Raw genomic sequence first — 55,241 nt, 5'->3', positions numbered from 1 at the left:
ATAAATTATTTTATATTTTCCCTTTTTATATAAAGATTAAATAATTTAAATATATATAAATTTCAGCTAATTTTAATTATATTTGATTTTTTGAAACCGAATATAAAAAAAAAATCGTTCTCCTTAACATCTTTTTTCTTTCCCATATTTATATTTTTGTTTTAAGTTGAAGTAATGAAATAAATATGATTTTCTTCTTATATTTTCTCAAATTGGTTAAACTCAATTTTTTTTTTAAAAAAAAAAACTTATTTCTACATAAAGGTTTGTTAGTAAAAAGAAAAATAGGTATTGTGTTTTTTTTTCTTTTTTTGATAATACAACGAGTTTGTTTGACTATGTGATTTAAAAACAGTTTTCGATTTTTAAAAATAAAAAACTATTTAAAAATTTTCTAACACTATTTAGTCGTTGTTTTCTAAAAACATTTTTAAAAAACAAAGTGAAATAAAAAAAAAGTTTTAAAAACAAGTAGGAATTGTTTTTACCAGTTTTTTTTTAAACAAAATGAAAATATGATCAAAAGGACCTAATTTTTTTTAAAATTATTTTTATTTATTTTTTGGTGTTTTAATAATTTATAGTATGATACCCAAGGTACAAAATCTCACTTATTTTCTATGAAATTGTTCTTTTTATAAGTTGAAGGTGGTGAATTAATAAGGAAAATGATGTGACATTTTAGCAACAAGAAATGTTCTTGAGTGACACAAACCCTAGGAGAAGGGTTATTGTTTTCAAACATGGGTTTTGCCCAATATAAAGGGGAATGATGAATGTGATTTTGGGATTTGTTAAGGGTATATTGGTACGTTCGGTGGCTAAAGAGCTGAAGTTGACTTGACGGCGTTAAAGACGGAGTGAGTGGGACGGGACTGATGGATCATTTGACATAAGTACCCCTCTCCTCCCGTCACTGACACGTGTTAGGGTACTTCCCCCTATAAAATTTTCGTCCACAAATTGACGCGTGGAGGTGTACTTGCCTATTCATTAGGCATCACATCTACTGTTCCCTCACCCCATAATTATTTTGAATTTTTGCTTTAAAAAAAAAAGAAAAAAAAGAAAAGAAAAGTTAAAGTCCTGCGCCCTTTGGAAAATCATTTTGAAATTACCTCCGCTTAATATATTTTTATCGAAAATTAGGATGTGTTTGAGAGCTATTTTTAAGAATGATTTTTTATTTTTTAAAATAAAAAATTATAAAATATATTTGATAATAAAAAATTATTTTTAATTAATATTTTTTTTAGTTATTTTCACTTATTTTTTAGGAATTATTTTAAAAAACAATTATATAAATGATTAAAAATAAAACTATGAACATAAAAATTATTTTTAAAACATATTTAAAAATATTAAAAGTAAGTTAAAAATATTTTAAGTTTTTAAACAAATTTTGTTTTTTATAAAACATTATAAAATAATTTTTAAAAATTATTTTTCAGAACTGTTTTCAAAAGTAGTATCAAACAAGTTATTACTATTTTTTATACTTCCAAAAATAAAATCATTTTGGATCTTATTATGTGTTATTAAATAATCTAACAAAAATAAAAATAAAAATAAAAAAATTCTAAAACTATGTTTGGTTCTAAAAAAAATATAATAAAAAAAAGAGTAAAAATGAAGTAGAATAAAAAGTAGATTTAAAATTTATAAATTACTTTGATTTATTTTAAAATCAAATCTAATTTAGTTATTTATTGACTTTAAATTTATTTTAAAATTTTTAAAATTTATTATATATATATATATATTTTTTTTTTTTTATTAATATTTTTTTAGGAACAAAACGTAACTTATTAAAAATCTGTTTGTTGATTAGAAACCATGTTCATAAGAGAACAAGACATGAGAAAACAAAAGGGACTTGACATTTCATTTAAGAAAGGTGGACTTACATTGTCTAAAATTTCAATCCATGATTGGGCATTTATTCGTCTACTAGGCACATTGGGAATTAAGAAAAAAAATATCCCAATTGCACTCATTACTTAAATATCATAATAAATTTTTGTGTTGTCATTTTCCCCGTATTCCCCCCGTTTACTTAATGTCCTTTAGATATGTTTCCGTTTTTAATTTTTAATTTTGTTTTTTTAATGTTTAAAAACAAAAATAGTAATAATTTCTATTAAAATATAAAAATTTCATACAAGCTTACATTAAAAAAAATGTAATAAATATTAAAAAAATGAAGGTATTAAAATTTGTTTAATACGGACTTGTTTGAGAACTATTTTTCTAAATAGGTTTTTGTTATTAAAAACAAAAACATAAAAAATATATCTGATAATAAAAAAATTATTTTTTATTTTTTGTTTTAAAAAATAGAAAATAAGGTGTTTTTAATTAATATCTTTTAATTATTTTATATCGTTTTTACTTGTTTTCTATAACTATTTTAATAAATAGTTATATAAACATATAAAATATTAAATATAAAATTATTTAAAAACAAGTTAAAAACATTTTAACTTTTCAAATACAAAAATCAAATAATAATTTTTTTTAAAACTATTATTAAAAATTATTTTTTAGAATTCTTTTTGTTATCAAACATACACTTAAATTTTGAAAATTTTAAAACTTTTTTTTTAATGATATAAGATAAACTTAAATATATATATTTTAGAAGTTTTTAAAAAATAGAAAAAAAAAATCTCAATGAAGGATTAATAATTGAATTTAGTTCAAAATACTTAATAACTAAAAATTAAAATTAAAGGAGGCATATTAATTGATGCCTTAAAATTGAAACAATTCCATTATAGAATCAAAAGGTACAGTCCAAACAGAACATTTAAAAATTAAAACATCCTTCTTATTTTTTTTTCCATATCTAGTCCAACGTCTAAACCCAACCCAGTAAATTTCCTAACCAAAATTGACTTCTTTTCAATTGAAGCATATTCTATGGTTCTAATTTTTCAAACTACTTACTAAAAATATAAAGATATAAAATATTTTTCCCTTAAAAAAAAAATATTTTATTTTTGTCAATATTAAATGGAAAAAGTTGTGGCCTTTATTGAGTTGTTAAATTAGAGTAAGAGGACAGATGAAAAAGCTGCATGCACCATGGTGAGGGGGGTCATCGTGGGCCCACGCGCCACTGAGGCACGTAGGACTGAGACGCATATCCAGAAACTGACGGAAGAAGAAAAGAGAGAGAGAGAGAGAGAGAGAGAGAGAGGAATAAAGGGAGATATTTCCAGATTGATACAGTTGTAAATACAGAGGGAGAGAGGTGGAATTCCTAATTATAAATACACAAACTCTTAGTTTTTATTCAGAGACTGAAGGAGAATTATCAGAACCGGCCCTACCCTACTATCATTCTCACCTCCATTTTGGTACAGTACCATCACCTCATTTTCCAGTCCTCCAAGCAAGCCCAAGAAAAATTATAGAGGAGCATCTGGGTTTTCACTCAGAGTGGTGTAAGGAGAGAGAGAGAGAATGGGGAGAGGAAGAGTGGAGCTGAAGAGGATAGAGAACAAGATCAACCGTCAAGTTACCTTCTCCAAACGCAGAAATGGTCTGCTCAAGAAGGCCTATGAACTTTCTGTGCTTTGTGATGCTGAGGTTGCTCTCATCATCTTCTCTAGCCGCGGCAAGCTCTATGAGTTTGGCAGTGCTGGGTATACACGCACATATATATATATGCTTTTCTCCCTCCTTTCCTCTCTTTCTTTCTCTTTATATACATAGAGATATTGATATATGCAGTAAATGGAGTATCCACATAGATTTCTCTTAGATTTTTTGTACTTTGCTTCTTTACCATCTCCTCCTCCTCTCTCTCTCTTTCCAAAAACTGTTTGTGTGGTGCATCAACTAACGCTTGGCTCTGATATTCGGTTCTTTTCATTGGATGCTGTGGTGGGATTGGAGTTTGACGTTTGGATCGAGAAAAGTATGTTCCACTCTGGGGGAGAAAGGAGGAGAAGACCCAGTGAGCGCCAACGGCAGATCGACACGTTTCGCAGTCATTTCCTGCACTGCCTTCCCCTCTCTACTGCGTTCTTTCATCGATATGTGTTCAGTAGTACGACCCCACTTTCTTCCCTGATTTCAACTCAGTTCATGAGTCATCACTCTGAGGTCGAGGTTGTTTTAACTACATCCCTTCAAGATCTAGGGTTTTCCCCATCACTCTCTCTCGCTTTTTCTCTCTACCAAGTATTCATATTTTAGTCGCATAACAGATAACACCAAATCAAGCTCTCTCAATCTCCAAAGCTCCAATATCTTTTGCTCCTTGGATCTTCTGGTTTCATCACTCTCATCCACAAATGCTTGTCTTGTAGTTATAGAGGAAAGCAAGTACCCCAGAGTCTGAAGCTAGCCTTTTCCCTTGGATTTTCTGGTATCATCATGACTGATTTTAGGGTTTTCTCTTCTCAAATATATACCTAATATTTATAAAGAGTGATTGCAGGATACTGAGTAAACTAGTGTAATTGTATAGACACGACAACAGTAAGTTGTGTGTTTAATGCTGAGAAGACATGGGGAAAAAAAAGGGAAATCAGTGTGTGTGCACTGTGCAATCTCATGTTTTTCACCTTTTTAAGATCTGAGCGAACAAAAACCTCATCAAGTGAGCCCAGGACAACTCTTTGACTCAATTGAGATGAGTTTCTCATGGTTTCCCAGAGGGGCTAAAAGGGGATGCTTATATATTCCAGCCAGATACAGATATGTCTAAATTTTGCAATTTGTCAGTGGATAAAGTGGGTATATATTACTGCCACTTTTCAGGCAGATGTGGGCTTTTGAGTATAGCTAATCTGAGTCCAGGTTTTAGATTTGTAGGCATTAATGTTTTTATATACAGATAAACTAGTTATTATATATGAGTGTGTATGTTTATAAGTATATATAATTCATATTTCATGCTAATAAATTATATTTCCCTTTACTCCAACAGAACTAAATGCATGATAGGGCTTAAAGAGCTCTATTACCAAATAAGTTTTGCAACTCTCTCACTTCTTTCTTCTCAAGACTATACTAATGTAGAACTTTTGCCTGTTGATTTGATTTCTTTTTATTTTATTTTATTTTTTTCTGTAAGATAATTAGCATGATCAAGTTGGGAGTAGGGGTTTCTAACTAAAGTAGTTGGAAGAGTTGCATTTACAGCTCCTTCTTTCTGATGCACCCTAGCTCATAAGACACTTGTCCTTTGCAGGAGAATTTTCAATTATGTGAGACTGTATGCAAACTAGATTTATTTTGCAATGATAGTTTCGTTTGTCTCTCATTAGGAATTTAGATGACAATCCTTATTCTTAGCCTATTTCTAGTTGCCAAGTAAATTATTTCAGCTGGTTTTGATAATTGCATGGCATTTGAAATTTATGTTACAGTTTTTGTCTTTTGATATTGCTTGTAGTTTCTAGTCACTGTGCCAGTGAACAATGGGATTGCAATACTCCTCACATGATACTATGTTACATAATCAGTACTGTTTAAGTGATACTGATGTGATAAGCTTAAGTTCACAAAGAGTTTTGGCAATTAATTGTAAGAATGAAATTCTGGTGAAGAAGTTTAATTAACAAAGGGTTCTCTAGTGAATCCAATTGATCCTCATGAGTTATCTGTGGTTATGATCAAGTGAATCCAACTGAGATCTGGTTTCTGACAATGAGAATAGCTATAGACATTTAATTTATGGAGTTTTCCATCAAAGAAAGAGGGTAATGAACATCATAACAATGTTACTGCTCTGAAGACATTTCTTCAACTTTTATGCCTTTCATTTTTATATAGGAGTGCTAATTATGATACAAATAATTTGATGTGATTATAAACATTTTTGCAGGAATCACATTGAGCTCTCCTCAGTGGTGATTAACCTAGGTGGATTTTGCTTCTTCCAATCTATGGGATCATTGTGAAGGGTATGAATGAGGTCAAACTGCACAACTGAGAGACTCCTCTCCTGACATCAATAGAGTTCCCAGTGAATTAAGGAAGAGTTCATCTGAAAAAAGCCAAAGCATCCACCCAATTTAACACTTTTAGGTCCTTGCAGTGCTTTGTGATAGCAAGAGCCAAACAATTAGCTTGATAAATTTTGGTGGATGAAAGAGGGGAAATTGATTAAGTGTGTTGTGTATCAATAAAATCCATTTTTTTTTTTTTTTTTTTTGATAAGTAAAGAAAATTCATTTAAAAAGAGACGCCTAAAGAGCGACTCAAGGTATACAGCCTATGTAAGGTATACAAACCTATACACCCGCCACCAAAAGAGACCAAAAACATATAAGAGACCCACCCACCAAAAGGCCCAACATCTTACAATGATCCCACCCAATCTATAAAATTCACCAAAGTTTGAGGGCATTCTACTATAAACAGCTTTGCCTCAGACCAAAGCGAGCATAAAAAGGAATATTTCAACCTCTGTATTGATATAACATCATCCTTGAAGGCTAAACGATTTCTCGCCTTCCAAACCGTCCAAAAAATATGCAAGGGCGCCGCCCTCCACACTTTCCTGTGTTTCTTGCCCACAGAAGAAGTCTGCCAACTAAGCAAAGTCTCTCTAACTGAACACGGCATCACCCAAGACACCCCAAACAAAGAAAAAAGCAACTCCCATAAGACCCTTGTTTTGGAGCAGTGGAGCAACAGATGATCTATGGTCTCCTCCTTTTCCATACACATGTAACATCTATTAGCCAATGACCATCCTCTTCTCTGAACAAGATCAAGGGTAAGCGCCTTGCCCCATGCGGCCTCCCACGCAAAAAAGCTGATTTTGGGTTGTACCCACACCTTCCAAATGCAGCTAGATGGGAAAGAACTAGGGCAGTCCGCTTCTAGAGCAAGGTATAGAGACTTAGCCGAAAACATACCACTCTTTGTTTCAGTCCAAACTACCTTATCATCTTCGTCGCCAATGACTCTCTTCCCATGAAGACACCCCAAAAATAATTCCGCCTCCTCCATCTCCCAATCATTTAGGGCTCTTGAAAAACAAGGGTTCCAACCCCCTCTACCCCCTTGTACCAAGGGATCCCAAACATCCGCCACCCAAGCTTCCTTTTCAATCGATAAGGCATAGATGGAAGGAAACGAATCGCACAGAGGGGCATCCCCACACCATCTATCCCTCCAAAAGCTCACCCTCCTCCCATTGCCAACACTAAAAGAAATCCGCTCACCCACCAAATCCCAGTCCATCCTTATCGCTTTCCAAAGCCCCACGCCATGCGCCTCTCTCACTTCCCGCGTGCGCCAACCCCCTCTATCTTCCCCATACTTCCCTCTAATCACTTGATTCCACAAAGCCTCTCTCTCGTTTGCAAAACGCCAATTCCATTTAGAAAGGAGTGCCTTATTGAGATTGGAAAGGCATTTGATCCCTAAACCCCCTTTCTTCTTGCTTAAGCACACCACCTTCCATCTTACTAGATGTGGTTTACGCTCCAAACTGCCACCGCCCCAAAGAAAATCCCTTTGGATTTGTTCTAGTCTTCTTCTAACTGAACTTGGTAATCTTAGAACAGACATATAGTAAATGGGAAGGTTTGACAAAGTACTCCGGATCAAGGTTGCTCTTCCTCCCTTGGATAAGTATTGTCTCTTCCACATAGTCAATCTTTTGCGAAACCGCTCTTCCACTCCGTCCCACATAGTGTATCAATAAAATCCATGTGCCACCTAGACACTATTGACCAAGGAAAAGTAAAACTGAGAGCCAAAACAAATCCGAGAGTCAAAAGAATTGAGCGCTTATAAAAAGGTTAAGTATGATAACACTATGAAGCTTTACTGTATATTGATTAGTTCTCAACTATTAAGGTAGCTGCTATAATTTAAATGTCCATTATTTAAAGGTACCTGCCTACCTGGGGATGGATCTTAAGGGGGGATTGCCACTTTACAATATTTTAATGTCATCTTGGGGCATTGTAAAACACACATAATATTATATTTCAAGGATCTTCAAGCGACTCCAAGTGGTTGTTGAGATGTTTAGAAAACCCTGAAGAGAGGCAACAAAGTAGATTCATACAGAATTGGGGGTGAACCACAACGTACACCCTCCATCACTACTTAGTTCACTGATGTCTTTGTGTGGAACTTATGAATTGTGACAAAGCATTGGCTAAGACTCATTTAGTTCTACACTTAGGTGTGTGTTACTTTGTTATAAGAGGAACTCCCTATGGTCTAGCATTGTGTTGTGTTACTAATTCTTTTACCTTGAGCTTATTGCATGTTGCTTCCCTTTTAGTACTTTTTTGAGATTTTACCACCTTGATTTCTGTGTCTTTTTGTTGAGTTTGATTTGCCAGGGCACCTTGTCGTATTCTTGTTGTTGTGGCTGTTGATCTCCACCTTTAGGTTTAACTCTTTCCTTTTACTAACCCAAGACAAATACTTCGTTGAAGTGTGATTGGTTTTCTCACCTTTTGAGTGGATTACTCATTTCCTTTTTCTCAATGCCTTTTTTAGTTGCATGCTAGAGATGAGTGCAATATCAACTTAATTCTTATTTCTGTTAGAACCATGCATGGCCTATTCCTCTCTAAGATGCAACAATGTGAGAAAGATAAGAGCACCACTCTAGTTTTCCCTAAGAAATCCATGCCAAATACTACGTGTTAGTAATTCCTAGAAGCAACAATCATGTCAGTCTCTTGTTCCATGATCTGATGCGTAGCTTTACCACACAAGCTGTACCATGGAAGGGCATAGCCACTTAGTTGGTGGTCCTAAGCCCCTTGGGCACCTTGCTCATCTTCAAGTCTTATTATTGCTTTCCTTTTTCACTGAAACAAAATTGCCAGTAGTATCAATATCCATCATGGCATGTATGTGCTTCCTTTTAATGTGTTCTACGACAAATATTAATTCTCTATTTTGACGGTTCTTTGACATTACTTCTGCTTTGATGAAGTCTAGCAATAAGATCTAGCATGTACCTCTTTTTGCTCATTTGCCTTTATCAATGTATCAAGGATCTTTTTCAATAGTCCCTAGCCCAATACGGACCATCATACAAAATGTTTTTCCTTGGGGGATGGACTACCCTTTTTGTCTTACTTTTCCACTCCTTATTTGTAGGGAGTAGGTTGATGAGTTCTTACAGACCTTTGGCTCTTTGGACTTTAGCTCTCCCCCACCTAAATGCTAGTCACCCACAAGTCCCTTTTGCCTTGGGAAGTCATTTTACTATAGTCCACCAAGGATTCAACCATTGCCATGGTCATGCTAAGATCCTTCAACCCAACTTCCAAAATTTATCTATTATGTTAAAAAAAAAAAAAAAAAATCTTTTTTTCTATTAAGTTTGGGATCTCTAGCTAGTATGAGCATGAAGAAATCCTTCCTATGATCTGAAATAGGTCTAGTATGTTTCAGCCTTTTCATACTCTTATAAGCTAAGAAAGCTACATTCTTTAGGTAGAATTGCTTCTTGATTTGTCTCTTGAAATCATCTCAACCATCCATATTGAAGATGCTGATTCTATTAATTGGTATACCTTTAAGCCACAATGTACTGTTGGTATCAGAATGATGAATAGTAATAGAACATTAGTGGTTTGCTCATTTGTGAGGGATGCAGCTCAAAGTAGTGCTTAATCGCCATATGCAATTGTCAAGCTCCCTGGGTCTCTTCTTTATTGTGGACATGGGACTTAGGCACCTCCACTTTAAATGCCCTTTGCATAACCATAGCTCCATCGATTATAGTCTTCTTGTATGCAATAACGCCATAGCAAAATTCCTCAATGTAAGTCTCAAAGCTATAAAAGATCTCTAACGACTCAACTTAAAAAGAAGATAGTTCCCATATACCTCATGTGTAGGAATTCAGACTATACTCAGTATACCCTTCTTGAGCTCCAGAGTTGCTATTGGACCTAATCCATGCTTTCAAAAATTGATCTACTCCTTAGTGCCAATCCTTGGTGTGGTGTGATTCTACAGCCCGTGAGCATATCACATGACTTCTTCCTCTAATGTCTAATGGTATTAGTTTCCTTACCATGAGGTGGCAAGTCAAAAGCTGTCTCTTCTATGTATGTTGAAGTTAGACATAATTGCTAGCATTCTCTTTTCCCTTGTTACAAACCTTTCATAACATCGACTTAGATACACTAGGTAGATTCTTGATGCAAAACCTATGCATCACCTAGGTGTTGTGCTTGGACCTAGTTCCATAGGACTTAAATTTGGCAAAATTATCCATTCAATACCAATTTTCAGATTTAAATATTCTCTTACAAGTGAACTAACCATCACCTCCTCCAAATGTGCTTTCAAATTCCATACACCCAAAGGTGTTCAAACTTGCAAAGTATTAATTGAGTCTTAACAATAAAAAGAAGGTACATCATCTATTACTGAATTGCATATGCCACCATATCAACAACTCGTGTAGGTGTTCAAATCTCTCTTCTTAGTCTACTAACTACAATTGAATCTTCTTGTTGTGGAGGAACTTGAGTTGAATCATTTTCTTCATCTATGATACCTTCACCTATCATTCAAAGGTCACTATTTATTTTGTTGACATTCGTCTTTTCTTAAAAAGACGAAGTTAAGAAAAAAGTTAAAGGGTTAGGAGCATGGGAAAATGAGAAATATATTTGTTTTTTCACGGTTTGAAATGGAGCTAAAGAAGTTAGAGAACTCCATCAATTGTAATGGGGAAGCAATAAAATAAGGAGGAAGAGGCAATGAAGGATAGAAAATACTACAATTTGTAAATAAAGTTGATAATTTTGTCTTGGAATGTGAAAAGGGAAGATAACACTAATAATACTAATAAGAGAAAGGTTATTAGTGTTACAATAGAACTCTTAAAATCATAACATGATGTAACAAATTCAAAGTTTATTGATTATTTAATAAAGTTCCAATTGCACTTTAATCTATCCTTATTCGATATATTGTACCTTATGAACATTTTAACCTACATCTCTTGTATTGTTTATGACTTGAGTGCATTAGAAGTTTCATGGAAAATCAAAGTTATGGGGTTCCTTGCAAGTAGATGATTTATTCACATCTGATTTATGAACTTAGACAATCCATTTTAGGTTATAATACACTACTTTTTAATTGGAAGGATGATTGGTCTTGGTCATTAGGATGAGGTTCTCATGGTAAGTGTACTAGTATGTATGATTCCACATTGGATAGAACCATATGGCGAGTCATAACTTAAGGTTATCAAGTTTTCATGACTTCACCAAATTACTATATTGTATTGTCTCTCATCAAGAGAATATTAAGTTTGTGCAGAATTTCATAGTGACTTTGGCCTACGAATGAGATCCTAAAGTGCTAGCTTTCATTTTGTTAGATTGTAGACTCTAGTTCATGAACGACTATATACAACAAATAGAAGGTCATGACTCGAGCACTTAATGTTTCGTTATAATATACATAGGGTACTGGAATGCAGTTAACTATTATAGTAGGATGGTGAGTCAACTTTAGAATTGGATTTTGAAAAAGTTAATACTGTCCTATGAGTTCTAATGGTTATCGTTCAAGATTATTTTCCTTAATGGTATGGATTATAAGAGTGTATTGACTCTCTGTTCACTTATGTGTATAAAGGTGTAAATGTGTTTTGATAATTACATAAAGTTGCATAGGTGTTCAAATCTCTCTTCTTAGTCTACTAACTACAATTGAATCTTCTTGTTGTGGAGGAACTTTAGTTGAATCATTTTCTTCATTTATGATACCTTCAACTATCATTCGAAGGTCATTGTTTATTTTGTTGACATTTGGGTCAATTGATGTTATCTCAAATTCCACCTATTGAAGTGAGTGGGTCAATTGATGTTATCTCAAACTCCACCTATTGAAGTACTCACATTTTCTTTTCTTCGAATTTTTTTTCTTTACATGTTTCAATAGAGTATATTCATCAAAAGTCATATCTTTGCTCAAAATTATTTTCTCCATATTTGAATACAAAGATGATACCCTTCCACACTTATAGTGAGGCCCATGAATAGTACTCTCTTTGTCCTTGAATCTAATTTGGATTCCTTCACATGAAAAAAAGCAATGGAACTAGAAATGTGTAAGAAAATCATAATCACTAGTAGGTTCTCCAAACCATACCTAATAGGATTTTTTTCTCCTCAATTGGAGTCAATGGTGTATGGTTGATAAGATGTCATGTGTATGTAAATAATTGCCTCGACCCAAATTCTTTTGCTTAATCTAGCATTTGACAATATACATCAAACTTTTTTTTAACAAACTTTGATTTATATGCTCTATTATGCAATTCTACTATGGTGTATCTAACTATGAAGTATCGAATAATGCCCTCATTTTATTCAACACCATTATTTGATCTTAGTGATTTCATCTTCCTACTAGTCTAAGTTTCAATTATTTTTTTCCATTTCATAAACATTTCCAAAATTTCATTTTTAGTCTTCATGACATACGCCCAAACTCTTTTTGTGAAGTTATCAACGAAAGTAACCAAATAGTGCACTCCTCCCTAGGAAGCCACTTTGGTTGGTCTCTCAACATATGTATGGATAAGATCTAAGATACCTTTATTATGCTCATAAAATCCTAGTTTGCAAAAGTGAAATTTGAGACTACACCAAGTTTTGTAAAGCTTTTTTACTTGCATGTCCCCACTGCTTATGCTATAGTCTTGTAGTTTCTAATTCTCCATCATCTTTAGTAGCTATAGTTGTTGATTTGACAATTATACTCCCATGAAAGTAGTACTAGTTATTCTTCCTTGTTCTTTTCATCACCACTAGTGCATCTAGCATAACTTTCAAAATCTTATCTTTTGTAATAACAATGAATGCTATGGATTCTAATACTCCCAACAAAAGGAGACATTTCTTAGAATTTGGCACATATTGAACTTTTGTCAAAGTTTTAGTTGATCAATTATGCCAAGGATGAGTTTCAAGAAGGAGATTATAACTTTTCTTAAAAAGACAAAGTTAAGAAAAGAGTTAAAGGGTTAGGAGCATGGAAAAATGAGGAATATATTTGTTTTTTCACGGTTTGAAAAGGAGCTAAAGAAGTTAGAGAACTCCATCAATTGTAATGGGGAAGCAACAAAATAAGGAGGAAGAGGCAATGAAGGATAGAAAATACTACGATTTGAAAATAAAGTCGATAATTGTCTTGGAATGTGAAAAGGGAAGATGACATTAATAAGAGAAAGGTTATCAGTGTTACAACAGAACCCTTAAAATCATGACATGATGTAACAAATTCAAAGTTTATTGATTATTTAATAAAGTTCCGATCGCACTTTAATCTATCCTTATTCGATGTATTGTACCTTATGAACATTTTAACCTACATCTCTTGTGTTGTACATGACTTGGGTGCATTAGAAGTTTCATGAAAAATCAAAGTTATGGGTTCCTTGCAAGTAGATGATTTATTCACATCCGGTTTATGGACTTAGACAATCCATTTTAGGTTGTAGTACACTACTTTTAATTGAAAGGATGATTGGTCTTGGTCATTGGGATGAGGTTACCATGGTAAGTGCACTAGTGTGTATGATTCCACATTGGACAAAACCTATGGTGAGTTATAACTTAAAAATATCAAGTTTTCATGACTTCACCAAATTGTTATATTGTATTGTCTCTTAACATTAAGAGAATATTAAGCTTGTGTAGAAGTTTGTAGTGACTTTGACCTACGAATGAGATCCTAAAGTGCTAGCTTTCACTTTGTTAGATTGTAGACTCTAGTTCATGAACGACTATATACAACAAATAGAAGGTCATGACTCGAGCACTTAATGTTTCGTTATGATATACATAGGGTACGGGAATGCAGTTAACTTATTATAGTAGGATAGTGAGTCAACTTTAGAATTGGATTTTGAGAAAGCTAGTATTGTCCTATGAGTCCTAATGGTTATCGTTCAAGCTTATTTTTCTCGATGACACGGTTTATAAAAGTTGTATTGACTCTTTGTTCACTTATGTGTATAAAGGTGTTTTGGTAATTACACAATGTTACATAAGAGTTAGTAAATGATATATTTGGAATGGGCTAATAATCGGCTAATTGATTAATTAGAGTTCTACTAAGTTAATTAATTAATTATGACTCTTTTTAGGTTAGAGTAATTGATCTAAGTCTAAGATGAGTTCAAGTCATTTAAGCCCAATAAAAACCCTATAAGTACTACTTACGGGTTAGGGTTTTTGTTTTCCACCTCCATTATCCCAATATTCCACACAGAGAGAGTTATAATCTTCACTTTCCAGACTTTCAGTGTATGAGTGCCAAGCTTCGAGGTTGAGTCACCAAGCGAAAGATCGTGGATCTATGAGATCATATTTGACTTCTAGATTATTGTATGATAATCTTCATCACAAGGATTAGATCTAGGTAATCTCACTATTCTCATGTTCTAGATCTTGAAATTGTTTTTAAATGCATGTTTTCCATTATGTGTAGGATCTAAATGAGCCTAAGGAGAATTACATGCACATAACTTGATTCTAGGATAGGGAATGGAGTAATCTAACGTTTCCTACAATCAAATCATTTATTAGGGCATAAAAAGTAGACTTGGTTGGTTTATAGGAAACAAAAATTCAACCAATATTGAAAACACTCTATAAAAGTCAATATATACCTATCTTACAAATTCATTCTCTAAGTCCTCTACTTGGAAGTTCTCAAAGGGTTATACAACATTCTCCTCTTCCTTGTTGCCTCTCATTTCCCACCTCACTATCCAATAGTCAATCTCTTTTCTTCTAATTAAAGAGCTCATTATAGAAATAAAATAAATTAAGAACTCGATCTATAATAATTGCTGGAATTGACACCCTAACTGACAATATTTCGTAACATGTTTCTGCATGGTCCAAACGAGATTATGGGTTGCTAGGTCAAGAGTCTTAGTAAACATGGTGATCAAGCTTCTAAGTCATGAAATTTTGTTGGTTTCAAAGATCTCAACTATAAGATAAACTGATTGGAATCCTTTCTTTACATTTGAATGGTCGAGATAGTGATCTAAGCATGAGACTATGTATTCAAAAATAGAATTTCTCACATCTATCAATGTCTTATTTTTGAATAGTTTAATGCTTCCAGGATAGGCTTAATTATATTAGTAAATTCTTATTGAAACTTGCACTAGAAGAAAAAAAAGGAAACAATGACGTGCCAAGAAAGATAAAAGATGGTGCTTTTTAGAAGTGTCATCTTCTCCCTTGCCATTTTATAATTTATTGTATAATGACGCTTCTAGGAATCGCCATCTTTAATTACTGCTTTCAATGATGCTTGAATCCAATTGGAATGAGAAGGAATTTAAGAGAATATAGACATGTGTGTGTGGAGCGGTCATGATTTCTAAACTGGCAACTGATCAAGGACACATTTGGCAAGTTTAGTTGTCCTCATTCCTCATTCTTCATTCTTTTACTTTATGATGCTTTATCCTTTTGATATCACTGAATCCTTTTCTGTAAGTTGTTATGGAGTGACGATTAACCTACAAGCATATCCTGCTATGATTTCTTTCACCATTAATTATGAACAACTATGCTTTCACAGGTTGCTATATAGTTACCAATGTTCTATTTTTGCAGTACTACCAAAACCCTAGAGCGGTATCAACGCGTCTGCTACACTCCTCAAGACAACAATATGGAATGTGAAACACAGGTTAATGTTCTGCAGAATATTCCTCTTAAACACCTTATACAGTGTGTTGAATGTTTATTGATGTGTGGAACATAATCATTTTGTCAACTGACATGAAGCTCCACTCTTTATTGGAGCTTGTCAAACTGTAATCAATCAAGCAAGACTGCCTTGGATTTCAATGGAAGACATGAAATGAATTAGAAAGAAAAAAGAAGTTAGACCTTAAATAGTTCTTCAAAATGTGGCACTACAATTCCTTCTCTTAGAACTAACAAATTCCATTCAACTCTCTAAAGATTGATTGAAGTGAATGTTATCTAGTGTGTCCCCCATGTTGGTTTGATCAATCAAAGTTCTTTTTCCGTATTTTTCCCTCTTTCTTTTGGTGTTATGGATTTATATAACATGGGGAACCTTTTACTTCTGTGCCAACCATAACTTCTAGATTGATTTTTGGGATATGATTGAACATTCTGTTGAGTAACTTCTTTTTCATTCAAGTTATGTTCAGAAACTTATTTAGCCCCTATAGGTCTTAGATTCCATCTTTTATTTTCCCCATTTATTTTTCTTGCTCTTGCAGGATGACAAATTCAATAACCAATTCACTAGTTTCTAAATATTTGCTGCAGACTAACTTTTGCAGGAGCTTACTAATCTGCAATCCAAATTCTAGATTCATGCCTTAATGATAACACTTAAAGTTTGTAGCTGTGCTGGAAATCCTGTCAAAGTCTGATATTTGAGCACTGCTTTGTCTTTCTTATTCTAGGAATTGGAATATGATAAATTTTCGATTAATTAGCTCCACCCTTTTCTTATTATCTTATGTTGTTTTTGGTTATCAATGCAGAGTTGGTACCAAGAGGTGTCAAAGTTAAAGGCAAAATATGAATCTCTCCAGCGCACCCAAAGGTTATTCATTTCCTGATAATTTCCATATGAATTTATCTTCATGCCTACAACTAGCACAGCAGATTTTCTTTGCAGCCATCCAAGTGCCATGAGGAAACTTAATCAGATCATATATACATACATATATCTTTTGTGTTTATTGAATTTAATTGGGTTATGAGCTGGTCCACTGAAAATCCTAGCAATTGTCTAAGAATCTAATACTTAGCTGGTCATCATGTAATTTTTGAAGGCATTTGCTTGGAGAAGATCTTGGACCGCTGAGTGTCAAAGAACTGCAAAATCTTGAGAAACAGCTTGAAGGAGCTCTAGCACAAGCTAGGCAAAGGAAGGTATTTGTGTCGATTTATATAAAAGTTTTATAGTAATTGCACTGAAGAATTTTGGATCTTGTGTACCCTACAGATGTGCATGAACTAGAGATTTTGATTAGAAAAGAAGTGTTCTTCAAGTTGCTTTTTTTTTTTTTTTACAATTTATTTCCCTTTCAATTGAGTTTGAGCACCATTAACCCTTAGTGACTAGGCTTTATGCTTTTCTTGATGCAAATGGCAATGTTTACTATATGTAGAAGAAAATGTTTAGATATTACAGAATCATTTGCCCTAAGAGATCATAAGTTCCAGGTATGAAACAAAAATCTTAAATTCTTTGGTTTTATCTGATGTTTTCATGTTGAACAAAAGGCTGGATACCAATTATCTTTTATTTTCTCGGGAAAATACACAAATATATGATATTACATGATTGAAAGAACGTGAATGTGCAAAGTATTGAACTTCTGAACTTCTATGCAGACCCAAATGATGATAGAACAAATGGAAGACCTTCGCAGGAAGGTAAGCTAAGTCTCTTACAGACTTAAGTTTCATTCATACGGCTAGCTTCTTCCACCAAATTAAGAAAATCTTAATGCTTTGTTCTCACTCTCATTTCATTTCTTTTTCTTTTGGTTTTCCCAACTACTACCAGGAGCGACAGCTTGGGGATCTAAACAAACAGCTCAAACTTAAGGTTTACTAGAATTGTCAACTGTATTGATCACATTACTGATTGTGTATACTTAACTGCTCAACTTTTATGCTTCCTGTAACGTATTCACCTTTCAGCTTGAGGCCGAGGGACAAAGTCTTAAAGCCATTCAAGGTTCATGGAACCCCAGTACTGCAACTGCTGGAAACAGCAGCTTCCCTGTGCATCCTTCCCAATCTAACCCAATGGACTGCGAACCCGAACCCATCTTGCAAATTGGGTACACTTCAGCCTCTCATTATATGTTTTTAGCTAAGATATATATAGTGGATCAATTTCAAAGTCAGAACTCATAACTACTTACCATACTTGTCACCAAAACTTTGTCAGAATTCTTTTCAACCTTCATAAGAAAAGCTTGATTTAGACCATTCTCCACATATTTCTGAACAAATTTTTGCAGACAAAACTCTAATGTAGGAGTGGCTGTGTATCAAAACAGGTACCATCACTATGTTCCAGCAGAAGGGCCGTCTGTTTCAAAGAGCATGGCTGGTGAGAGCAACTTCATCCAAGGGTGGGTTCTTTGAAGTAGTGTTTGATCAAAAGAGAAGAAGAAGAAGAAAAAAAACATAAGTATGACTTCTATATATATTTGTGTAATGTGTGTATTGTGTTGACATACTGATCACCACATGAATTGCTTGTATACTTATATAGCTTCTCTTTCATGGGGACAATATATATATCACCATTTCTAGCTAAATTCTCCTTATATAATTTCCTGCAATATAATTGCTTCAATGCTTAACATGTACATCAAAATACTGTTTTCTTCATTATAGAAGTAAATTAATTGATAGGAAAATGTTCAGAAGGAATTTGAAGGTAAGAAGCACTGAGGGTTTTGTTTCTGTAAATCAAATAAATTTGATATAGATTGTTTGTCTAACAACTGTACAATAGTTTAAGCCTCTTGGTCATCTCGTAGTTTAACAATGAATTAAAGCTTGATGGTCGAACCTAACAAATTGATAGCTTAACACTAGACAATTATTGAATGGAGGATATGAGATATAACCTCTCCCTAAGGTTTTGGGTTAATTAGTATATAGTTTAACAGTTTAAGAGCAATTTTGATTACAACATTTTTAATTTGTAGCATTTTTTAAAAGTAATTTTTTAAATCATTTCAAAACGCTTCATCTTTGGTTTAATATGCTTCCAAGTATTAGGAAACGTTTTCTCAAAATCATTTTCAAACAAACTCTAAGTTAAATAGAATTGACACCATAGTAATTCATCTTTGTCTCTTCCAAATGGGTATTTATTTATTTTAGCAACAAATAGAGAATATTAGGCTCTGTTTGGGAAATGTTTTTAAAACCAGTTTTGAAAAGCAATTTTTGAGAATAGTTTTTTAAAGTTATATTCTAATGTTTTATATAATAAGAATCTATTTGGAAACTTAGAATTTTCTAAACTTGTTTCTTTGTGTTTGAATATGTTCTAAAAATAATCTTTATATATAATGTTTTATTTTTAATTAATTTTCATATATGTATTATTATTTTTTGAAACTATCCTTAGAAACTATAAAATTGTTTTTAAAAACAGTTATCAAACATGGTCTTAATATTTGAGCATAATCTAGATTAAAAACCATGCACTGGCTTGGTCCCATGGCTTTCTTAGTTAATATTGCATGTTTCCACATCATGTTGAGTTTTGCCCTAGAAGATATGAATGGGGCCGGTCATAGGAATCATGACCGATCAACTTCAGTTAAAAGATAATGGTATAGTTAATGATAACCTCCATTTCTGATCCAGTTTTGTAGCCTAGACATTAAACCATATGGATCTCAACTACTTCATAGCCTCCGAGAAACTTAATTGGGAGCTCGAATTTGGCTTTTGTGAAAGAGATTTGCAAAATTGAAGACTTCGACATATTCTTTGTTATACTAAATTTGCAAAAACAACCTTTGATGAGTAGATAAATAATTAATTTGGTAAAATGTGGCTAACATTTGAAATATATACAATCATATTAATAAAAAGGAACATTTACGACTTTAAAAAATTCTTTCTATAATTGAGATGAACATGCCAAATATATAGTATTAATAATTTTTCACCCTAATCGATGTGACATATCAGAATTACCACTACTTTAAAGACAAACTTTAAAAATTAGTACTAAGAATTTTGAGTCCATTACATATATTATGTCAATATATGATATCACGATCATTACAAATATTCAAGCAGTTAACTTGGGATATCACAATCCTTTCTATAATACTTGTATTCTCCCTAATAAATATCGTTCACCATGAGCTAAACCTTGAAAATATGTCCATATAATTAGGGCAATCAATCACATATAATCTCAAGAAACTTCTTCCCTAATTGACATTGGAATTCACGTATCCTAATAAAACATAATATTGATATATTATGAAGTATAAAATAGAAAAAGTATTAGAATCCTCCGACCAAACCACCCTAAAACATTGGAATAATGTTCTTTTTGTTTAGATCTTCATGATAGTAACTGCTCAGATTGGAGATTCAATATGCAGATGAAAAGAGTCCAAAATTACCACTGGATGAGCCCTAAAATTTCTAACTCCAACAGTATCCAAATTAGATTGACCCCCCTTAAGTTGATAATTCTGTATCATCACAAGCTGATCATGAGATAAATTTCAATCCATTGTGGTTACAGTTTCCACTTAAAATATGGTAAATGAGTTTAATGCACTTAACATAAACCCAAATTAAGTTTCTTGATTGATGTGACAAGCTAGGCAAGTAAAGAATAAAATTAACTATGATGTCATTTGTAACGACTCATTCACAACCGTGTAAATATTATTTGTTTTATATTAAAAGAGTTTTCATAATTTTATAATATATTTATAAGATTAAGATAAGTCTATACATATATATTTTCAAAAACTTTTTATTTTTTATTTGATATAAGATATTACAATAAAAACTTTCTCAGAGCATTTATTAAGAAGTTTGGTTGTATCCCATAAAACAAAAAGAATAAGTACTACAGCCACGTTGAGTAGAAAATATGATCTTTGCTATTGTTTTCGATGTCAAGCAAATAGAGTTTATGGACAAAAATTGAAGATCATCACCCAGTATTTGAAATGTGTAACACAGAAATTAATCACAGTTTAATCTATGATTAAATGAAATGAAATTCATTAGAGAGAAGGAAAGAAAATTGAGATGAACCAGAGACAAAGATTGAAAGCAGGAGAAGCTGGCAAGTGGGTGTACGAGAAAAGGAGAAAGAAAGGGTCATAAATGAAAATGGAAAATTAAAAAATAGGAAAAGGGCGTCGGATTCCCGACACAGTAGGACAAAGGAAATGTTTAAATACTAGATAGGATGAAGGGGTAAAAATGGTATTATCGAAAAGTTGTTCCTGGTGCCAAGAACTTTTGTGTTGTTCTCATGTCTAAGTCTAATCGATCCAAGGATGATGAGGCCAGAATGTCTGGCTGCTGCTTCCCTGTAAACCTTGATCGATCCATGAAGAGTGGTCTTAGCTTCAAGAAGAGTTCATCCGGTTAGCAGTTTTTCTTCAATTTCAAGCTTACCCACTTTGATTCTTGAGCTAAAATGAATGTGAAAAGTGTTGAATCAAACCAAGTTTTCTTCCCGTTCATGGTTTGCGAGAAATGCCATCTTGCTGAGATTTTTCTTTGATTTTCAAGCCTACCCGCTTTGGTTCTTGGGCTAAAGTGAAAGCAATGTTGCTGAGAATTATGGAAACATAATCTGTTTTTCAGAGTTCAAAGTCTTAATCTGGGTCATCGTTGAAAAATAGACCCATGTGGGAATCGGTTACAAGAAATGTTATCTTGCTAATCATCTGGTAATGACCCATATGGTGATTTACATTAGAGTGGATTTACAAGAAGTGCCACCTTGCTGATTATTACTGGGTCATTACCCAGTTTTAAAGATTAATCATTCAACATCTTCACTACCGATCATTTGTGAAGCTTCTTGTTCTGATTGATAAATGATGGGTTATAAAAGAATTTTCTTTTCCTTTTCTTGTCTATGTTCTTTTTTATACCCATTTTCATTCCTGAGCAAAAGAAACATCATTTTGATGACAAGAAATTGATTCTCTGGGTTAGGATGGATTGTTTGTTCTTTTCTTTTTTGTTTCAAAAGCAGAAAACATGTTATCTTGATCAGAATTGTTGACACTGAGTGTGTTCTATCCCTAATTCAGTGATTTTAACTTTTGATTCTGTGTAGGTTCTTTCAAAGGAGAGTCCCAAGAGAAGAGGCCACTGGTTGTTTGCTTTGGGGAAATGTTGATTGACTTTGTACCAACTGTTGGAGGAGTTTCTCTTTCAGAATCACCTGCTTTTAAGAAAGCCCCTGGTGGGGCTCCTGCTAATGTTGCTGTAGGGATATCAAGATTAGGGGGCTCATCTGCTTTTATTGGCAAGGTGCCTTTGAAGTTCTCTACCCTTTGTTCTTCAATCTTTTATCCTTGTATCAGCAATATACCAAATAAGATTAAAGTCCCAATACATTTCCTTCCAATTGTCATGGAAAATACTACAGTTTTCTAAACGGCCACAACCTTTACTTGTTTTCTTGTACCGTCTGTATCTCAGGTGGGTGAAGATGAATTTGGGTTCATGCTGGCTGACATTCTGAAACAAAATAATGTTGATAGTTCTGGCATGCGGTTTGATCGAAACGCAAGGACTGCACTGGCATTTGTTACCTTGAGAGATGATGGTGAGCGGGAATTCATGTTTTTTCGTAATCCAAGCGCTGATATGCTTCTTCGCGAATCAGAGCTTGATGCAAACCTCATTAAGAAGGTAAGAATTCAACATCAGGGGGAAATTCGATTGTTCCTAAAAGAATTCATAATTGGGCTCAACTTAAACAAATTTCAGTCTCACAATTGGAATCAGTAAACAAATTAGTATAGAACTCACTGATAATATCCTGGGCCTAGATCTGATTTCGCATTCTTTGACTGTTAATGCAGGCAAGTATTTTTCACTATGGTTCAATTAGTCTGATTGAGGAGCCATGTAAGTCAGCTCATCTTGCTGCAATGAACATTGCTAGAAAGTCTGGTAGCATCCTCTCTTATGACCCAAACTTGAGATTGCCACTATGGCCATCACCAGAGACTGCTCGAAAAACCATCATGAGTATATGGAACCAGGCTGACCTTATTAAGGTATATATATCTTTCTAAAACCAGGGAGTTCTCCCCAAGCATCAAATTAGATTTCAACTTGTTTTCAATATACTCATTCACAATTTTTTGGGAATTTTAGATTAGTGAGGAGGAGATCACATTTCTGACTGGAGGTGATGATCCTAATGATGATAATGTGGTGTTGAAGAAGCTTTACCACTCAAATCTTAAGCTTTTGGTAGTGACTGAAGGGTCAAATGGCTGCAGATACTACACTAAGGTTAGCCTTTTATTAGCCATGAATTTCTTTTCTTAATCATTCTATCTATTTAGATACTGAACATTAAATTTTTCTTCCTTTTTCTTCTTGTGTATGAACCCTTGAAATTCTCTTGGATGTCAACCAAAATTTTTGAGCAGGAATTTAAAGGCAGGGTTACTGGTGTTAAAGTGAAGGCAGTAGATACTACTGGTGCAGGAGACGCTTTCGTTGGTGGGATACTGAACAGTTTGGCTGCCGACCTAAACCTGTACAAGGTAAAGTGTTCTTGTTCTTCCCTGAATGATAGAATATCTGAGTGTTCTAATTTTATTCAATGTTCTCTCCAATTGGTCGACATTTATGTTTCATGTTGAGCTGTGGACAAGAACAAATGCAGTGCACCCAAACACCCTAGGAGTGAGCCCATTTGAGGTTCTGAAGTGTGGATGGAAACTCTTAAGTATCTTTGCAGGGCTTTTGTTGTCTAACATTCGTGAGGGAATTCTATTTATCATGTATGTGGTAGTATGAACACCTTCCCCCCAATAGGACTTAGGAACATTCCCTTGAGAGAGTAAGGCTTGGGTTGTGTTGAGTAAATGCCCATTTTTCCTCTCGGCTACCTCATTTTGTTGGGGTGTGTTAACACATGATGAGTCATAGAGAATGCCCTGTGATTGAAAATAGGGTAACAAAATCTGGTTGAAGTAATCTCTAACATTGTCTGTCCTAAAGCTTTTTATTTTAACCCCAAATTGGTTTTGACCCATTGAGTGGAAATTAGGTATAACAATGCTAACATCAGATTTTTGTTTAAGAAGAAAGATCCATGTAACCTGAGTGTAGTCATCAATTAAGGATAGAAATCAACAAGCCCCAAAAACATTAGGTATAGTCAAAGGACCCCATATGTCACTATGAATCAAATGAAAAGGATGAGAACTTCTTTTATTGCTAATAGGAAAAGATACATGAGTATGTTTTGCCAATTCACAAGTTTCACAATGAAACTCAGAAATATCTAATCCTTGGAACAAATGAGGAAACATGACCTTTAAAACCCTAAAAGATGAATGACCTAAACGTAGGTGATACAATCAAATGATATCTTTATTTGAGGAATTGAGAAAAGACAACCACAAATTATTACTAGTTTTCGTAGATGATTCAAGGCGGTAAAGACCACTCCTTTCCTTAGCAAGTCCAATCCTCTTCCCCGAGTCTTGTTTCTGAAAAACACACTAAGAAGGGAAAAAAAAATAGCATAACATTTAAGATCATGGGTAAGCTTTTGAATGGAAACAAGGTTGGCCGACAATTTTGGTACATGAAGGATATTTTTAAGAATAAGGGTAGGTGTGATGTATATGTCTCCGAAACTTGCAACGGTAACTAAAGAGCCATTGGCCATTGCAATTTTCTTGTTACTTGGGCTTGGGGTATAGGTATGGAAAAGTTGAGATTTGGAGGTCATATGGTCTATGGCTACCAAAGTCTATTATCTAAGAGTCATCATAAACCCTATGTGAGACATTTATGCAAGAAGATAGTGAAGGTGCACCTGGAAGAGCCAAAGAACAAGTTCCACTTGGTTTGTCAAGGAATCCCAACAAGCTTCTCACCTTCTCCATTTCTTCACTATTGAACAAGTTCCAGTAGGTTTGTAAAGAACACGTGAATAAAAAAAAAATCCAACTATGAAGGCTAGAAAAATGGCGATGAAAGCCAGAATGATGCCCAGGTCTTAAAAACCTATAGCTCTGATACCATGACACGAAATATGGAATGAAAAATAATAAGTTCTGTCTATTGACTACACACAGTTTATATAGGAGATTACAAGAGAAGAAATAGGAAACAAGAGACATAATAGGAAACTAACTTATTCCTAAATCATAAAACTGTCTATTTACAGAAATAGGAAACTAACATAATAGGAAAATAATTCTCCTATTCTATTTACAGCTCAACATTTCATATAGAGTATGTAAAACAAAGAACGAACGATAATTATTACTCTGCAAAATGCTGATGGGCTTGGATAATCTGACCTAAATTAGTCTCTTGTTCATAACTGATTTAATCATGTCAAAAGGTTCTAGTGAAAGAAAGCCATGGAAATGTGAAAAGGACTCTGCTTGAGTTTCAGCTGTCAAGTCTGCTTAAGAAACTAAGGGTTTTTTTTTTCTTTTATACTGCAGAATGAAGAGAAATTGAGGGAAGCTCTCCTGTTTGCAAATGCCTGCGGGGCTATAACAGTGACTGAAAGAGGAGCAATTCCTGCACTTCCAACGAAAGAAGCAGTCCTCCAAATTTTGCCTAAAGCCAATGCTTGATAAGATAGTAATCATCCTGATGATCATGTATTTGCTTGAATATAAATCAATCATACAGAATTAATTGGGTTTCCACTTACCATACTGAACTAACAAAGTTACTGATTTGCTCCCTTTTCTTCCCATGCTAGTGTATACAGTTGTATGTTAGAGATAACGTCGGTGTTTTTGAACAAGCCACATAATATGTGGAACCCATGAGATGATTGGATTCAACAGCTTGAAGCCTTGAAGATTAGGTTCTTTTTTCATTCCGTATATCACATATCCCTCCAGCAGTCTGTACACTGTAACCATCTTCAATCAAATTTATTGTAACCCTCGCCAGGCTGGCTTTGATAGCTTGGTATTATCTTTAGAAAGGAAAATTACTACTGTCACATTCTGAAAATACTTTTCTTAGGGTTGTTGTATGCAAGTGGCTTTCATGCATGGTTCCTGATTGAAGGTATGACACTTTCTCATTGTCCTTGTGTTTTGAACTGCCATGAAGAAAAACATACTATCCATCCTAATAAAATTGATTCATACTAAGTTTACTAAGTTTATTTGGATGTCGAAACTCTAAACTTCTGGCAGCTCTTTTCCTAGCTGGTGTCCAGCAAACTACATGTATGGCAGCATACTTCTTATATCCGTCTCATGCAGTGAGCGACAATAGGGCAGAGGTATATCAAGAGGGGGTGGCGTCACCATAAAAACATTACAGGAGAAAAGCACATTGTGAAATTTAATGCAGGGCAATTTACATCATAATACAATTTTCTGAGAAAGTATTCTTCTGATCATACCGACCATTGAGTGTATTCAATAGACAAAACATTACTCTTACTATACGACTGATACTAGAATCATTGCTCGCGCTGGTGCAACTCATAGTATATAGCAGTGTTGCTGAGCATGGACCCCTTCATCAGTTTCCCAATAGGAGGCGCTTGGCTCTCCCCTCAGGCAGTCCAATGAACAAGTCAGTGGAGACATCTGAATTTTGGCTTCTCTCTGCACTAGGCAAAGTTTCATTCTCTTGATTCGGAGCTTGATACGGTTGCACCCCACACTGAAAACAAAAGCAAAATCTACGGGTTTAAGCATATTAAGAACACAAGTAATGCTGTATATGATGAAAATTTTTACTTCACTGCTTCTCCAAAGAGACGATCGTTATAATTGTCCATATGCCTATATATCATGCCCTTTTGTTCCTCGACTATGCAAACCATTTTTCTAGCAACACATCCATGAGAGTTTCTGGAAATTCCTAAGGTAGCATTGCATAGGACTATATCTAATACTGTAGTGTCTGAGGCTGTGCCTTTGGGTTTCCTCAGCCCATAATTGGAAACTCTATTGCCCTTGCTGGCTTGGCAAAATTGAGTCCTACAACAGCCTTTCCAATCTCTAAGTAGTTATAAGATTTTGAATCTTCCATTTTTTTTTTCTTTGTCATTCATGGAACCAAAGACAGAACAAAGCTCAAGCTTCGGCAATATTGCTACAACACAAGGAAAAAACATAGTAGAGATGTTCACCTTTTCACACAGCATTGCATTTTCAGCTGCTAGGGCTTTCTCCTGAATTTTATTTAAAAAACAAAAATGAATATGGGTTAGGAACTAAGCATATTTTTCACAAATCTTATGTCTTGGTTTGATTACTGAGACATCTAGGAAAAGAAAAGAAAAGTTGAGTTTTAGGATAGCCACACTACAACTCAACTGCGACTCCAAGTTTTAATTTCTCTTCCTACAATTTCTCAGCACGGACAAGCCTAAAAGGTGAGATTAGAGCAATGATCAATCTTTCAGACTGTTTACCTTTTCTTTCAGTTGCTCGATTTGTTCCTTGAAAACCTGATTCTGAAGTATAAATGGTAAGGATGTTAAAATCTAAATGAAATTCCTCTGAAATATGTGTTAATGACTCGAGGATTTATTACTGGACCTTTCTTGCTCGGATGCTGCTTACGCTGCGCTCCAACTGTTGTTCTATCTGTTGTAGTTCTTCAATGGAGCATGACCCCAAACCTTCTCCTAAGAGTTTCCTGAGGCATTCCAAATTCCAAATTCAAACATGCTTTTCTGACTCAGAAAAAAGAAGTATGTGTGTGTGAGAGAAAGAAAATCAAGTAAGACTTGAACCGTTTGGAAATTTCAAGAAGCTCTATCTTCTTTGCCATATTTGCTGCTTCATGCTTCAAATGCTGCGATTTCAAACCAATACTATTCATGAGAAAATCAAGAAAAATTTGTTCATAAGGTTCCATAGTTGCAAGGAATGCAGCGGAGAAGAAAGGAAAATGTGAAATCTTCTTGGCCACATAACTGAAACCATTATAGATAAAAATGATATTGAGAAGGCAACTGTAAGTTTAACCCTCCAATCAAGCACCCTTTCTGATGGTGATGCTCGATTTTAGCACATGAATAACTGCCATGGCTTACAGAAAACAGGTTCTAAAACATCAAAGCTAGCACCCAAATCATGGATTTTAAGACCACTCTGATGTTCTTTTTGAAAGATGTGAGACATGCTTGATAACAGAAATAGTTGCATGATAATATGAAACATGTGAATGTTAAATCTTGTGGCAAATCTATTCTAATATGAGTAAAAGTGATATTTGAAACAGGAGTTCTCCCCAAACAAGCTTGTGAACAAAGTTGGTATGTCCAAAGAGATGAGGCAAAACCTGCATGTTATGTTCGGTAGTCTTGTAGTTGTTGGTATGAACATCTTTTGTGTGCCGTTGATATCGTTCTATTGTCTCCTGCATACTGAAGAATTTCACAACAAAATACCAATCAATAATTTGCACAGAAATATGGTTTAATACAGTAGACAGCCAGAAAAGATGTGCTGTGAATCAATTAGTGAAAGTTGTTCAATCTGTCAATTTACTAGGTGCTTATGTTAAAAAGGATATCATTCCATTTTAACCAAAGATGTGAAACACAATAATTTAGTATGCCTATCTGGTGCAAGGAATATCTATGATCACTATATTATGGATAGAATCTCATCAAAAGGAGCTGGTCATTTGCTTGATGTATATAAAAAGTGTTTCTGCTGACAAAAGAAAATAGTAGTATGGGAATTTGACTGAATAAGCACGACATAATCCAGTCTTAGTTTCCATATATCAAATTCAATTTTTAAAAGAACTGTCTTAAATTTTGTATTCTCTGATGCATGGAAACCACAATGGAATGCAAAGCAAAGACAACAGAAAGGCACAGTAATTTGAAGCCTCAGTTAAGCCATAATGAACTATTCGTGGGGCATTCATATCATGGATAAGTTGTATCTCTTTTAATACATCAGCTGTATATTAAAGTGCCTAAGATTTGGATTGCAGATGAACATGATGCATAGCATTAGGCATGTATAGAAGTTCATGGTTATTAGTTCCTTACAAGCTCAAAATTAGTTCACAATCACAAAAGAAAGTGAGTAATCTCTGTTCGTCTATAGCAATGCATAGTTGTTATTTTATATGGTGTGACTTGACTTAGTCATAGGAGTTGTCGAGCTTACAACTTATATTTAGGCCCTTGTTGTGTTGTGATTGGAATCCAAAATATATGCCCTAATGGAAACATATATGATGTGATCTATGCAACATAAAAGGCTCAACTTATCCAAATTAACTTAAATTGGTACTAAGACCCTAGTTATGGATCTAACACACCTTTTGGGTTTAATTTTAAGTTTAAGGGGGGAAAGAGATGCAACTTTCAAGAGTCAATTTCAAACAAGAAATAGGAATGGTAAATATGCCTAAAGAGAGCTCGGGACTTGAGAAACATGATGGAACCAAGCAAAGCCAAAAAAGACAAGTCAACTATGAGTGATGGAGTCTATGAACATGTTTGAAGATGAAATTATGTGGAAACAAGTTTAAGCAAAAATTGAGAAGAGCTGAAAGATAGTTGAAGATTGAATGAAGCCAACTATGAATTTTGACCAAATTTTGGAGCATTTCCCAAGATCATTTTAAGACAAGCAACATATTATTTTGAAGCTTGGGAAGTCATGAATCCAATGCTTCAAACAGTTCATAAATTGAAGGTGAAACGAAGAAGTTACTATTGATTGAAACAAGCTACATAGTGATAGAATGTCGAGTCGAAATGCATGTCAAAAATTTCAATCCCATAATTTCCCAAGTCAAAATGAATTTCAACGACATGTTGAAATTTGAAAATTTTTGACTTGGTACATTGGTTATGAGTTTTGAAACTTCCCATGTCAAAATTTTCAACAAGTGACTCATCCACACTTCTTCAACCTAAAGTGGGCCTAAACATTTGGAAATGATAATCATATTTTAATTTTTTGGTAGTTTTTGAAAATAAGTGGTCAATAAGAATATGTCATGTGTTGGGTTCTTAACCAAATCATAAAAACTCAACTTATAGGTTATTCTAGGAAGTTTTGGGATTTTCAAAAGAGAGAAGAAGACATAGAAGGTTTTCATGGTTTGTTTTTCTCATTTATTCCATTGAATAAAGTATTGTTTTTAATTTCTTTGAATTCAAGAATGATTTTTTCTTATTCTTTTATAGTTTGTGTGAATGAAATCACACCTCATAGGTTAAAAAGCCATCTTATGGTGTGAAGCATGAAAACTAAGGATTAGAGCCTAAGGGAAACAATAGGTAAAATCAAACTAAAAACGGAATGAATGAAAGGTTAAGACATAATAAAAATAGAGTTACCCTCTAAGATTGATTTAAATTAGGGGTTACTACAATTGGTCATTCCTTGATACTAGGATTCTTAATATTCTTAATCTCTAATTATTTAAGGTTTTATTATTGTTATCTACCCTAAGTCAAATCTTCACAGAGTAGTAAAGGCCTAAATCCTAGACCTAAACATGGATTTCATATTCATTCACCAAGTAGGTACTTCAAAATGGAATAAAATATTAAAAATTAGAATATCGATGCAATATTAAGTTATAGAACTCAGATTGATTTGATTAGACCATGCATTTTGAATACCACAAGATTAGCTAAAATAAATCCCCTTGTTTCACTTGAGGTCCTATATCCAACATTGGATATTGGAACCCAATCTTAAACCATTTGAATTAGAAATTAATAATTCTCATAATTTAATTAGATTTATTTTAGTAAACTCCAATTTATTCAAATCAATTTTCATATATTCTTAGTTTAAAGGATTAAATAAAAAGCAATCTTTTAGACTTACTTTGATAACTTCCATAAGTCATTCTTTGAGGACAATACTTGGAGTACTACAAAGGTCTAGTGACTCTTTCTCTATTTTTCTTAGTCAGAGTTGCACATAAAAATGCTTAATATTTTAGACAACAAAGAATAGTAGTCATGTTGGATAAAGATTACTAACTAGATAGCTTCACTAAACAACCATCATAAAGTATGAAGTTTAATTAGTCTATTAAATAGTAAGTGCTTTTAACTTTAAAAGGATTAATGGGTTTAGGATTCCTATATTGTACACTTTGATTTGTTCATGTATACAATCTTAAGATTTACGATAGGAGTACAAATGGTTTTACGTGTATTTGAGCTTATAGGTTCACTAATTCAAGTAAAGAATTCATGTAGATAGTACACTCCAAGTTGATAATATATGATCACAAAAATCTATGCTTAGTGGTTTCATATAAAGAAAATGATTTGTGAAATCTTTTATTATCATTATCATTATCATTATCACTATCATTATTATTATTGTCGTTATATATATATATATATATATATATCAAAAGGACCTTTTGTATCTTTTTAATATGTGATCATATATGGATGAGTCAAAGATTTGAGAAGAGTATAGATGGTCAATCAATAAGTTAAACAATATTTTAACTTCCTTGAACCGATCATTATCATGGAAGGGCCCACTTAGTCATTTAACAAGTTTTGGGTTCTAGTATAATATATTCCATTTTTTAGAGTGCAACCATGACTTTGTAGTAGTATATGTTCATTGTTTATTAGAATTAACTAAATCATAAGGATTGGTTGAATGTTGATATTTTTCCAAGGAGCCAAGTAGGAAAAGCACATCAGATCCTAACAATGGCTTCTCATAGACCTAATGCAAATTTCTTTTAGGTAGTTGCATTATATCAAGACTCCAAAATTTCTTTTGAGTGGAAAAGCAAGTAAATTCTAAAAAAACAATTTATTTTTTTTCCATGTTAATCTTGACAAATGGAACCATAACGAGTAGGCACCTGATAAATGGAACCACACACATCATTGATGAAAGATTGTCACCTATAAATGTTGCTCTCTTATGTGAAATGGAAGGTTTCATAGATGTGGCCTTGTCTTTTGCGTTGTTATTAGTAGATAGGATTTCCCCATCTTCTACTTCTATTTTCAAAGAAGGGAGAGTGTCGATGGATCCGACTAAGAGCTTAGTTTTGTGGAAAGAGTAGGACAATCCTTAGAAAGCAAGGAAGGTTACTATGGGCTTTTGCTAATGTTTTCTAATGTGGATCTAGGAGTGGATGTCCTAAAAACTTCTCATAAATATGTCAAGTATGCAATTCTTAATTATAGAGTGAGGAAGGCACTCCAAGAAGGATAACCCTTAGGACATGCTGGGAGATGGGAAACTCTCATCTTTTAGGAAATTCGTCTCCTTTAGAAAGTCTTTGGGATTGCCTGCGGTTGGTTTTGAGAAAAAAATTACCTCACTGTTAAGGAAGTTGGAAGCCAGAAGGGATCACAGAGAGAGGAGGAGGGGGGGAGGCTCGAGCATTAAGAGGAGACCTTTGTCTATGTTTCATTTTGGTAGGGAGCTTTGGAAGTTAGAGAGCTCAACTAATTATAATCAATCAAGTGGAAAAGAGAGAAGGACCCAAATGAGTAGGCGGAAAATGGATTCTAAGTGTTCAAGCTAGAGTTGTGAAGAGTGGCTAGGTAGGAAAGGTGTAGGCTTTGTTCAATTAGCAATTAGTAGATTTGGTTTGGCTACAAATTGGACAAATAAGGGCTCTCTATTTTTTTGCTAGAACTTTAGGGCATTGTTTTTGTATTGGGTTTGGTTTTTTCTTTTCCCTTTTAGTTTTCACTTAGCTCATTTTATATATTTTGTGTGTACTTGGTGCAGCTATTTTAGGAGCTTTTTTATAATACATTTTGCCTTTTACCTATAAAAAAAAAAAAGAAAGGGGGTGGGGGAGGAAGTGGAGGAGGGGACTTCAATTAACTATCTTCCATTTTTTATGGGAATAATTACCCATTGCAAGGTCAAAATAAGTCCTTGAAAATGTAAGTCTATGGGCCATAATGGAGTTTAGGTGGGTACCCCAAGTCATGAATGGTAGTCTTACTAGAGAATTAAAACCTATGCAAGAATGGAAGAGAGTAAATAAGAGAGTGAGGCGAATGCCAAGGCCCCTACTGTATATTTAATGGTGTTGATACTGATGAGTTCTGTGGGATTGCCACTAGTAAATTTGCTAAAAAGGCTTGAGACATTCTTCTAGTAACTGTTAATTGCTAAGTTTGAAAGCATAAAGATGAAAGATGATGAGACCTTCTTTGAGCTCTATATTAAACTCAATGATGTTGTGAATTCTTGTTTTAATTTGGGAGGAAAAATCCTTGACTCTAAAGAGGTCGAAAAAATATTGAGATTTTTCCCTAAAAGATTAAGATCTAAAGTAACCATAATATAAGAAAATAAAAATATGGACTTAATGAGAAAGATAAACTTGTAAGTTCTTTACCAACCCATGAGATGACTTTACCATTCGCTAAGAGACCTAAAAAGGATAGCCTTAAAGGCTTCCTCAAAAGTGAAGAACAATTTGAAATTTCCACATTTGCTAAAAAAAATAGAATTTGTAAAAATGTAAAAGGAGGCAAACACAAAAATGACTTAAAGAAAATGAAGAAATCCTTCTGCATTAAAATGTCCATTAAAATAAGGAAATGACATTTTGCTTCATATTACCCTACTCCCGAAATAATAAGAAATCAATAAAAGTGACTTGAAGTGATTCCAAATCTGAATTCACAAGTTTAACTTATAATGAGGAATACAATAATCTTGTTGCTTTCATGGCCTTGTTACCTACATTTTCTAAATTTGAATTAAAAAATCTAGTTGAATCTAGTGATGAGGAGGAAGGGGAACTCAATGACTAGCAACAATACCATGAAAGTTATAAGATAAAAATGTGAGGATGTAATTGCTTAAAAAGATTTTGAATAAAGAAATTCTCAAATTCAATTAAATGAAAAATTAAAAAAATTATTCTCAAAAAAAAAAAAAAAAAACATAGATGGTAGGATCAATGAACTTATGGTTGAAAAGTCAAATCTAATTGAAAAAATTAAGTTTCTTGAATCTTAATATCAGGATGTGATGGTTAAAATAATTCTCTTACCTTGGACCTAGATCAACTTAAAAATAAACTAAGGAGCCAAACTAAAATTTTGGTCCTTGTTTTGAAATCTTAACTAAAATGATCCAAAAAGGGCAAACCTTTGGAGATAAAGGGGTTTAGACCACATAAGCAAATTTGAAACTCCTATAAATAGAAAAATTACTTTTGTCAAGTATAAGGTATGTTCCTCATCTAGGGAATCATCTTCTAAGCATGTCCCTAAATGCATTGCATATAAGAAATTTGCATATACTGCTTACAAGTGCTTGAATAGGATCTTTAAAAAAAATACCAAACTCATGTGAAAAAGGCTAGTGGGATAATTTAATTACCTTAAAAATCCAATCTAAATATTAGGAAAGGTAGTAAGTTTCACACTAGGCCTAACAAAGGAAAGAGTCCTACTAGCACTATTTCTAAAACCATGCAAATTTAGGTTAAGAAAGAAGACCTAATTGCACTTCAAGGTCCAAGCCTAGTGAATTCCAAGCTCACTCCTTTAGATTCTCTAAGGAGTTCATCACTTATGAAATCTTTAAAATCTTCATCTTCTAGGTAGCACATTTTGTTTCATAGTCTAGGGTCTAATCATAGTGTTTTTATTTTATGTCCTTGAGGCTATATCGTTGTAGGCATCCTTGAGTCCTTCTTTTCTCTCTTTTTTTTTTTTTTTTTAGAGCTTTCTTGTTAGCTAGTCTTTAGTAAGTCTAGGTCTAGGATTTAGAGGGAGCTTATCTATTCATGATTTAAGACCTGAATTTAGGCAACCCGATATGCTCTCTTCAATGTGATTTATATCCTGAATTAAAATTGTATCTCTTCTAGATTTAGGCCCCTATGTTTGGGGAGAGAAATAATTTTAGGGATTCTAAGATCTAGATTCAAGTTCCTATAAAACCAAAATGTTGTCTTAATTATTATTTTCTTAAAATTTTCTAGAGTTTCATGCAATTTAGGAAATATGTATATGAATTTATTCATTTTTATGATTAAGAACATTTTAATTAATCTATAAAATGGTATTAATAAATAAAGATTTTTCTAAATACTTTATGACGTGAATTTAGTTTTTTTTGAAAATTCTAAAGCAATGTAAATCTATTTCTTTATATTTTTCAAGGGAAATCAAACTAATTTATTTATTTTTATTAATTTATGGTTCCTAGAGTGTTCGACATATTTGAATCATCCTAAAGTGGATAAAAGAAAAATATTAGAAGATTCATGAAGCAAAAAGGCTACCATGGACAAATATTAATATCTGTATTTTTAATTCAAGTGTGAAAGCTATCACTTGGCAAAATGGAAAAATCCCCAAAGCGAAATAAGCAATTAAAGATGAACTTCTCATACTATGCCAAAAATTCCCCCACTGGAAAAAATAAAAAATAATGATTGAAAAATAAATTTGAGAATAATTAGGGTAGGAAAGACATTCCAAGACTTTCTAAAAAAGTTGTGGTAAATAGAAATCCAACTAGATGAATTCAAATTGAATGTGTTCACCTTTACTACCTAAATTAATTAGTTGAAATAAAAAGGTAAGATGGAATGAGAATCTCAAATTGCTAATGATTTCATTGTTTTGGAATTAAAGTCTCATTTCTTATACTTGTGTTTTATTCTTTCTAATCTTAAAAATCTTGTGAATTCTAGATAATAAATTATTTTAGTTCTTTTCTTAGCCCATTGAACAATTTTTCAGGCCTTATTATATCTTGATTACATAATTACATGCTAATTTTCTGAAAATTATAATTCTAAGAGTGTTTAAGCATTTAAGGAAATGCTCCAAAGTGTTCAATCGTGATTTTTGGGAGTTTAGGGATTAATTTGAACTTCTTTGTGACCATAGAAATATAATTTAGGAAGTTGGATCAATAGAATTTAGAGCTCTTCATGGATTTATGAAATATTAGGTTTAGAGAGAGTATTTTGATTACTTTGGATTATCTTCTGGTAATTTATTTACTTTTCACTAGCTCTTATTTATGCATGTATGTTACAGTCCTTTTGTTGGTTATTCTCCTTGTGTGCCTTTTATGTGTTATTTTCTTATGTTTATTATTTTTGTGAGCAATATTCTATTAGTTTTGTCATACTATGTTTTTCACAGGTTTATTGTTTAAGTGTGTACGGTTTACAAGGAATTTTTTTTTTTTTTTGATAGGTAAAGTAATTTCATTAAAGGCCAAAAGGCAAAGGAAAGAGTATACACGGAGTATACCAAGATACAAAGAAGTAAAACACCAAAGGGCAAACAAGCCACACCCTTAATTGATGGCTAGCCAATCTACAAAATCTATTAAAGAGAAAGTGTGTTCCTTTATATATACCCTAGCCCAATTCACAAAAGTGTACAAAAAAATGGACTTAATATCTTGGTCGTTCCTCTCAATATCATCGAAGGCCCTCCTATTCCTTTCTTTCCAAATGGTCCACATCAGGCAGAGGGGGGCCACTCTCCAATCTTTCTCTCTTTTCTTGCCCACAAAAAAACCATGCCAGCCTAGGAGGTTCCTATTCACAAAGGAGTGCATCACCCATTGCACCCCAAAGAGGGAGAGAATCAAAAGTCATAACATTCTGGTCTTTTCACAAAACAAAATAAGGTGATATATGGTTTCCTCCTCATTTTTACACAAAAAGCATCTGTTGGGAATGCTCCAACCGAATCTCTTCAGACGATCAGTGGTGAGCAGCCTACTCCAAGCCGCCTCCCAACCAAAGAAGCTAGCTCTAATTGGGACCCAAGGCATCCAAATAGTTCTGGCCGAGAAGGGGGTTTTGATGCCCCTTGAGAGAGAGCTATAAAATGATTTAACTGAAAAGGTTCCATTCTTGTTCTCTTTCCACCGGAGCGAATCATTCACACCTCTTCTAATGGTCATAGGGAAGAGCTTACCTAACAAGTTTTCAACTTCTCCCACCTCCCAATCATTAAGGTGTCTATTAAAACGAGGCGCCCAGCTTCCCCCAACTCCATCTTCCTCCCAAGCCTCAGCAGTCCAGCTATCTTTGTTGACAGAGAGATTAAACAAGGTGGGGAAAGCTTCTTCCAAGGATTGGTTTTCACACCACAAGTCTTTCCAAAACTTCACTCTAGTGTCATCCCCTACAATGAAGCGGGAGTGAGAACGGAAGCTCTCCCAACCATTTCTGATGGCCTTCCAAACCCCCACCCCATAACGATCTCTTACACCTTTGGAGCACCATCCCCCTTCTTGAAGGTCATAGTTACTAGAGATAATTTGCTTCCATAGGGACTCATTCTCATTAGCAAATCTCTACAACCATTCCCAAGAAGGGCATTGTTAAAAATAGTTAGATTGCGAATGCCTAAGCCTCCATCCTTTTTAGCAGCACAGATAACCTTCCAACTTACTAAGTGAGGCTTGTTCTCTAAGGCACCACCGCCCCATAAGAAATCCCTTTGGATCTTTTCAAGCCTTGCACACACCCTCTCAAGGATCACAAATAGGGAAAGGAAGTAGGTTGGGAGACTGGAGAGGGTGTTTTTTAACAAGGTAAGACAACCACCTTTGGAGAGGTATTGCCTTTTCCAGAGAGACAACCTTTTCCTGAATCTTTCTTCCACTGTATCCCATACCCTGGTGAATTTGTAGGGGGCTCCAAGGGGGAGACCAAATAGGTGGTAGGAAGACTCCCTATCTTGCATCCCAGAACTGAGGCGAGGGTCTCCATAAGAATGCCTTCCCCTAATGGAAAGGCCTCGGTTTTGCTCAGATTGACTTTTAATCCTAAAATCGCCTCAAACCACATGAAGATCCAACTAAGATATTGCAACTGATCTGCTTCGGCATCACAGAAGATCAAGGTGTCATTGGCAAACAAGAGATGGGACACGATCAGTCCCTCTCTTCCTTTTCCTCCCACTCTGAAGCCAGAAATAAAGCCCCCGTTTCTTGCACAAGACAACAGTTGGCTAAGGGCTTCCATGGCGAAAAGGAAAAGATAGGAGGAAAGGAGGTCCCCTTGTCTTAATCCTCTAGAGCTACGAAAGAAGCCCGAAGGGCTCCCATTTATGAGGATCGAAAAGGTTGCCATAGAGCAGCACCATTTCATCCAATTAATCCATCTATGCCCAAATCCCATCTTAGGCATCACCTCCATGAGAAAGTCCCAATTGACATGGTCAAAAGCTTTCTCGATGTCCATCTTAAGAAGGAAACCCGACTTGTTGTCCTTCAATCTAGAATCAAGGGTTTCGTTAGCAATAAGAACGACGTCCAGAATCTGTCTCCCTTGGACGAAAGCTTGCTGAGAATCAGAAATCACCTCCCCCATCACTGATTTCAGCTTATTTGTTAGGACTTTGGCCAGCAGTTTGTACACATTCCCTACCAGGCTGATTGGTCTGAAATCTCTTAGGTCTTCGGCCCCCTCCTTTTTGGAATGAGCAAGAGGAACGTGGAGTTTAAGCTTCTCTGGAAGGTTCCATGGAGGTAAAACTCCCTGAAGAGACCCAAAATTTCTGGTTTAACAACGTCCCAACAAAATAACCAGAATGCCATTGTGAAGCTGTCCGAGCCTAGGGCTTTGTCCCCATAGCAACTGCTAAGGGCTGCAAAGATTTCTTCCTCAGAGAACATAACTTCCAAGCTGCTAACCACTCCTTCTCCCAGCTCCTTGAAATTAAGGCCATTGATACTAGGCCTCCAATCCCCAAATTCTGAGAGGAGGGACTGGTAGGTTCTTCAAACCCTATCTTTTATATCTTCAATAGAAGAGAGAGTCACCCCATTCAGTCTAATTTTAGACAGAAAGTTTCTCCTTACCCTAGCATTGGCCATTTTGTGGAAATATTTGGTATTTTTGTCGCCTTCTCTTAAGCAGATTTCTCTTGACTTCTGCCTCCAAAAAGTTTCTTCCATAAGGGCCTATTTCTTGTAGTCCTCAAGAGCCAGATTTTTAGCCTCCATATCTCCAGGATTAAGAGGGTTCTCCTTCTCCTTGGCTTCCCAACACTGCAGGAAGGCGAAGGCTTCTACTCTATTGGAAGAGACATTGTCTACCACCTCCTTGTTCCAGATTTTTAGGTCCTTCTTAAGCGCTTTGAGTTTCTCAGCAATGCAATGGCTGCTATAGCTTTCTACAGAATACCCATTCCACCAGCTTCTTACTAGGTCTTTGAATCCATCTATTTTCAGCCACATATTTTCAAAACGGAAGGGGCTTTTTCTTGAAGAGAAACCTCCAGCTTCTAGGACTATTGGGCTGTGATCGAAAACCATACAAGGTAGAGTTGATTGTGTGATGGCTGAAAAGTGGTCCTCGCATTGATCCGAAATCAAGAAACGGTCTAACCTAGAGGCAGCTTGAGAGTTCAAACCCCCTATCCAAGTGAAGGGACCTCCGGTCAGTGGAGAATCTCTTAACCCCAGCTCCCCTATCACCTCTAAAAATCTCTTCATTTCAGCTATGAGGCTAGGGGCATTCCTTATTTCCTCTGGGAATCTTACAGAGTTAAAGTCCCTTCCTACACGCCAAGGGTCATCCCAGAGGTCACGGATGGCTTCAAGCTCCTCCCAAAAATCTTCCTTTTCGCTGCCAATCACTGACCCGTACACTCCAGAGAAAATCCAAGAGAAGCCATCAACACAATTTCTAAATCGAACAGAGATGGAGTACCTCCGCTTTCAACCTCCAAATTCTCCATAACTCTGTTATCCCAGAAGAGAAGGAGGCCTCCTGCCGCACCCCTAGAGTCCAATGACGCCCAATTAAGAAATCTTCCTACGCTCACGCTTTTTACCATTTGCAGAGACATTTCTTTCACCTTTGTATCTAAGAGGCAAACCAAATCTGGTTTTTGATTCCTCACCACTCCATTGATTAGCTTTCTTTTCTCAAAATCATTAAGCCCACGGACATTCCAACAAAGAATTTTGATTCTCATCAATCAACTGGAATCAAAACCCTAGAGCTCTGGCCTGATTTTTTGGATATCCTTGATGTCCCCTCATAGCTAACAGAGCAATCCAATCTTTTTAACTCTCTTTCGAAGCGGGTGATACAAGATTTTTTCTTTTTCCTTCTCTTGCTAAGGGTGCTACTTCCAGTTCTTAGCTTCAAATTCTTGAGCAGGGCCAGGATTTCAACTTCATGCCCTTCAACAGGCATTCCCAAGACTTTACTAAAGTGGAAAAGTTTGGAAAGCTCCTCTTCTGACCATCCTTCTGCACACGGAGGAGCGGCCGATAGGTTTCTTTGTTTCGCCACGTCTTTTTCCAGATCAGGGTTCGGGATCTCTGTCGACCCATCCTTCATCGGCGTTGCTTCCCCCTCTCTAAGCGTCGGCTCCAGTAGACCAGGCAAGAACCCCTTTCCCTCTCAAGCCCCGAACCTCAGAAAGGAGTAGAAGAAGAGGACTCCCCTCTCGGGGAGATCAAAGGCAAAGAGAGCGCACCTTGAGGGTTGCGAGCTTCGACGGAGGGGGATGACCCATTTACAGGCGGCGGCGCATCCATTTGGGGCGACGCTACCCTCAAGGGGTTCCTGTCGGGGACGGAAGATGAAGCAAGGGCTGGAGAAGGAGCGAGGGCTCCTCTCCTCCGGCACGGCGGGCAGATGGGGCTTCCATGCCCTAAGTCAATTGACATCACTATGTAAGGGAAGGTTTAGACTAGGAATTGTTTTTAGGTTTAGTAAGGTTTTATGAGAGTTATTGAGGGCCTTATTGTAATTCTGTATTTTCTCACAAAATCGTTGAAATAAGAGATTATTAATGTATTTTGTTTAGTTGACAATTTTGTTCAATTTCTTATTGATTAGATGTGACTTACTTTTTTAGGTTTTACTTGCCTTAAGACAACTTCAAATTTCATTTGACTTGGATTATGTTTGGTCCAAAGTCATTATATTTGAGGTAAGTATGCATTTAAGCTTTAATCGAGTGAAAGAAATTACAAAAACATAATTTCCAAATGTTTATTATAGAAAAAACTTGAAAAACGAAAAACAAAATCTTGAGGAAAATAGGGGAGAAATGCCTTGAGGAGAGTTCAAATGCCTGAAGGGGGTTTAAACATCAGTCAAACGCCTTTTAGGGTGTTCAAATGTCCCCCAAGGGCATTTCAACGATCCCTATGAACGTTCAAACGTCCCTTTAGAGCATTCAAACCTTTAGCCTTCTAAATTCATTTCTAACTCATAAAACTCATTTTTGGAATGTTTTAAAATGTGGAAACTTTCTATAATTTATTTTGGGATAGAGCCTTTGAATTGTATTAAGATTTGACTTGACTTTTCACTATTCCATTCTTAATTGTATTAAGATTTATTTGAGCATTCAAGTCACATCACTTACATTGTATATAACTTTGGTACAATAAGAGTTATACGAAATATTCAAGTCATAGGTTCCTTGTAAGTTGATGAGTTTATTCACAATCAATTCATGGACTTAGGCAATCTATCTAAGGCTACAGTGCACTACCTCCTAATTAGAAAAATAACTCGTCTTGGTCATTAGGATGAGTTTCCCATAGTGAGTGCATTAGTGTATATGGTTATACATAGAATAGGACTTATGGTGAATCATGACTATTAGCTATCAAGCAGTCATGATTTTACCAAGTTATTATGTTGCATGGACTCTCAACCATGAGAGAATACTAAACTAGGGTTGAGGTCTTCAATGGCTTTGACCTACTGGTAAGACCCTAATGTGATAATATATTTTCTAACGACTGGTCATTATCGATTAAGAGTAAGTGGCAATAGGTATTCTCCACGGATACATCATAATATCTTACGGTTTTGAGGCAATATGTCCTTTTAGATGATCCTAAGGACTTGTAATAATGAAATTAGAGACGTCATAGTAAATTTTGTTTTTTTACCTCCAATGACCCTGAGGGGACTCAAACTGGTGACCATTGGGGAGCAAACCCAAGATTGGACCAATTGAGCTATCTCTCAAGGTTTGAGATGTCATAGTAATTCCTTTAGTGGAATTTGACATATGCTCTTAATAAGTTAGTGTATGTTAGTTGATCACATAATAGGAGGATATGAGACTTGAAGATTGTAAAGGTAATCTTAAGAGGTTTATAACATTTATCTTGTTAAATTACAAACACTAACTCATAGCGATTTTGCATGCAATGGATAGTAGGTTATGAACTGAAAGAATTATTTAAATTGAATTTAATCAATTCTTTTCTCGATGTAATGACATAGGATATTAGAATACAGTTTATTCTTTTTAATAAAATATGAAATAAATTTTAGAACTGGGTTTTGAGGGATCTAGTATTTTCTTATGAGTCCTAGTAGTCCTCACTTGAACTCACAATCTTTATTAACGCAAAGGTTTGAGCAAAACTAGATATTTAATCATATGTGTATAAGGGTGTTTTGGTAAAAGTTAAGATTACACAAGATTTAATGATTAATTACATGAGTTTTTTCTAGGTTGAATTAATTAATTGATTAGAACATAACAAGGCTAATTAATTAATTAGGACCTAAGGACTACATTAAGTGACCCAAACCTAAGTTGGGTCAAAATCACTCAAGTCCACAAGAGTAGCTATATAAACCCCTTGGGGTTTAAGATTAATAAACCTATTCACTCCATTCTTCCAAAGTTAGCCTTATTCTCCATTTCTCCTCCTCTCATGGGTGTAGTCACTCTACAAATGTGCCAAGGATAAAAGATAAAACCATCAATGGAAGATTAGTAGTTTTCGAGATCTTTTTTAGGAAAAGATTTGTGTTTGGAAACGTAAAACACCATGTATAATTTTTAACACATCCTATGGAGCCAAAGTATTTGTTTTTATTGCTTCTGTCATGCCTAGTATCTTAGATACATGCACCCTAAAGCCCAAACAGATATCATATCGCCCAACATTTTATTCCTGGAGTTTTTCATGTTTCGTAGAAAATTGATGGGACTAAAAAACACCCTAATAAAGAGTATAATCATTCATCAAAAGCTTGAACCCTCAATTTCTCAATACTTTTAGGAAAATACTATTAGCTTGGAAAAGGTCTAGACTCAAATTGCTTCAACCTTGATATGGGCTTCCAAGAATCCACCAAGGAGAGTTGAAAGGAGTGTTGCATTGGGAATGTGAAAAACAACTATAGGTGTTGGCAATCTTAGACTATGAAGTGTAGGTGTTGCTAATCTAAGACTATAAGGAGTAGATGGATTGATGAAGTGATCTTTGAAGATGAATCAACTTGTCACTAGCCCTTATGTCATGGTAGACACACAACACATATACCTTGGTCCACCTATTAGCTTGAAACTCTACATCAACACGATTTTATTTCCTTTAAATATCCATCATTGAAATGTTTTAAGGAGATGTTATGAACTTAGTCATGTGGAAATTCATTATCTAGAGAAGTGAAAATAAAGCATTTCGCATAAGTGTAATTCTTCTTTTGAAAGGAGCTTAACTAGATTGAGAAGTTAAAGTCAAACGATAGGATCCTTGCATTATTTGGTATTAGATAAGGTTAAAGAAGCCAATGCAATGAGAACTATTAATATCATTATTGAAAAGCTAGTAAGATGGAAATTTGATTTTGGGTGAAAGTCAATTACTAGGTTTAATCTTTAAAGAGCCTTATTTTTTGGACTCCTACAGTGGCCAATCACATTGTTGATTGTTTGGCTAAATAAGGGATTCCTTAGGTGTTCCATAAAACAAAATGACTTGAGGTGACTTATTTGAGGTTCATTAAATTTGTTGATTTAAAATTCATTAATCTTATCTAAATATTAAGGTTATTTGATAGAATTAACTTCAAAGCTTTCTAAAAGTATTGAATTTGACACATTTACTCTTATTAATATCAAGTAATGAGCTTATGAGATAAAACTAAAGGAAGAACGAGTTGATAGTTATAGTAAATAACTGACAAGAAATTGAGAGTTTTAGGCAATGAAGACAAACCAGTTTGAATTCAGAAAAAAATGATTTCTTTGGACCTATTACTTTAAGTTAATTTTAACTGCAACTAATGACTTAAAATTAAGTCATTAAATTGATTTATCAAAGCATCTCTTAATTTCCTTCATACTATATCATTTTTTTTTCTAATGAAAATGTGTATATATATATATATATATATATGTATGTATGTATGTATGTATGTATGTATATCATTATGGAAAAGGAAACCAAAGTGGTAATCTGTTGGGCTGTCTAGAAGATTAGGGATATGAGGTGAAACAGTCATATGTGATAAAAGTCATTTGAGACAGAATGAATTTCATCAGAGACTTTTTAGTTGAAAACCTGGGTCAACAAATTAGGAAACTAATAGGCCAGCTTATAGGGAGCTACTTCCTTGGTTGAGTTTACAAGCAATTTTCTCCCCCCAGTGTTTTTGCTGCTTGGTGTTGTCTTTCAGTTTTATTTTGCTTGCTTCTATATATATATATATTGAAGGATCTTTTATCTTTTTGTTTGTTCATTTTCTTATTATTAATGAAATATTCCTTTCTTCTGAAATAATTAATTTCTTTGCTTCCCCAATTGGCACTCTTGTTATCTTATCAACCTTACAATTGTTAGTCTAGCATACATCGTGACCTCATATTTTAACAGTTTAAACTTAAGCCGATAATTTGATATTAGAACTATGATTACCTAGAGGTCTCAAGCTTGAGTCTCTCCTACTTGTAACCCCCAACTACATTCAACTCTTAAAATTTTTCCTTACAATCCATAATTGATTTTTCTCTCCATGTATGGGATGATTATTTTTAAAAGTGATTTCAGGAGATTTCATTCTTAAGAAATTGCTTGCTTAAGTTGTTTATCTGAAATCCATAAATAATTTTTCTCTCCACATGTGGGATGATGATAAGAGTGATTTCAAGAGGGGAACCTAAGGTGGTGATTCTGGGAGTTTCCTTCTCAAGGAATTGTCTTTTCTAAACTATAATCTCCTATGTCATCCATATCTTATGTAGAAGTCAAGGAAAAAATATCATCTATATCTAATTTTTGAATTTTCATTTTCCTTGAATGCACAATGATGTGAAGTAGTGTATATGTTCCTAGACCTTTAGTCCAAGCATACTCATATTTGCCTGAAAGCATTTAGATAGAGGAGGCTTGATCCACAGGATTGATTTCAGGAAACAAGCATGAGTCCAATAATTCAAGGCATGGAGAAGTTCTATGATTGCTTCTAGAACATTAAAGTCGGTGTTTTCTTTGATTTAATGGGGACGATCCAGAAAGGCTTTATCATGCTAAGCAAATTTTCACTGATCCTTGATGCCCTGCCTCATACCAAGTCAAAATGCATCTTTTCACTTGGAAGGTGAGACGATTCAATTATTTATCATGGAGGCGATCAACTTGGCTAGACCACAAGGAGCAGTTTCACATTATATATGAAAATAAAACCTGCCAACTCCTTTTAGATGGCCTGAACACGATTACCCGCCCACTAAGATAGGCCACAATAAATAGCAGAAATATGAGTAAAACAACTTGGCTATAATTTTGATTAGAAGTGAATGGATGGCATCATTACAAGAAAAAAAATGTTGTTCTTGATAAAGGGTAACAAGGAGACCATGTTGGAACCAAATTCAACAAGATCTCCTGAATTTTGACCTAGAGAAGAAGCTCAAGGAAAGAAAAATAGGAACTGATTACGGTTATTGCAGGGTCCATCATGGTACTTACTCTCTCAAATGGAGAAGGATGGCTATTGTTAAGAGGGACTTTAATGGGCCATTGAGGGGTGATTGGGGTACTTTCCATTGAAAGAATCACCTTAACAAGATCATCTGCTCTGAGTTAGAGCTTTTCTTAATTGCAATCTCATAGAGTTGTGTCAGCAAATATGGTAGAAGGTATCATATAACGAGGGGGCACTCCTAGGTCGAAGTCAAGGAAAAAATATCTTCTTCATCCAATCTATTTGAAGCTTTTTCATTGTTCTAGTAGAAATTTGGGCTAATTATTTTGCTAGACCTATTCCCCTACACCTGAAAAACCTAACTTAAACATAGATTATATGGACACTCAACTGAATTTAACCTCATTCCAACTTTTAAAATCAAATTTAGAAGGACAAATAACATCTTGCGGCTATGAGATTACTTCATAGTCTAAATCATCTTCATGTTGGTGCTTTAGTCTTCCTTAATCATGTTTCTTATTATCTCCACATTTTGTGAGCAAAGAAGTCCAAACACTATCTTCAGGAGTACTTCACTATTTGGTAACTTCCTCCATCTGCCTAGAAGGAGACCTCATTAATTTATCAGTATCTAATTAGAACTACTTTTGATTACTATTATTATTCTTATTATTATTTTGCCTTCTATGCTTAATCAATTAATTTCCTTCTCCCATGGTAATTTGCATGTAGCATAAAGGATAAAAAGACCAAAGAACTACCCATCAAAGTTATGTTCCTATTGTCTGTTATTAAATATAGGACAAGAAAAAATAGGAGGATATGTCAATGCCCATAAAAAGAAAGAAACTCTTTTGATAGGTATAACACCGATACAAGATAAGTAGAATTCCTTTCAGATGTCTGATGGAGATCAATGACCATATCAATGAAGGAGGATCGATTTGATTCAAGTTGAAAGATTAACAAGAAAGTGAAGATCACTAAAGGGGAAATATGTTGTAGCTGGAAGTGTAGAGACTAAGAGAGGATGTCATATTAGCAAATGGCAAGTAGTTGGGTTGATGTTTTCTTAAGGTAAAAGGTTGTGAAGGTGACCGAATCCAGTGGACAAAAAGTAGCCTACAATCATTCTTTTCTGGAGGTGATCATAGCCAAGAGCAAACCTCTAAAAGAAAGATAACTTTTCAATGTTAAGTTTAGAAAGAAACTTTCACACCATTTCATGATATTCTCAGATACTAAAGTTTCTAAGGAATACAAGTTTCCATAGCTTTAGAACTCCCCGGTCCATGAATAATTCAAATACAAGGAAAACGGAAAGAAGCTTACAAGCTAAACCAGCTGAACTTAGAAGAAGAGTATACCAATAACCAATGAATGAGAGGAGATACATAAAATATTTTTGAATGAATATTAATGAGAGAATTATTTATATATTTAACCATGGAAATGAATTCAGCCTTAAGCTTCTTATTACCCATGAATGATGAATGGTGATTGGTTTTCAATAGTGGGACTAAGAGCTCCTTTCTGTAACAAGATGATAAGTGTACTAAATTGAAGCCAAGACTACATTAAGATCGAGGATAAATACATACATACGTGCAGTGTTCAATAATGTGCTTCCAAGCACAAGAACATATACACGAGAAATTAGCTTGCCCCCATTGTACTTATCACCGAAATAAACATGCAGTTTCTGTATTGCATGTTTCAAAATCCTTTGATCTTTAGTTGGGAAGAAAACCTAGACCTTTTATTAATGAAATGCTCCATTTTTTCTTCTTCTAGTCCCCTTGTTTATGTCTGACATAACTATATTTTATGTCCCATGAATTCAACATATTAACAACCAGAAATAGCTCGCTGTGACAGTATTGATAACTTCTACTCCTTACATGAGGGGACTTGTTTTGATTCCAGTTGAAGACATGACAATAACAAAATGGACAGCCATCATTGGGTTGAAGCTGGGAGAAAAACCAGGTTTCATATAGCAAATACCAAGTAGTAGACATGAGATTTTTCTTAAGGTTTTGATTCATATGAACAGCTACCAAATCCAGTGAACTAAAAGTAATCTATAATCATCGACTCTTCTGTAGTGATTATGGCAAAGAACCAGCCTCCAAAAGAAAGGTATATTTCAATCCTGAGCTTAGAATGAAATTTCTACACCTATTTAAATTCAAATAATTTATTAAAAAATAATGATTTTAAAATCTGTTTCAAAAAATGAGGTGTTAAAAAAAAATTCTATCTGAAATTTAAAAAAAAAAAAATTATAGTGGGTTTTAAAGATAAAGGGTAAATTTATAATTTTTTTTTTTTACAAAATATTATGCTTTTAAAAAGTTTGTGATTCAGAAAACTCAAAAATCCTAATTATAAACAATGAACAATGATTAGTTTTCCGTGATGAAAGTATGGTGACAAGACAGTTAATGTACTAAATTGAAGCTGACTCCTCACTAACACAAGGACGTACTTATGGACATGCACAATGTTCACACATGTTTGCCTTTCAGATGGCAACATGCACTAGAAGCTACCCCTCATTGTGGAGTACCCAATGCTGTTAGCTATGATCTTACATTGTTCATATTGTAGCCTTTGGATCTATTGATCCATCTTTAGTTGTCAAAAAAAATGAATTGTCAAATGGTACTGCGGTTTTCAGACAAACATAACAGATATGGACATAGCGTTATGGAGGGTGTAATGCAAAGGACCTCTCTCTCTCTCTCTCCCTTTCTCTTTTGGGTGGGTGAGACGAGAGTGAGTATTGCTTACCGGATAAAACACAAAGGACTACCTCTTTTTAAGTTCCAAAAAGTACCTACCTCTATGCATTAACCCCAGTAATCAATCAAACCAAGGGAAGTACAGTCTTCTATTTCTGCTTTTATCAGTGATAAACCCTATTGCATCAGTGGTTTAGAAGAAAATGAATTAGTCGTGTATTTTTGAAGAATTGTGGTGTCGGTATGATGAAAATTTGGTGTAGCAGAAACTTATAAAAGAAAAAGGTATGAGAGAAAGAAGCAAGTAGACAACACCGTACAAACCCATGAAGAACATGAAACCCAGCTATCCTCATTACATTAATGGTCTTTTGAAAGCTGTTTTGGATTGACGGTACTGCACCATCTCTTTGACAAATGGGTTGACCGTGTTTTTCCTCTAATTTTTTTTTCTTTTTGGATGAATAGAGACAAGGAAAGAAAAAAAAAACCATAAAGGAAATTGACTAGAAAAGGAAAGCAATCTGTAAGATGAATCAATTGAGAGTGATAATTTCAGATGAGATCTGGTTGAAACTGAGAAGAAGAGAGTACTGCCCTAATATGAGACTCAGAGACATAAGTGTGCATGACATTCGTTACTAATAGTCTTATTTATGAATTGAGAAAGAAACAGTAAGAGAAGACAGTCTGGATGTTGCAGTGATGGATCCGCCATTAATGTGAAAAGGAGAAGGAAGAAGGAAGGAAAGCATACCTGGAACTGGAAAATTCATAGAGCTTCCCTCTTGGAGAGAAAATGATGAGCGCAACCTCAGCATCACAGAGCACGGAGAGCTCGAAGGCCTTCTTGAAGAGGCCATTCCTCCGCTTAGAAAAGGTGACTTGCCGACTTGTGGCGTTTTCTATACGCCTCATTTGAGTCTTTCCTCTCACCATCTCCAGAAACCCAGTTGAAACTCTCCAACTGCGGAAAACCAGACACAGTACACAACACAGCAAGCTGAGAGGATGCAATAGAAGGGATTGAAGGGAATGAAGGGAATGAGATTGAGAGAATGAGATCTCACAAAAATAGGCAAAATCAAGAAAATCTTGTAGAGGCAAAACAAGGCAAAGATGCAGGAAAAAATCTGATGACAGTGAGCAGACTAAAGACGACCCAGATGGAAGCAGTGGATGTCTGTGTTTGATTGATTCCTATTGCACAGTCCCCTCCTTGTTTTGTAATGCCTTTTTTTCCATTTCCTCTCTTCTTTCTTTCCTTCTTTCCCTTTATTTTCTACTCTCCAATGGCCAAACAGACACCCCTTTCCTTATTCATCTTACCTCTCTTTCCCTCAAGTTCCTCAAACCCCACCTAGAAAAAGAAACAAAATATTATTAAAATTCATACGATAACCTCATCCTTTGCTTGTTTTGGTAAAACCCACAACACCCACCAAAAAGAGAAAATTGGGATACGAAAGGAAAACAAATAAAGTGGAAAGTAATGAAAGAGAGAGAAAAAAATAAAATAAAAAATACCCAAAAAAAGATAAAGAAAAAAGATAGATTATGTGGTAGATATTAGTGGAGGTTTTCCTCTGCTTTTTTATGGCAGTGTGGGGTAAGACATGGTTAAAAATATGGGGCCGTCCGTACATATTAGAAACAAGTCCCCATCGTCCGTACATGTGCGTACAAATGGGGACCAATGAGAAGCCGAAAACGCATCACTCTGATCATCACAGATCGTTACTTTTGTCAAATGGTCACTGACCCCACTTCACATGGCCTCTCCCCACACCTACATTTACCCCTTTTCTTTCTTTCTTTCTTTTTTTTTCCTCGTTTTTTCTTTTTTTCTTCTTTTCCTCTTTCCTAATCCGTCCTATGACTTTCCTGCTCTTCCTCCACTCGCCCTCCACACATGCCAGCCTCAACTTCAACAGTACGTCCCTCTGCAATTTGGCATGTGTTAGTAGTGAAAATACTCAAAATAGACATGGATTGTTGAGAGATATTCCCATTTTGTGAAACTGGCGGTAAAGGGTATGTTGGGTTTTTGAATGATTTTGAATTATTGATATGATTGCACTTTCTAAATCAGAAAAGAAATATATATATATATATATCTTTTATCATTTGTGGAATCTCCATTTTATCTTCATATCTAACAAGAGCTCCTGAATTCATGCGTGGGAGCTTTTCATTGGCCAATTGATTAGCTGATTTTTTGGTTGTTGAATGTGTGAATCTCATTCATTACCTCTCTATTGATTTATGACACCATGTCCTTTACCCACTTAGAAAATAAAATAAAATTCCCAATATATTAGTGAGTTTTTCTTGACGTGTTTTTAAATCATGAGAACTTATTAGATTTAAAATAGATAATATGTTGGAGTGAGTTAATCTCTGATTCTGATGTACTGAAAATATTTATTTAATTAATCTCATAATTTTGGATGATATAATTAGAATAAGAAGCATATATAATTTAATAGTACGACAATTTTCACTATTAAATAAAAAACAAGTTCAGTTATATTCATACGATTTTATTATTATAAAGTTTAATAATAAGTTCTTCAGACTTAAATTGATTCACGTGGTAGCTCATTATTAATAAGGACAAGTCATTAGGTGAAACAAGAAATATGTTCTTATTAATTAATGGTGATAAGGTTGTCCCTTCCTTTCTTCAATGGCATAGATAACCCATTAGCCATTTAAAACCATATACAATGGATGTACATTGACTTGAGAGGCGACATGGTTGCAGTCTTGATCCATTGGTCAATAAAAAATGATTGATTATATCAATTTGATTTTATCATTATGAGGGTTGATCCTGCCTTAGACTTTGTGTATCTCCCTTAAATAATTGTAACTAACAAGTTCGGGAGAAAATTGATTGTCCATATCACACATGGTGAGACTTGTCTCAATTTGTTTGTTGGGGTCTTTATGACTTTTGCTATATGAGGGGTGAAGTATCAATTGAAATGTCAAGTGAAAAACGGAAGTGGCAATAGGTTAGGAATATGTCAGTATGGTCCAACCTTGAGAAATGTCATGTTGTGTTGCTAAAAAGATTGGGTTTTTAATTTAAATAATTTTTTAAAAAAAATATATATTTTATAAAATATTTATAAAAATACAATACTTTTAAATCATGTTTTGAAAAAAAAATAGTATAAACTTGATTTGTAAATTTGTACTAACATCATTTTAAAAAATGATTTTGACATGCACAAGTAAGATGAAGCCATTTTTTTTTTTTAAAAGATGATTATAGTATAAACATAATTTATAAATTTATGTTGAACTCATTGAAATGGACAGTTGAGTAACCATGATGAAGATGATAACCAAATATTCGTGTTCGACAGCTATATGAACCATCTGTGTAGAAAAGAACTTTAAAATGATCATATTAATGCGAGTACGACCTCATCCCAGATCCAGAAGAATATTTTTCAGATACATCAAATCATTGAACACATTACATAGAATAAGGTAAACGATCACAATGCACCAACACTCGGTTTTTCAAAAAATGATTTAACGCAAATACAAAGTATTGTATATTTTAAAATAAATTCATAATTATTATTTTTAATTTTTTTAAAACATATATAATTATGAAAAAAAATTCCATCCCTATGGATAAAGATGAACATGTAAGCTCCAATTCAAAGGCTCAAATTATTTGATTAGTTGCTTCAAACAATTCCAAAAAAACCAAAAGTAGCACATCAATTCATATCTCTATTCCTCTTCTTTTAGCTTGATTAAGGCCATATTTGACTGTCTTGTACCTTTTTATTTTATACAAGTAGTGATACAAAGGAATCAAGTTGATCAACTTTTATTGTGTTATAGTCTTTTTCAAAAATCACCCACTTCCAAAGAAATAAGACATGAGTTAGTTGATAATTGATGTATCAATGTACCATAAACAAATAAAGATATTAACATTTTAAAATTAAATAAGAACGTATATGATATGATGCCTGTTGGTACAAAAGCTTTTAGATTATGCTGATTGATGGGCAAATCCAACTACTCCTTGCCTTGCCCAATTGAATTATGACCACATAAGTCGCCTGTTTACATGACTGCTAGGGTAAACTCCTACAAATAAAGATGGTTCGATATCTCTACTTAGAAACATAACGGTGGAATTATTAGAAGTGTCATAAAATAGAGGAAACTAGCGAATACTGAATGACTCGAGACTTAAAGAATGAAGCTTGAATGATGTATGGGCATGAGTAGGTTTTTAATATTGTGTTGGTGTGGTACGTTGTACTCTACTGTGTGTGGTATTCATGGTCGGTGGATGTTAGTGGCAATATGTGTGACAACTCAATGTTGGGTATTAGTGATCGGATCTTGAGGACGACATGTGTAGCAAGTAGCAACTCATCGCCGGGGCACTAGAATGTCTAAATCTTGACTATGTTACATGTGGTGGCTTATGGTTGGACATTGGTGTCTAGATCTTGACTATAGCATGTATGACAACTCATGATTGGATATCAGTGCCGGGATCTAAACGATAGAATTAAGGTGTTCTTTGATCTAGTCATTCCTAACTTCTCATATCTAGAAATTTGGGCTTGCAGACTTCATCAACAAGACAACAACCTATCTCGAATACCCTTGGACAAGCCTAAACATACCAATTCTTTCAAGAATGCGAGGCAGGTTGCGGTCGGGCACTAGTTTAGGGTATGATGCCAAGGGCTCTTCCATGACCAAGTTGCTTCTCAGTCCCAAGGGTCAAGGGATGGCATCTCCAATCCAATGGATATTCGGTCTGTCTAAATAGCTCTAGTGTCTTGGTCGATTCCGGAGGGCTTGAACCCTTTAGATATGATATTAAATTATTAACATAGAATTTCCTAAGGAAAGTGGAAAACTAGTAGCCATTCCTTTTTGCTCCCCTCCGTGACTGTACTAGCTTTTGATCATTTCATTCTGAATATGTGGTGGTAGCTAACCAGCTACCATGGCTGATAAAACATCTGTCAATATTAATATAGGGGATTATCCATTCATGTGATCTGCATCTATACAAGGACAATTATAATTGAAGTTATTGTACTTTTTGTCTCTTGTCTGCATTGAAGGAAAGAATGGAGTATGGGTCATCTGAAAATATGCTTTTTACCACCATTTATGCCACTGTCATTGCCCATTTGGTGCAAGAGCTTTTTTCTCAATACTGGGTCCCAAGTACTCCCATTGAAATTTGGCAACAGTTTTTAAAATAATTTTCCAAAAGTAATTCTTAATTATTTTTAAAATTAAATTTTATTTTAGAAATTTAAATACGAAAATAATTTTCTCGATCTAATAGTTTCAATTATTTTTTAGTTAAATTTATTCTTACAAAACCCATCTTTAAAACAAATTCTCAAAAAAAAAAAAATTATTATTTAAATATTTATTAAACATTTTTTTTGAATTAAAAATTTATTTTCAAGAATAATCCTACAATGCCTGAACCTTTGGCCTCTTCAACCAATCTAATTTCTTTCACCATCGGAAGCAATGCACTTGAATTTATATTTGTTGTTATATTTTTAAGTCGGGAAAATAATGAACAAGTTTTTATTGATACCTTGCCTCTCATGATACTCATTTAAAATAAGGATAAAAAAGTTGTAAATAAATTTGAGAATTTTTTTCTTCTTTTTAAAACTTCAATCGAATTCAATTAGAGACGGGTTGGAAATTGTTTGTTTTATCCCACCTGGATTATATATATAATTAAATAAACAATGATTTAATTTTTTTTTAATTTTTAACAAATTTAAATAAAACAAATATATTTATTAAAAATATAAAAATGATTTATTTGTAAAATACATTTATTTATAATGTAATTAACATTTTCAAAAATTTAAAAATATAAATAAATAAATAAATTAGATGGGACAAGTATAGAAAACCCTTATATCCATCTCCCATATCAACCCTAATTCTAATTAGATGAATATAATAAAAAATGAGTTTATGAAATAAAAACACATCAATCCACACAACTTGGTCATTTTGGGGCTCTTCCCAAATAGATACAATTTTTTTTTTGGACAAGAAAATTATCATAATGATATGAAAATTCAAAATATCATAACAATTAATAAGTTTTTGGTAATATATTATATAAAAAATTAATTTTAAAAAATTGTAAAATACCTTATTTTTATAAGAAAATGCCTGCATTATAAAAAAAACATTTATTTTGATTAAATGTGAATTTTGATGTGGTGAGAAAAAAATGCTTTGGCACAAAAACCCTAATGAAAATAGAAAAGTGTTAAAGAGTTTGAGATTTGAGAAGGAAGAAGAGTGGCAAGATGTGAAAATTAGAGGAAGGAAGGTGGGTGCAGGTGTCAGCAAAATAACTTGGATATGCCATTTATGTGCATTGCCAAAGGTTTGTTTCTCCAAAGCTTGTGGGTTTCACACTTGGGTGAAAGGCCCAAATCATTGCCCTACTTTTGTTTCCATTCTAGATTTAGTGTTTTCCTTTTCTTTTTTTTTAGCATCTGTCCCTTTCCCATTCTCCTCCCACGTCATTCCCACTCCTTTTGCTCTCGTCACCTTCCTTTCCTTCTTCAATTCTTTCCCACCTCCCCTCTCCCTTTCCTCTTTTTCTTTTTAAATATAATGAATATATATTTATTTAATTGACTTGTGTTGACTCAAAAAGATATGAATGAAAATAAATACCATTCAAGAAAATATCTATAAATTTTTTTTATGAATTTTATTATCGTCTTTATATTTTAACCATATATTTGTATTTTGGTCACATTATCTGTGTTTTCGTTCAACCGTCTATATGCTTTCACGTGCTTTCAACAATGAAGATTAAAAGTCTGATAATTATTTTTTTAACATCTTAAGTAATATTTATTTTTTGATTGAATAGAAAAAACGAAAATATTTGATTTTTTTTATTCAATTAGAAATAACATGTCCATATTAACTAACATAATTAAAATAAATATATTAATAATAAATTCATTTTAATTATGTTGATTGATATAATAAATATCAAATCGTTATATAA

At 34.2% G+C, this 55,241-nt stretch overlaps 3 protein-coding genes across 9 annotated transcripts; 2 read left to right on the top strand and 1 right to left on the bottom strand.

Annotated features, from left to right (window-relative positions):
* Positions 1–3,400: 3,400 nt before the first annotated feature.
* Positions 3,401–18,325, top strand: MADS3 (MADS-box protein 3; the record flags this gene model as incomplete). Its single annotated transcript, NM_001281182.1, is given in 8 exon segments — positions 3,401–3,650; positions 15,618–15,693; positions 16,529–16,590; positions 16,823–16,922; positions 17,388–17,429; positions 17,563–17,604; positions 17,700–17,842; positions 18,065–18,325. Coding segments are annotated over 8 exon segments (735 nt in total). The 3' UTR covers positions 18,153–18,325.
* Positions 18,326–20,650: 2,325 nt separating this feature from the next.
* On the top strand, positions 20,651–25,823 carry LOC100242115 (probable fructokinase-7). 6 transcript variants are annotated; one of them, XM_002272490.5, is made up of 8 exons: positions 20,658–21,157; positions 21,862–22,058; positions 22,230–22,442; positions 22,616–22,813; positions 22,914–23,054; positions 23,195–23,311; positions 25,238–25,379; positions 25,504–25,823. In XM_002272490.5, exons 1-7 carry the CDS (start codon positions 21,043–21,045, stop codon positions 25,370–25,372), a joined length of 1,116 nt encoding a protein of 371 aa, XP_002272526.2. In that variant the 5' UTR covers positions 20,658–21,042; the 3' UTR covers positions 25,373–25,379; positions 25,504–25,823. The 6 variants fall into 6 exon arrangements, with proteins under 6 accessions (XP_059599200.1, XP_002272526.2, XP_010661606.1 ...); XM_010663304.3 differs by having other exon boundaries at positions 20,850–21,157; positions 25,513–25,823; XM_010663303.3 differs by having other exon boundaries at positions 20,850–21,157; positions 25,238–25,399; positions 25,513–25,823.
* Positions 25,824–26,075: 252 nt separating this feature from the next.
* On the bottom strand, positions 26,076–49,609 carry MADS8 (MADS-box protein). Of its 2 annotated transcripts, XM_010663176.3 has the most exons (8): positions 49,237–49,609; positions 48,924–49,133; positions 28,062–28,146; positions 27,511–27,572; positions 27,314–27,413; positions 27,187–27,228; positions 26,902–26,943; positions 26,076–26,429 (listed from the first exon to the last, which is right to left on the bottom strand). In XM_010663176.3, the coding sequence occupies exons 2-8, from the start codon at positions 49,103–49,105 to the stop codon at positions 26,286–26,288; spliced, it is 657 nt and encodes a 218-aa protein (XP_010661478.1). In that variant the 5' UTR covers positions 49,106–49,133; positions 49,237–49,609; the 3' UTR covers positions 26,076–26,285.
* Positions 49,610–55,241: the final 5,632 nt, after the last annotated feature.

Source organism: Vitis vinifera, chromosome 15 (assembly GCF_030704535.1).
Source record: "Vitis vinifera cultivar Pinot Noir 40024 chromosome 15, ASM3070453v1".
Classification (NCBI taxonomy): Eukaryota; Viridiplantae; Streptophyta; class Magnoliopsida; order Vitales; family Vitaceae; genus Vitis; species Vitis vinifera.
The sequence above is the reverse complement of the archived record's forward strand: the minus strand, read 5'-3'. Positions and strand labels throughout refer to the sequence as shown.

Excerpts from the sequence above, each read along its gene's own strand:
- LOC100242115 (XM_059743217.1), top strand. The coding sequence starts at position 21,043 with ATGTCTAAGTCTAATCGATCCAAGGATGATGAGGCCAGAATGTCTGGC. Across the intron at positions 21,158-21,861 it reads CTTCAAGAAGAGTTCATCCG|GTTCTTTCAAAGGAGAGTCC; the intron begins GTTAGCAGTTTT and ends GATTCTGTGTAG. Across the intron at positions 23,055-23,194 it reads GCTGCAGATACTACACTAAG|GAATTTAAAGGCAGGGTTAC; the intron begins GTTAGCCTTTTA and ends ATTTTTGAGCAG.
- MADS8 (XM_010663176.3), bottom strand. The coding sequence starts at position 49,105 with ATGGTGAGAGGAAAGACTCAAATGAGGCGTATAGAAAACGCCACAAGT. Across the intron at positions 27,414-27,510 it reads CTTCTTGAAATTTCCAAACG|GAAACTCTTAGGAGAAGGTT; the intron begins GTTCAAGTCTTA and ends GGAATGCCTCAG. Across the intron at positions 27,229-27,313 it reads GCAGCATCCGAGCAAGAAAG|AATCAGGTTTTCAAGGAACA; the intron begins GTCCAGTAATAA and ends TTTATACTTCAG.